Genomic DNA, 72089 nt, shown 5'->3' on the forward strand with positions numbered 1-72089 from the left:
GGGACACAAATAAATCTTTGCCGTCTTTCTGCGGAAGCTTACGAGCGTTCACACCTAAGCGTCTTACAAGGTCAGCTGTTTAGCTAAACATGAGCTCATGATCTAAATTTACACAATAATGAAAAAATCAGCTACGAGGGGAGACAATCAGTAAAGACTATCAATACCAGAATTAGATTCCCAAGGCCATCCATCAATTGTTGGGATAATCAGGTGCAAGGCAGAATATATACATAAAACTGGAACTGAAACAAGGAACAAGGATGTTTTCAAAGACTGGTAGGATCTCTAAAACATTTTTAAAGTACATGTCATTGATAAAGCTAAATACTCAAAGGTTGTGTAATACAACAGATTAAGCATCGAGAAGAGTGAAATTATGCTGTTTTGAAAACTATGGCAGGTGAGATTTTCTGCCTAATTATATAAGAAGATTTCTCTAAAAATACACATTATTTCAATGACTTATTGGCTGTGAAATAAGTTAAGGGTATTTCAAATGGCTTGTCTGCAAAGAAAGTTTAGATATAGGGAATCACAGAAAGTCGAGGGGAAAATAGGTCAATATATTCATTGCTATATGGTGAACTAAACCTTAGGCCAGCAACAATGGAGAGGACCTGACCGTTAGAAACTTACAAGTAAGCTGGAATCTTCAAAAGTTCAAATCTTTATAAGTAAAATATTTATTAAAATGAATAACCAAGTGTTTTAATTGACATCAGAAGATCAAAACAATAAACCCTGAGAACATAGAAAAAAGATAAATAAAGATATGAGCAGAACTTAATACAACAGAAAACGTATAAAATTCAGGTGATTTAGTAAGTCCAAAGAATCTTCTTTGAAAAGATTGAAAAGACACACTTTGATTAAGGAAAACAAAAACATAAGTATAGAATATACAGAAAGAATCAGGACAATGTTATAGCAGAGAATATAAGAAATGCCAGTAAATTTGAACATTTCTGTAAAGTGGACCATTTCCTAGCTCCTAAAGTATACCAAACCTGACACAAGAGGAAATCATTTAAGGTCATCATGTCTGCCCTTGGCATTGTCGGAACGCCCTGGCCTCAGGATGCAGCCTCTGTAGTCCATGGTAACCTGTGGAGAGGGGGCAGGGCTGAGGGTGGTTGGAACTCTGCCCTCACTGAAGGAGTGGGTGTGGCCATCTCTGCTGTGACTGAACAAAGGGCAGGGGAGCAGGGGGCCCAGGGCAGGGCCCTCAGAGCACGGCAGGTCCAGTGGGGTGTCACAAGCATTTAGGCCCAGGCCAAAGGGCGCCTTCTTTGTCTGCACAGCTGCCCAAACTCTCACCTTTCCACTCAGGCCGACCTCTTACTTGAAGTATGTGTGGAACCTGTCCTCACAGTACACCTCGCTGCACAGCTAACCATAGTTCTGGGCATCGTAGTTTCCTGCCAGGTGACCGAAGTTCGCAGGCAGATGTGTCCCAGGGACACATGCAAAGAGGCTCCAGACCGGGCCACAGGCTGCCCACTGCCCCTGCCCCAGATCGGGGGCCGCCAATCAGCCCTGTCGGAGTCCCCTTCCCCTAGAGGGAGTATTGGACCAACACTTGTAGAAAACGGTGTCCTCGTGGGCAACTCATTGGAGGGACACCAATAAATCTTTGCCGTCTTTCTGCGGAAGCTTACGAGCGTTCACACCTAAGCGTCTTACAAGGTCAGCTGTTTAGCTAAACATGAGCTCATGATCTAAATTTACACAATAATGAAAAAATCAGCTACGAGGGGAGACAATCAGTAAAGACTATCAATACCAGAATTAGATTCCCAAGGCCATCCATCAATTGTTGGGATAATCAGGTGCAAGGCAGAATATATACATAAAACTGGAACTGAAACAAGGAACAAGGATGTTTTCAAAGACTGGTAGGATCTCTAAAACATTTTTAAAGTACATGTCATTGATAAAGCTAAATACTCAAAGGTTGTGTAATACAACAGATTAAGCATCGAGAAGAGTGAAATTATGCTGTTTTGAAAACTATGGCAGGTGAGATTTTCTGCCTAATTATATAAGAAGATTTCTCTAAAAATACACATTATTTCAATGACTTATTGGCTGTGAAATAAGTTAAGGGTATTTCAAATGGCTTGTCTGCAAAGAAAGGTGAGATGTAGGGAATCACAGAAAGTCGAGGGGAAAATAGGTCAATATATACATTGCTATATGGTGAACTAGACCTTAGGCCAGCAACAATGGAGAGGACCTGACCCTTAGAAACTTACAAGTAAGCTGGAATCTTCAAAAGTTCAAATCTATATAAGTAAAATATTTATTAAAATGAATAACCAAGTGTTTTAATTGACATCAGAAGATCAAAACAATAAACCCTGAGAACATAGAAAAAAGATAAATAAAGATATGAGCAGAACTTAATACAACAGAAAACGTATAAAATTGAGGTGATTTAGTAAGTCCAAAGAATCTTCTTTGAAAAGATTGAAAAGACACACTTTGATTAAGGAAAACAAAAACATAAGTAAAGAATATACAGAAAGAATCAGGACAATGTTATAGCAGAGAATATATGAAATGCCAGTAAATTTGAACATTTCTGTAAAGTGGACCATTTCCTAGCTCCTAAAGTTTACCAAACCTGACACAAGAGGAAATCATTTAAGGTCATCATGTCTGCCCTTGGCATTCTCGGAACGCCCTGGTCTCAGGATGCAGCCTCTGTAGTCCATGGTAAACTGCGGAGCGTGGGCGGGGCTGAGGTTGGTTGGAACACTGCCCTCACTGACGGAGTGGGTGTGGCCATCTCTGCTGTGACTGAACAAAGGGAAGGGGAGCAGGGGGCCCAGGGCAGGGCCCTCAGAGCACGGCAGGTCCAGTGGGGTGTCACAAGCATTTAGGCCCAGGCCAAAGTGTGCCTTCTTTGTCTGCACAGCTGCCCAAACTCTCACCTTTCCACTCAGGCCGACCTCTTACTTGAAGTGTGTGTGGAACCTGTCCTCACAGTACACCTCGCTGCACAGCTAACCATAGGTCTGGGCATCGTAGCTTCCTGCCAGGTGACCGAAGTTCGCAGGCAGATGTGTCCCAGGGACACATGCAAAGAGGCTCCAGCCCGGGCCACAGGCTGCCCACTGCCCCTGCCCCAGATCGGGGGCCGCCAATCAGCCCTGTCGGAGTCCCCTGCCTCTAGAGGGAGTATTGGACCAACACTTGTAGAAAACGGTGTCCTCGTGGGCAACTCATTGGAGGGACACAAATAAATCTTTGCCGTCTTTCTGCAGAAGCTTACGAGCGTTCACACCTAAGCGTCTTACAAGGTCAGCTGTTTAGCAAAACATGAGCTCATGATCTAAATTTACACAATAATGAAAAAATCAGCTACGAGGGGAGACAATCAGTAAAGACTATCAATACCAGAATTAGATTCCCAAGGCCATCCATCAATTGTTGGAATAATCAGGTGCAAGGCAGAATATATACATAAAACTGGAACTGAAACAAGGAACAAGGATGTTTTCAAAGACTGGTAGGATCTCTAAAACATTTTTAAAGTACATGTCATTGATAAAGCTAAATACTCAAAGGTTGTGTAATACAACAGATTAAGCATTGAGAAGAGTGAAATTATGCTGTTTTGAAAACTATGGCAGGTGAGATTTTCTGCCTAATTATATAAGAAGATTTCCCTAAAAATACACATTATTTCAATGACTTATTGGCTGTGAAATAAGTTAAGGGTATTTCAAATGGCTTGTCTGCAAAGAAAGGTGAGATGTAGGGAATCACAGAAAGTCGAGGGGAAAATAGGTCAATATATACATTGCTATATGGTGAACTAAACCTTAGGCCAGCAACAATGGAGAGGACCTGACCCTTAGAAACTTACAAGTAAGCTGGAATCTTCAAAAGTTCAAATCTTTATAAGTAAAATATTTATTAAAATGAATAACCAAGTGTTTTAATTGACATCAGAAGATCAAAACAATAAACCCTGAGAACATAGAAAAAAGATAAATAAAGATATGAGCAGAACTTAATACAACAGAAAACGTATAAAATTCAGGTGATTTAGTAAGTCCAAAGAATCTTCTTTGAAAAGATTGAAAAGACACACTTTGATTAAGGAAAACAAAAACATAAGTATAGAATATACAGAAAGAATCAGGACAATGTTATAGCAGAGAATATAAGAAATGCCAGTAAATTTGAACATTTCTGTAAAGTGGACCATTTCCTAGCTCCTAAAGTTTACCAAACCTGACACAAGAGGAAATCATTTAAGGTCATCATGTCTGCCCTTGGCATTGTCGGAACGCCCTGGCCTCAGGATGCAGCCTCTGTAGTCCATGGTAACCTGTGGAGAGGGGGCGGGGCTGAGGGTGGTTGGAACTCTGCCCTCACTGAAGGAGTGGGTGTGGCCATCTCTGCTGTGACTGAACAAATGGCAGGGGAGCAGGGGGCCCAGGGCAGGGCCCTCAGAGCACGGCAGGTCCAGTGGGGTGTCACAAGCATTTAGGCCCAGGCCAAAGGGCGCCTTCTTTGTCTGCACAGCTGCCCAAACTCTCACCTTTCCACTCAGGCCGACCTCTTACTTGAAGTGTGTGTGGAACCTGTCCTCACAGTACACCTCGCTGCACAGCTAACCATAGGTCTGGGCATCGTAGCTTCCTGCCAGGTGACCGAAGTTCGCAGGCAGATGTGTCCCAGGGACACATGCAAAGAGGCTCCAGACCGGGCCACAGGCTGCCCACTGCCCCTGCCCCAGATCGGGGGCCGCCAATCAGCCCTGTCGGAATCCCCTTCCTTTAGAGGGAGTATTGGACCAACACTTGTAGAAAACGGTGTCCTCGTGGGCAACTCATTGGAGGGACACAAATAAATTTTGCCGACTTTCTCCTGAAGCTTACGAGCGTTCACACCTAAGCGTCTTACAAGGTCAGCTGTTTAGCTAAACATGAGCTCATGATCTAAATTTACACAATAATGAAGAAATCAGCTACGAGGGGAGACAATCAGTAAAGACTATCAATACCAGAATTAGATTCCCAAGGCCATCCATCAATTGTTGGAATAATCAGGTGCAAGGCAGAATATATACATAAAACTGGAACTGAAACAAGGAACAAGGATGTTTTCAAAGACTGGTAGGATCTCTAAAACATTTTTAAAGGACATGTCATTGATAAAGCTAAATACTCAAAGGTTGTGTAATACAACAGATTAAGCATTGAGAAGAGTGAAATTATGCTGTTTTGAAAACTATGGCAGGTGAGATTTTCTGCCTAATTATAGAAGAAGATTTCTCTAAAAATACACATTATTTCAATGACTTATTGGCTGTGAACTAAGTTAAGGGTATTTCAAATGGCTTGTCTGCAAAGAAAGGTGAGATGTAGGGAATCACAGAAAGTCGAGGGGAAAATAGGTCAATATATACATTGCTATATGGTGAACTAAACCTTAGGCCAGCAACAATGGAGAGGACCTGACCCTTAGAAACTTACAAGTAAGCTGGAATCTTCAAAAGTTCAAATCTTTATAAGTAAAATATTTATTAAAATGAATAACCAAGTGTTTTAATTGACATCAGAAGATCAAAACAATAAACCCTGAGAACATAGAAAAAAGATAAATAAAGATATGAGCAGAACTTAATACAACAGAAAACGTATAAAATTGAGGTGATTTAGTAAGTCCAAAGAATCTTCTTTGAAAAGATTGAAAAGACACACTTTGATTAAGGAAAACAAAAACATAAGTATAGAATATACAGAAAGAATCAGGACAATGTTATAGCAGAGAATATAAGAAATGCCAGTAAATTTGAACATTTCTGTAAAGTGGACCATTTCCTAGCTCCTAAAGTTTACCAAACCTGACACAAGAGGAAATCATTTAAGGTCATCATGTCTGCCCTTGGCATGGTCGGAACGCCCTGGACTCAGGATGCAGCCTCTGTAGTCCATGGTAACCTGTGGAGAGGGGGCGGGGCTGAGGGTGGTTGGAACTCTGCCCTCACTGAAGGAGTGGGTGTGGCCATCTCTGCTGTGACTGAACAAAGGGCAGGGGAGCAGGGGGCCCAGGGCAGGGCCCTCAGAGCACGGCAGGTCCAGCGGGGTGTCACAAGCATTTAGGCCCAGGACAAAGTGTGCCTTCTTTGTCTGCACAGCTGCCCAAACTCTCACCTTTCCACTCAGGCCGACCTCTTACTTGAAGTGTGTGTGGAACCTGTCCTCACAGTACACCTCGCTGCACAGCTAACCATAGGTCTGGGCATCGTAGCTTCCTGCCAGGTGACCGAAGGTCGCAGGCAGATGTGTCCCAGGGACACATGCAAAGAGGCTCCAGACCGGGCCACAGGCTGCCCACTGCCCCTGCCCCAGATCGGGGGCCGCCAATCAGCCCTGTCGGAATCCCCTTCCTTTAGAGGGAGTATTGGACCAACACTTGTAGAAAACGGTGTCCTCGTGGGCAACTCATTGGAGGGACACAAATAAATTTTGCCGACTTTCTCCTGAAGCTTACGAGCGTTCACACCTAAGCGTCTTACAAGGTCAGCTGTTTAGCTAAACATGAGCTCATGATCTAAATTTACACAATAATGAAGAAATCAGCTACGAGGGGAGACAATCAGTAAAGACTATCAATACCAGCATTAGATTCCCAAGGCCATCCATCAATTGTTGGAATAATCAGGTGCAAGGCAGAATATATACATAAAACTGGAACTGAAACAAGGAACAAGGATGTTTTCAAAGACTGGTAGGATCTCTAAAACATTTTTAAAGGACATGTCATTGATAAAGCTAAATACTCAAAGGTTGTGTAATACAACAGATTAAGCATTGAGAAGAGTGAAATTATGCTGTTTTGAAAACTATGGCAGGTGAGATTTTCTGCCTAATTATAGAAGAAGATTTCTCTAAAAATACACATTATTTCAATGACTTATTGGCTGTGAACTAAGTTAAGGGTATTTCAAATGGCTTGTCTGCAAAGAAAGGTGAGATGTAGGGAATCACAGAAAGTCGAGGGGAAAATAGGTCAATATATACATTGCTATATGGTGAACTAAACCTTAGGCCAGCAACAATGGAGAGGACCTGACCCTTAGAAACTTACAAGTAAGCTGGAATCTTCAAAAGTTCAAATCTTTATAAGTAAAATATTTATTAAAATGAATAACCAAGTGTTTTAATTGACATCAGAAGATCAAAACAATAAACCCTGAGAACATAGAAAAAAGATAAATAAAGATATGAGCAGAACTTAATACAACAGAAAACGTATAAAATTCAGGTGATTTAGTAAGTCCAAAGAATCTTCTTTGAAAAGATTGAAAAGACACACTTTGATTAAGGAAAACAAAAACATAAGTATAGAATATACAGAAAGAATCAGGACAATGTTACAGCAGAGAATATAAGAAATGCCAGTAAATTTGAACATTTCTGTAAAGTGGACCATTTCCTAGCTCCTAAAGTTTACCAAACCTGACACAAGAGGAAATCATTTAAGGTCATCATGTCTGCCGTTGGCATGGTCGGAACGCCCTGGACTCAGGATGCAGCCTCTGTAGTCCATGGTAACCTGTGGAGAGGGGGCGGGGCTGAGGGTGGTTGGAACTCTGCCCTCACTGAAGGAGTGGGTGTGGCCATCTCTGCTGTGACTGAACAAAGGGCAGGGGAACAGGGGGCCCAGGGCAGGGCCCTCAGAGCACGGCAGGTCCAGTGGGGTGTCACAAGCATTTAGGCCCAGGACAAAGTGTGCCTTCTTTGTCTGCACAGCTGCCCAAACTCTCACCTTTCCACTCAGGCCGACCTCTTACTTGAAGTGTGTGTGGAACCTGTCCTCACAGTACACCTCGCTGCACAGCTAACCATAGGTCTGGGCATCGTAGCTTCCTGCCAGGTGACCGAAGTTCGCAGGCAGATGTGTCCCAGGGACACATGAAAAGAGGCTCCAGACCGGGCCAAAGGCTGCCCACTGCCCCTGCCCCAGATCGGGGGCCGCCAATCAGCCCTGTCGGAATCCCCTTCCTTTAGAGGGAGTATTGGACCAACACTTGTAGAAAACGGTGTCCTCGTGGGCAACTCATTGGAGGGACACAAATAAATTTTGCCGACTTTCTCCTGAAGCTTACGAGCGTTCACACCTAAGCGTCTTACAAGGTCAGCTGTTTAGCTAAACATGAGCTCATGATCTAAATTTACACAATAATGAAGAAATCAGCTACGAGGGGAGACAATCAGTAAAGACTATCAATACCAGAATTAGATTCCCAAGGCCATCCAGCAATTGTTGGAATAATCAGGTGCAAGGCAGAATATATACATAAAACTGGAACTGAAACAAGGAACAAGGATGTTTTCAAAGACTGGTAGGATCTCTAAAACATTTTTAAAGGACATGTCATTGATAAAGCTAAATACTCAAAGGTTGTGTAATACAACAGATTAAGCATTGAGAAGAGTGAAATTATGCTGTTTTGAAAACTATGGCAGGTGAGATTTTCTGCCTAATTATAGAAGAAGATTTCTCTAAAAATACACATTATTTCAATGACTTATTGGCTGTGAACTAAGTTAAGGGTATTTCAAATGGCTTGTCTGCAAAGAAAGGTGAGATGTAGGGAATCACAGAAAGTCGAGGGGAAAATAGGTCAATATATACATTGCTATATGGTGAACTAAACCTTAGGCCAGCAACAATGGAGAGGACCTGACCCTTAGAAACTTACAAGTAAGCTGGAATCTTCAAAAGTTCAAATCTTTATAAGTAAAATATTTATTAAAATGAATAACCAAGTGTTTTAATTGACATCAGAAGATCAAAACAATAAACCCTGAGAACATAGAAAAAAGATAAATAAAGATATGAGCAGAACTTAATACAACAGAAAACGTATAAAATTCAGGTGATTTAGTAAGTCCAAAGAATCTTCTTTGAAAAGATTGAAAAGACACACTTTGATTAAGGAAAACAAAAACATAAGTATAGAATATACAGAAAGAATCAGGACAATGTTATAGCAGAGAATATAAGAAATGCCAGTAAATTTGAACATTTCTGTAAAGTGGACCATTTCCTAGCTCCTAAAGTTTACCAAACCTGACACAAGAGGAAATCATTTAAGGTCATCATGTCTGCCCTTGGCATGGTCGGAACGCCCTGGACTCAGGATGCAGCCTCTGTAGTCCATGGTAACCTGTGGAGAGGGGGCGGGGCTGAGGGTGGTTGGAACTCTGCCCTCACTGAAGGAGTGGGTGTGGCCATCTCTGCTGTGACTGAACAAAGGGCAGGGGAGCAGGGGGCCCAGGGCAGGGCCCTCAGAGCACGGCAGGTCCAGTGGGGTGTCACAAGGATTTAGGCCCAGGACAAAGTGTGCCTTCTTTGTCTGCACAGCTGCCCAAACTCTCACCTTTCCACTCAGGCCGACCTCTTACTTGAAGTGTGTGTGGAACCTGTCCTCACAGTACACCTCGCTGCACAGCTAACCATAGGTCTGGGCATCGTAGCTTCCTGCCAGGTGACCGAAGTTCGCAGGCAGATATGTCCCAGGGACACATGCAAAGAGGCTCCAGACCGGGCCACAGGCTGCCCACTGCCCCTGCCCCAGATCGGGGGCCGCCAATCAGCCCTGTCGGAATCCCCTTCCTTTAGAGGGAGTATTGGACCAACACTTGTAGAAAACGGTGTCCTCGTGGGCAACTCATTGGAGGGACACAAATAAATCTTTGCCGTCTTTCTGCGGAAGCTTACGAGCGTTCACACCTAAGCGTCTTACAAGGTCAGCTGTTTAGCTAAACATGAGCTCATGATCTAAATTTACACAATAATGAAAAAATCAGCTACGAGGGGAGACAATCAGTAAAGACTATCAATACCAGAATTAGATTCCCAAGGCCATCCATCAATTGTTGGGATAATCAGGTGCAAGGCAGAATATATACATAAAACTGGAACTGAAACAAGGAACAAGGATGTTTTCAAAGACTGGTAGGATCTCTAAAACATTTTTAAAGTACATGTCATTGATAAAGCTAAATACTCAAAGGTTGTGTAATACAACAGATTAAGCATCGAGAAGAGTGAAATTATGCTGTTTTGAAAACTATGGCAGGTGAGATTTTCTGCCTAATTATATAAGAAGATTTCTCTAAAAATACACATTATTTCAATGACTTATTGGCTGTGAAATAAGTTAAGGGTATTTCAAATGGCTTGTCTGCAAAGAAAGTTTAGATATAGGGAATCACAGAAAGTCGAGGGGAAAATAGGTCAATATATTCATTGCTATATGGTGAACTAAACCTTAGGCCAGCAACAATGGAGAGGACCTGACCGTTAGAAACTTACAAGTAAGCTGGAATCTTCAAAAGTTCAAATCTTTATAAGTAAAATATTTATTAAAATGAATAACCAAGTGTTTTAATTGACATCAGAAGATCAAAACAATAAACCCTGAGAACATAGAAAAAAGATAAATAAAGATATGAGCAGAACTTAATACAACAGAAAACGTATAAAATTCAGGTGATTTAGTAAGTCCAAAGAATCTTCTTTGAAAAGATTGAAAAGACACACTTTGATTAAGGAAAACAAAAACATAAGTATAGAATATACAGAAAGAATCAGGACAATGTTATAGCAGAGAATATAAGAAATGCCAGTAAATTTGAACATTTCTGTAAAGTGGACCATTTCCTAGCTCCTAAAGTATACCAAACCTGACACAAGAGGAAATCATTTAAGGTCATCATGTCTGCCCTTGGCATTGTCGGAACGCCCTGGCCTCAGGATGCAGCCTCTGTAGTCCATGGTAACCTGTGGAGAGGGGGCAGGGCTGAGGGTGGTTGGAACTCTGCCCTCACTGAAGGAGTGGGTGTGGCCATCTCTGCTGTGACTGAACAAAGGGCAGGGGAGCAGGGGGCCCAGGGCAGGGCCCTCAGAGCACGGCAGGTCCAGTGGGGTGTCACAAGCATTTAGGCCCAGGCCAAAGGGCGCCTTCTTTGTCTGCACAGCTGCCCAAACTCTCACCTTTCCACTCAGGCCGACCTCTTACTTGAAGTATGTGTGGAACCTGTCCTCACAGTACACCTCGCTGCACAGCTAACCATAGTTCTGGGCATCGTAGTTTCCTGCCAGGTGACCGAAGTTCGCAGGCAGATGTGTCCCAGGGACACATGCAAAGAGGCTCCAGACCGGGCCACAGGCTGCCCACTGCCCCTGCCCCAGATCGGGGGCCGCCAATCAGCCCTGTCGGAGTCCCCTTCCCCTAGAGGGAGTATTGGACCAACACTTGTAGAAAACGGTGTCCTCGTGGGCAACTCATTGGAGGGACACCAATAAATCTTTGCCGTCTTTCTGCGGAAGCTTACGAGCGTTCACACCTAAGCGTCTTACAAGGTCAGCTGTTTAGCTAAACATGAGCTCATGATCTAAATTTACACAATAATGAAAAAATCAGCTACGAGGGGAGACAATCAGTAAAGACTATCAATACCAGAATTAGATTCCCAAGGCCATCCATCAATTGTTGGGATAATCAGGTGCAAGGCAGAATATATACATAAAACTGGAACTGAAACAAGGAACAAGGATGTTTTCAAAGACTGGTAGGATCTCTAAAACATTTTTAAAGTACATGTCATTGATAAAGCTAAATACTCAAAGGTTGTGTAATACAACAGATTAAGCATCGAGAAGAGTGAAATTATGCTGTTTTGAAAACTATGGCAGGTGAGATTTTCTGCCTAATTATATAAGAAGATTTCTCTAAAAATACACATTATTTCAATGACTTATTGGCTGTGAAATAAGTTAAGGGTATTTCAAATGGCTTGTCTGCAAAGAAAGGTGAGATGTAGGGAATCACAGAAAGTCGAGGGGAAAATAGGTCAATATATACATTGCTATATGGTGAACTAGACCTTAGGCCAGCAACAATGGAGAGGACCTGACCCTTAGAAACTTACAAGTAAGCTGGAATCTTCAAAAGTTCAAATCTATATAAGTAAAATATTTATTAAAATGAATAACCAAGTGTTTTAATTGACATCAGAAGATCAAAACAATAAACCCTGAGAACATAGAAAAAAGATAAATAAAGATATGAGCAGAACTTAATACAACAGAAAACGTATAAAATTGAGGTGATTTAGTAAGTCCAAAGAATCTTCTTTGAAAAGATTGAAAAGACACACTTTGATTAAGGAAAACAAAAACATAAGTAAAGAATATACAGAAAGAATCAGGACAATGTTATAGCAGAGAATATATGAAATGCCAGTAAATTTGAACATTTCTGTAAAGTGGACCATTTCCTAGCTCCTAAAGTTTACCAAACCTGACACAAGAGGAAATCATTTAAGGTCATCATGTCTGCCCTTGGCATTCTCGGAACGCCCTGGTCTCAGGATGCAGCCTCTGTAGTCCATGGTAAACTGCGGAGCGTGGGCGGGGCTGAGGTTGGTTGGAACACTGCCCTCACTGACGGAGTGGGTGTGGCCATCTCTGCTGTGACTGAACAAAGGGAAGGGGAGCAGGGGGCCCAGGGCAGGGCCCTCAGAGCACGGCAGGTCCAGTGGGGTGTCACAAGCATTTAGGCCCAGGCCAAAGTGTGCCTTCTTTGTCTGCACAGCTGCCCAAACTCTCACCTTTCCACTCAGGCCGACCTCTTACTTGAAGTGTGTGTGGAACCTGTCCTCACAGTACACCTCGCTGCACAGCTAACCATAGGTCTGGGCATCGTAGCTTCCTGCCAGGTGACCGAAGTTCGCAGGCAGATGTGTCCCAGGGACACATGCAAAGAGGCTCCAGACCGGGCCACAGGCTGCCCACTGCCCCTGCCCCAGATCGGGGGCCGCCAATCAGCCCTGTCGGAATCCCCTTCCTTTAGAGGGAGTATTGGACCAACACTTGTAGAAAACGGTGTCCTCGTGGGCAACTCATTGGAGGGACACAAATAAATTTTGCCGAAATTCTCCTGAAGCTTAGGAGCGTTCACACCTAAGCGTCTTACAAGGTCAGCTGTTTAGCTAAACATGAGCTCATGATCTAAATTTACACAATAATGAAAAAATCAGCTACGAGGGGAGACAATCAGTAAAGACTATCAATACCAGAATTAGATTCCCAAGGCCATCCATCAATTGTTGGAATAATCAGGTGCAAGGCAGAATATATACATAAAACTGGAACTGAAACAAGGAACAAGGATGTTTTCAAAGACTGGTAGGTTCTCTAAAACATTTTTAAAGTACATGTCATTGATAAAGCTAAATACTCAAAGGTTGTGTAATACAACAGATTAAGCATTGAGAAGAGTGAAATTATGCTGTTTTGAAAACTATGGCAGGTGAGATTTTCTGCCTAATTATATAAGAAGATTTCTCTAAAAATACACATTATTTCAATGACTTATTGGCTGTGAAATAAGTTAAGGGTATTTCAAATGGCTTGTCTGCAAAGAAAGGTGAGATGTAGGGAATCACAGAAAGTCGAGGGGAAAATAGGTCAATATATACATTGCTATATGGTGAACTAAACCTTAGGCCAGCAACAATGGAGAGGACCTGACCCTTAGAAACTTACAAGTAAGCTGGAATCTTCAAAAGTTCAAATCTTTATAAGTAAAATATTTATTAAAATGAATAACCAAGTGTTTTAATTGACATCAGAAGATCAAAACAATAAACCCTGAGAACATAGAAAAAAGATAAATAAAGATATGAGCAGAACTTAATACAACAGAAAACGTATAAAATTGAGGTGATTTAGTAAGTCCAAAGAATCTTCTTTGAAAAGATTGAAAAGACACACTTTGATTAAGGAAAACAAAAACATAAGTATAGAATATACAGAAAGAATCAGGACAATGTTATAGCAGAGAATATAAGAAATGCCAGTAAATTTGAACATTTCTGTAAAGTGGACCATTTCCTAGCTCCTAAAGTTTACCAAACCTGACACAAGAGGAAATCATTTAAGGTCATCATGTCTGCCCTTGGCATTGTCGGAACGCCCTGGCCTCAGGATGCAGCCTCTGTAGTCCATGGTAACCTGTGGAGAGGGGGCGGGGCTGAGGGTGGTTGGAACTCTGCCCTCACTGAAGGAGTGGGTGTGGCCATCTCTGCTGTGACTGAACAAATGGCAGGGGAGCAGGGGGCCCAGGGCAGGGCCCTCAGAGCACGGCAGGTCCAGTGGGGTGTCACAAGCATTTAGGCCCAGGCCAAAGGGCGCCTTCTTTGTCTGCACAGCTGCCCAAACTCTCACCTTTCCACTCAGGCCGACCTCTTACTTGAAGTGTGTGTGGAACCTGTCCTCACAGTACACCTCGCTGCACAGCTAACCATAGGTCTGGGCATCGTAGCTTCCTGCCAGGTGACCGAAGTTCGCAGGCAGATGTGTCCCAGGGACACATGCAAAGAGGTTCCAGACCGGGCCACAGGCTGCCCACTGCCCCTGCCCCAGATCGGGGGCCGCCAATCAGCCCTGTCGGAATCCCCTTCCTTTAGAGGGAGTATTGGACCAACACTTGTAGAAAACGGTGTCCTCGTGGGCAACTCATTGGAGGGACACAAATAAATTTTGCCGAAATTCTCCTGAAGCTTACGAGCGTTCACACCTAAGCGTCTTACAAGGTCAGCTGTTTAGCTAAACATGAGCTCATGATCTAAATTTACACAATAATGAAAAAATCAGCTACGAGGGGAGACAATCAGTAAAGACTATCAATACCAGAATTAGATTCCCAAGGCCATCCATCAATTGTTGGAATAATCAGGTGCAAGGCAGAATATATACATAAAACTGGAACTGAAACAAGGAACAAGGATGTTTTCAAAGACTGGTAGGATCTCTAAAACATTTTTAAAGTACATGTCATTGATAAAGCTAAATACTCAAAGGTTGTGTAATACAACAGATTAAGCATTGAGAAGAGTGAAATTATGCTGTTTTGAAAACTATGGCAGGTGAGATTTTCTGCCTAATTATATAAGAAGATTTCTCTAAAAATACACATTATTTCAATGACTTATTGGCTGTGAAATAAGTTAAGGGTATTTCAAATGGCTTGTCTGCAAAGAAAGTTGAGATGTAGGGAATCACAGAAAGTCGAGGGGAAAATAGGTCAATATATACATTGCTATATGGTGAACTAAACCTTAGGCCAGCAACAATGGAGAGGACCTGACCCTTAGAAACTTACAAGTAAGCTGGAATCTTCAAAAGTTCAAATCTTTATAAGTAAAATATTTATTAAAATGAATAACCAAGTGTTTTAATTGACATCAGAAGATCAAAACAATAAACCCTGAGAACATAGAAAAAAGATAAATAAAGATATGAGCAGAACTTAATACAACAGAAAACGTATAAAATTCAGGTGATTTAGTAAGTCCAAAGAATCTTCTTTGAAAAGATTGAAAAGACACACTTTGATTAAGGAAAACAAAAACATAAGTATAGAATATACAGAAAGAATCAGGACAATGTTATAGCAGAGAATATAAGAAATGCCAGTAAATTTGAACATTTCTGTAAAGTGGACCATTTCCTAGCTCCTAAAGTTTACCAAACCTGACACAAGAGGAAATCATTTAAGGTCATCATGTCTGCCCTTGGCATTTTTGGAACGCCCTGGCCTCAGGATGCAGCCTCTGTAGTCCATGGTAACCTGTGGAGAGGGGGCGGGGCTGAGGGTGGTTGGAACTCTGCCCTCACTGAAGGAGTGGGTGTGGCCATCTCTGCTGTGACTGAACAAATGGCAGGGGAGCAGGGGGCCCAGGGCAGGGCCCTCAGAGCACGGCAGGTCCAGTGGGGTGTCACAAGCATTTAGGCCCAGGCCAAAGGGCGCCTTCTTTGTCTGCACAGCTGCCCAAACTCTCACCTTTCCACTCAGGCCGACCTCTTACTTGAAGTGTGTGTGGAACCTGTCCTCACAGTACACCTCGCTGCACAGCTAACCATAGGTCTGGGCATCGTAGCTCCCTGCCAGGTGACCGAATTTCGCAGGCAGATGTGTCCCAGGGACACATGCAAAGAGGCTCCTGCCCGGGCCACAGGCTGCCCACTGCCCCTGCCCCAGATCGTGGGCCGCCAATCAGCCCTGTCAGAGTCCCCTTCCACTAGAGGGAGTATTGGACCAACACTTGTAGAAAACGGTGTCCTCGTGGGCAACTCATTGGAGGGACAGTTATAAATCTTTGCCGTCTTTCTGCGGAAGCTTACGAGCGTTCACACCTAAGCGTCTTACAAGGTCAGCTGTTTAGCTAATCATGAGCTCATGATCTAAATTTACAAAATAATGAAGAAATCAGCTACGAGGGGAGACAATCAGTAAAGACTATCAATACCAGAATTAGATTCCCAAGGCCATCCATCAATTGTTGGAATAATCAGGTGCAAGGCAGAATATATACATAAAACTGGAACTGAAACAAGGAACAAGGATGTTTTCAAAGACTGGTAGGATCTCTAAAACATTTTTAAAGTACATGTCATTGATAAAGCTAAATACTCAAAGGTTGTGTAATACAACAGATTAAGCATTGAGAAGAGTGAAATTATGCTGTTTCGAAAACTATGGCAGGTGAGATTTTCTGCCTAATTATATAAGAAGATTTCTCTAAAAATACACATTATTTCAATGACTTATTGGCTGTGAAATAATTTAAGGGTATTTCAAAAGGCTTGTCTGCAAAGAAAGGTGAGATGTAGGGAATCACAGAAAGTCGAGGGGAAAATAGGTCAATATATACATTGCTATATGGTGAACTAAACATTAGGCCAGCAACAATGGAGAGGACCTGACCCTTAGAAACTTACAAGTAAGCTGGAATCTTCAAAAGTTCAAATCTTTATAAGTAAAATATTTATTAAAATGAATAACCAAGTGTTTTAATTGACATCAGAAGATCAAAACAATAAACTCTGAGAACATAGAAAAAAAGATAAATAAAGATATGAGCAGAACTTAATACAACAGAAAACGTATAAAATTCACGTGATTTAGTAAGTCCAAAGAATCTTCTTTGAAAAGATTGAAAAGACACACTTTGATTAAGGAAAACAAAAACATAAGTAAAGAATATACAGAAAGAATCAGGACAATGTTATAGCAGAGAATATATGAAATGCCAGTAAATTTGAACATTTCTGTAAAGTGGAGCATTTCCTAGCTCCTAAAGTTTACCAAACCTGACACAAGAGGAAATCATTTAAGGTCATCATGTCTGCCCTTAGCATTCTCAGAACGCCCTGGCCTCAGGATGCAGCCTCTGTAGTCCATGGTAACCTGCGGAGAGGGGGCGGGGCTGAGGGTGTCTGGAACTCTGCCCTCACTGAAGGAGTGGGTGTGGCCATCTCTGCTGTGACTGAACAAAGGGCAGTTGAGCAGGGGGCCCAGTGCAGGGCCCTCAGAGCACGGCAGGTCCAGTGGGGTGTCACAAGCATTTAGGCCCAGGCCAAAGGGCGCCTTCTTTGTCTGCACAGCTGCCCAAACTCTCACCTTTCCACTCAGGCCGACCTCTTACTTGAAGTGTGTGTGGAACCTGTCCTCACAGTACACCTCGCTGCACAGCTAACCATAGGTCTGGGCATCGTAGCTTCCTGCCAGGTGACCGAAGTTCGCAGGCAGATGTGTCCCAGGGACACATGCAAAGAGGCTCCTGCCCGGGCCACAGGCTGCCCACTGCCCCTGCCCCAGATCGGGGGCCGCCAATAAGCCCTGTCGGAGTCTCCTTCCTCTAGAGGGTGTATTGGACCAACACTTGTAGAAAACGGTGTCCTCGTGGGCAACTCATTGGAGGGACACAAATAAATCTTTGCCGTCTTTCTGCGGAAGCTTACGAGTGTTCACACCTAAGCGTCTTACAAGGTCAGCTGTTTAGCTAAACATGAGCTCATGATCCAAATTTACACAATAATGAAGAAATCAGCTACGAGGGGAGACAATCAGTAAAGACTATCAATACCAGAATTAGATTCCCTAGGCCATCCAGCAATTGTTGGAATAATCAGGTGCAAGGCAGAATATATACATAAAACTGGAACTGAAACAAGGAACAAGGATGTTTTCAAAGACTGGTAGGATCTCTAAAACATTTTTAAAGTACATGTCATTGATAAAGCTAAATACTCAAAGGTTGTGTAATACAACAGATTAAGCATTGAGAAGAGTGAAATTATGCTGTTTTGAAAACTATGGCAGGTGAGATTTTCTGCCTAATTATATAAGAAGATTTCTCTAAAAATACACATTATTTCAATGACTTATTGGCTGTGAAATAATTTAAGGGTATTTCAAATGGCTTGTCTGCAAAGAAAGGTGAGATGTAGGGAATCACAGAAAGTCGAGGGGAAAATAGGTCAATATATACATTGCTATATGGTGAACTAAACCTTAGGCCAGCAACAATGGAGAGGACCTGACTCTTAGAAACTTACAAGTAAGCTGGAATCTTCAAAAGTTCAAATCTTTATAAGTAAAATATTTATTAAAATGAATAACCAAGTGTTTTAATTGACATCAGAAGATCAAAACAATAAACCCTGAGAACATAGAAAAAAGATAAATAAAGATATGAGCAGAACTTAATACAACAGAAAACGTATAAAATTGAGGTGATTTAGTAAGTCCAAAGAATCTTCTTTGAAAAGATTGAAAAGACACACTTTGATTAAGGAAAACAAAAACATAAGTATAGAATATACAGAAAGAATCAGGACAATGTTGTAGCAGAGAATATATGAAATGCCAGTAAATTTGAACATTTCTGTAAAGTGGAACATTTCCTAGCTCCTAAAGTTTACCAAACCTGACACAAGAGGAAATCATTTAAGGTCATCATGTCTGCCCTTGGCATTCTAGGAACGCCCTGGCCTCAGGATGCAGCCTCTGTAGTCCATGGTAACCTGCGGAGAGGGGGCTGGGCTGAGGGTGGTTGGAACTCTGGCCTCACTGAAGGAGTGGGTGTGACCATCTCTGCTGTGACTGAAGAAAGGGCAGGGGAGCAGGGGGCCCAGTGCAGGGCCGTCAGAGCATGGCAGGTCCAGTGGGGTGTCACAAGCATTTAGGCCCAGGCCAAAGGGCGCCTTCTTTGTCTGCACAGCTGCCCAAACTCTCACCTTTCCACTCAGGCCGACCTCTTACTTGAAGTGTGTGTGGAACCTGTCCTCACAGTACACCTCACTGCACAGCTAACCATAGGTCTGGGCATCGTAGCTTCCTGCCAGGTGACCGAAGTTCGCAGGCAGATGTGTCCCAGGGACACATGCAAAGAGGCTCCTGCCCGGGCCACAGGCTGCCCACTGCCCCTGCCCCAGATCGGGGGCCACCAATCAGCCCTGTCGGAGTCCCCTTCCTCTAGAGGGTGTATTGGACCAACACTTGTAGAAAACGGTGTCCTCGTGGGCAACTCATTGGAGGGACACAAATAAATCTTTGCCGTCTTTCTGCGGAAGCTTATGAGCGTTCACACCTAAGCGTCTTACAAGGTCAGCTGTTTAGCTAAACATGAGCTCATGATCTAAATTTACACAATAATGAAGAAATCAGCTACGAGGGGAGAAAATCAGTAAAGACTATCAATACCAGAATTAGATTCCCTAGGCCATCCAGCAATTGTTGGAATAATCAGGTGCAAGGCAGAATATATACATAAAACTGGAACTGAAACAAGGAACAAGGATGTTTTCAAAGACTGGTAGGATCTCTAAAACATTTTTAAAGTACATGTCATTGATAAAGCTAAATACTCAAAGGTTGTGTAATACAACAGATTAAGCATTGAGAAGAGTGAAATTATGCTATTTTGAAAACTATGGCAGGTGAGATTTTCTGCCTAATTATATAAGAAGATTTCTCTAAAAATACACATTATTTCAATGACTTATTGGCTGTGAAATAATTTAAGGGTATTTCAAATGGCTTGTCTGCAAAGAAAGGTGAGATGTAGGGATTCACAGAAAGTCGAGGGGAAAATAGGTCAATATATACATTGCTATATGGTGAACTAAACCTTAGGCCAGCAACAATGGAGAGGACCTGACTCTTAGAAACTTACAAGTAAGCTGGAATCTTCAAAAGTTCAAATCTTTATAAGTAAAATATTTATTAAAATGAATAACCAAGTGTTTTAATTGACATCAGAAGATCAAAACAATAAACCCTGAGAACATAGAAAAAAGATAAATAAAGATATGAGCAGAACTTAATACAACAGAAAACGTATAAAATTCAGGTGATTTAGTAAGTCCAAAGAATCTTCTTTGAAAAGATTGAAAAGACACACTTTGATTAAGGAAAACAAAAACATAAGTATAGAATATACAGAAAGAATCAGGACAATGTTATAGCAGAGAATATATGAAATGCCAGTAAATTTGAACATTTCTGTAAAGTGGACCATTTCCTAGCTCCTAAAGTTTACCAAACCTGACACAAGAGGAAATCATTTAAGGTCATCATGTCTGCCCTTGGCATTCTCGGAACGCCCTGGCCTCAGGATGCAGCCTCTGTAGTCCATGGTAACCTGCGGAGAGGGGGCTGGGCTGAGGGTGGTTGGAACTCTGGCCTCACTGAAGGAGTGGGTGTGGCCATCTCTGCTGTGACTGAACAAAGGGCAGGGGAGCAGGGGGCCCAGGGAAGGGCCCTCAGAGCATGGCAGGTCCAGTGGGGTGTCACAAACATTTAGGCCCAGGCCAAAGGGCGCCTTCTTTGTCTGCACAGCTGCCCAAACTCTCACCTTTCCACTCAGGCCGACCTCTTACTTGAAGTGTGTGTGGAACCTGTCCTCACAGTACACCTCGCTGCACAGCTAACCATAGGTCTGGGCATCGTAGCTTCCTGCCAGGTGACCGAAGTTCGCAGGCAGATGTGTCCCAGGGACACATGCAAAGAGGCTCCTGCCCGGGCCACAGGCTGCCCACTGCCCCTGCCCCAGATCGGGGGCCGCCAATCAGCCCTGTCGGAGTCCCCTTCCTCTAGAGGGAGTATTGGACCAACACTTGTAGAAAACGGTGTCCTCGTGGGCAACTCATTGGAGGGACACAAATAAATCTTTGCCGTCTTTCTGCGGAAGCTTACGAGCGTTCACACCTAAGCGTCTTACAAGGTCAGCTGTTTAGCTAAACATGAGCTCATGATCTAAATTTACACAATAATGAAGAAATCAGCTACGAGGGGAGACAATCAGTAAAGACTATCAATACCAGAATTAGATTCCCAAGGCCATCCATCAATTGTTGGAATAATCAGGTGCAAGGCAGAATATATACATAAAACTGGAACTGAAACAAGGAACAAGGATGTTTTCAAAGACTGGTAGGATCTCTAAAACATTTTTAAAGGACATGTCATTGATAAAGCTAAATACTCAAAGGTTGTGTAATACAACAGATTAAGCATTGAGAAGAGTGAAATTATGCGTTTTGAAAACTATGGCAGGTGAGATTTTCTGCCTAATTATATAAGAAGATTTCTCTAAAAATACACATTATTTCAATGACTTATTGGCTGTGAAATAAGTTAAGGGTATTTCAAATGGCTTGTCTGCAAAGAAAGGTGAGATGTAGGGAATCACAGAAAGTCGAGGGGAAAATAGGTCAATATATACATTGCTATATGGTGAACTAAACCTTAGGCCAGCAACAATGGAGAGGACCTGACCCTTAGAAACTTACAAGTAAGCTGGAATCTTCAAAAGTTCAAATCTTTATAAGTAAAATATTTATTAAAATGAATAACCAAGTGTTTTAATTGACATCAGAAGATCAAAACAATAAACCCTGAGAACATAGAAAAAAGATAAATAAAGATATGAGCAGAACTTAATACAACAGAAAACGTGTAAAATTCAGGTGATTTAGTAAGTCCAAAGAATCTTCTTTGAAAAGATTGAAAAGACACACTTTGATTAAGGAAAACAAAAACATAAGTAAAGAATATACAGAAAGATTCAGGACAATGTTATAGCAGAGAATATATGAAATGCCAGTAAATTTGAACATTTCTGTAAGTGGACCATTTCCTAGCTCCTAAAGTTTACCAAACCTGACACAAGAGGAAATCATTTAAGGTCATCATGTCTGCCCTTGGCATTCTCGGAACGCCCTGGCCTCAGGATGCAGCCTCTGTAGTCCATGGTAACCTGCGGAGAGGGGGCGGGGGTGAGGGTGGTTGGAACTCTGCCCTCACTGAAGGAGTGGGTGTGGCCATCTCTGCTGTGACTGAACAAAGGGCAGGGGAGCAGGGGGCCCAGGGCAGGGCCCTCAGAGCACGGCAGGTCCAGTGGGGTGTCACAAGCATTTAGGCCCAGACCAAAGGGCGCCTTCTTTGTCTGAACAGCTGCCCAAACTCTCACCTTTCCCCTCAGGCCGACCTCTTACTTGAAGTGTGTGTGGAACCTGTCCTCACAGTACACCTCGCTGCACAGCTAACCATAGGTCTGGGCATCGTAGCTTCCTGCCAGGTGACCGAAGTTCGCAGGCAGATGTGTCCCAGGGACACATGCAAAGAGGCTCCAGCCCGGGCCACAGGCTGCCCACTGACCCTGCCCCAGATCGGGGGCCGCCAATCAGCCCTGTCGGAGTCCCCTGCCTCTAGAGGGAGTATTGGACCAACACTTGTAGAAAACGGTGTCCTCGTGGGCAACTCATTGGAGGGACACAAATAAATCTTTGCCGTCTTTCTGCGGAAGCTTACGAGCGTTCACACCTAAGCGTCTTACAAGGTCAGCTGTTTAGCTAAACATGAGCTCATGATCTAAATTTACACAATAATGAAGAAATCAGCTACGAGGGGAGACAATCAGTAAAGACTATCAATACCAGAATTAGATTCCCAAGGCCATCCATCAATTGTTGGAATAATCAGGTGCAAGGCAGAATATATACATAAAACTGGAACTGAAACAAGGAACAAGGATGTTTTCAAAGACTGGTAGGATGTCTAAAACATTTTTAAAGTACATGTCATTGATAAAGCTAAATAATCAAAGGTTGTGTAATACAACAGATTAAGCATTGAGAAGAGTGAAATTATGCTGTTTTGAAAACTATGGCAGGTGAGATTTTCTGCCTAATTATATAAGAAGATTTCTCTAAAAATACACATTATTTCAATGACTTATTGGCTGTGAAATAAGTTAAGGGTATTTCAAATGGCTTGTCTGCAAAGAAAGGTGAGATGTAGGGAATCACAGAAAGTCGAGGGGAACATAGGTCAATATATACATTGCTATATGGTGAACTAAACCTTAGGCCAGCAACAATGGAGAGGACTTGACCCTTAGAAACTTACAAGAAAGCTGGAATCTTCAAAAGTTCAAATATGTATAAGTAAAATATTTATTAAAATGAATAACCAAGTGTTTTAATTGACATCAGAAGATCAAAACAATAAACCCTGAGAACATAGAAAAAAGATAAATAAAGATATGAGCAGAACTTAATACAACAGAAAACGTATAAAATTCAGGTGATTTAGTAAGTCCAAAGAATCTTCTTTGAACAGATTGAAAAGACACACTTTGATTAAGGAAAACAAAAACATAAGTAAAGAATATACAGAAAGAATCAGGACAATGTTATAGCAGAGAATATATGAATTGCCAGTAAATTTGAACATTTCTGTAAAGTGGACCATTTCCTAGCTCCTAAAGATTACCAAACCTGACACAAGAGGAAATCATTTAAGGTCATCATGTCTGCCCTTGGCATTCTCGGAACGCCCTGGCCTCAGGATGCAGCCTCTGAAGTCCATGGTAACCTGCGGAGAGGGGGCGGAGCTGAGGTTGGTTGGAACTCTGCCCTCACTGAAGGAGTGTGTGTGGCCATCTCTGCTGTGACTGAACAAAGGGCAGGGGAGCAGGGGGCCCAGGGCAGGGCACTCAGAGAAGGGCAGGTCCAGTGGGCTGTCACAAGCATTTAGGCCCAGGCCAAAGGGCGTCTTCTTTGTCTGCAGAGCTGCCCAAACTCTCACCTTTCCACTCAGGCCGACCTCTTACTTGAAGTGTGTGTGGAACCTGTCCTCACAGTACACCTCGCTGCACAGCTAACCATAGGTCTGGGTATCGTAGCTTCCTGCCAGGTGACCAAAGTTCACAGGCAGATGTGTCCCAGGGACACATTCAAAGAGGCTCCTGCCCGGGCCACAGGCTGCCCACAGCCCCTACCCCAGATCGGGGGCCGCCAATCAGCCCTGTCGGAGTCCCCTTCCTCTAGAGGGAGTATTGGACCAACACTTGTAGAAAACGGTGTCCTCGTGGGCAACTCATTTGAGGGACACAAATAAATCTTTGCCGTCTTTCTGCGGAAGCTTACGAGCGTTCACACCTAAGCGTCTTACCAGGTCAGCTGTTTAGCTAAACATGAGCTCATGATCTAAATTTACACAATAATGAAGAAATCAGCTACGAGGGGAGACAATCAGTAAAGACTATCAATACCAGATTTAGATTCCCAAGGCCATCCATCAATTGTTGGAATAATCAGGTGCAAGGCAGAATATATACATAAAACTGGAACTGAAACAAGGAACAAGGATGTTTTCAAAGACTGGTAGGATCTCTTAAACATTTTTAAAGTACATGTCATTGATAAAGCTAAATACTCAAAGGTTGTGTAATACAACAGATTAAGCATTGAGAAGAGTGAAATTATGCTGTTTTGAAAACTATGGCAGGTGAGATTTTCTGCCTAATTATATAAGAAGATTTATCTAAAAATACACATTATTTCAATGACTTATTGGCTGTGAACTAAGTTAAGGGTATTTCAAATGGCTTGTCTGCAAAGAAAGGTGAGATGTAAGGAACCACAGAAAGTCGAGGGGAAAATAGGTCAATATATACATTGCTATATGGTGAACTAAACCTTAGGCCAGCAACAATGGAGAGGACCTGACCCTTAGAAACTTACAAGTAAGCTGGAATCTTCAAAAGTTCAAATCTTTATAAGTAAAATATTTATTAAAATGAATAACCAAGTGTTTTAATTGACATCAGAAGATCAAAACAATAAACCCTGAGAACATAGAAAAAAGATAAATAAAGATATGAGCGGAACTTAATACAACAGAAAACGTATAAAATTGAGGTGATTTAGTAAGTCCAAAGAATCTTCTTTGAAAAGATTGAAAAGACACACTTTGATTAAGGAAAACAAAAACATAAGTAAAGAATATACAGAAAGAATCAGGACAATGTTATAACAGAGAATATATTAAATGCCAGTAAATATGAACATTTCTGTAAAGTGGACCATTTCCTAGCTCCTAAAGTTTACCAAACCTGACACAAGAGGAAATCATTTAAGGTCATCATGTCTGCCCTTGGCATTCTCGGAACGCCCTGGCCTCAGGATGCAGCCTCTTTAGTCCATGGTAACCTGCGGAGAGGGGGCGGGGCTGAGGGTGGTTGGAACTCTGGCCTCACTGAAGGAGTGGGTGTGGCCATCTCTGCTGTGACTGAACAAAGGGCAGGGGAGCAGGGGGCCCAGGGCAGAGCCCTCAGAGCACGGCAGGTCCAGAGGGGTGTCACAAGAATTTAGGCCCATGCCAAAGGGCACCTTCTTTGTCTGCACAGCTGCCCAAACACTCACCTTTCCACTCAGGCCGACCTCTTACTTGAAGTGTGTGTGGAACCTGTCCTCACAGTACACCTCGCTGCACAGCTAACCATAGGTCTGGGCATCGTAGCTTCCTGCCAGGTGACCGAAGTTCGCAGGCAGATGTGTCCCAGGGACACATGCAAAGAGGCTCCTGCCCGGGCCACAGGCTGCCCACTGCCCCTGCCCCAGATCGGGGGCCGCCAATCAGCCCTTTCAGAGTCCCCTTCCTCTAGAGGGAGTATTGGACCAACACTTGTAGAAAACGGTGTCCTCGTGGGCAACTCATTGGAGGGACACAAATAAATCTTTGCCGTCTTTCTGCGGAAGCTTACGAGCGTTCACACCTAAGCGTCTTACAAGGTCAGCTGTTTAGCTAAACATGATCTCATGATCTAAATTTACACAATAATGAAGAAATCAGCTACGAGGGGAGACAATCAGTAAAGACTATCAATACCAGAATTAGATTCCCAAGGCCATCCATCAATTGTTGGAATAATCAGGTGCAAGGCAGAATATATACATAAAACTGGAACTGAAACAAGGAACAAGGATGTTTTCAAAGACTGGTAGGATCTCTAAAACATTTTTAAAGTACATGTCATTGATAAAGCTAAATACTCAAAGGTTGTGTTATACAACAGATTAAGCATTGAGAAGAGTGAAATTATGCTGTTTTGAAAACTATGGCAGGTGAGATTTTCTGCCTAATTATATAAGATGATTTCTCTAAAAATACACATTATTTCAATGACTTATTGGCTGTGAAATAATTTAAGGGTATTTCAAATGGCTTGTCTGCAAAGAAAGGTGAGATGTAGGGAATCACAGAAAGTCGAGGGGAAAATAGGTCAATATATACATTGCTATATGGTGAACTAAACCTTAGGCCAGCAACAATGGAGAGGACCTGACCCTTAGAAACTTACAAGAAAGCTGGAATCTTCAAAAGTTCAAATCTTTATAAGTAAAATATTTATTAAAATGAATAACCAAGTGTTTTAATTGACATCAGAAGATCAAAACAATAAACCCTGAGAACATAGAAAAAAGATAAATAAAGATATGAGCAGAACTTAATACAACAGAAAACGTATAAAATTGAGGTGATTTAGTAAATCCAAAGAATCTTCTTTGAAAAGATTGAAAAGACACACTTTGATTAAGGAAAACAAAAACATAAGTAAAGAATATACAGAAAGAATCAGAACAATGTTACAGCAGCGAATATATGAAATGCCAGTAAATTTGAACATTTCTGTAAAGTGGACCATTTCCTACCTCCTAAAGTTTACCAAACCTGACACAAGAGGAAATCATTTAAGGTCATCATGTCTGCCCTTGGCATTCTCGGAACGCCCTGGCCTCAGGATGCAGCCTCTGTAGCACATGGTAACCTGCGGAGAGGGGGCGGGGCTGAGGGTGGTTGGAACTCTGGCCTCACTGAAGGAGTGGGTGTGGCCATCTCTGCTGTGACTGAACAAAGGGCAGGGGAGCAGGGGGCCCAGGGCAGGGCCCTCAGAGCACGGCAGGTCCAGTGTGGTGTCACAAGAATTTAGGCCCAGGCCAAAGGGCGCCTTCTTTGTCTGCAGAGCTGCCCAAACTCTCACCTTTCCACTCAGGCCGACCTCTTACTTGAAGTGTGTGTGGAACCTGTCCTCACAGTACACCTCGCTGCACAGCTAACCATAGGTCTGGGCATCGTAGCTTCCTGCCAGGTGACCGAAGTTCGCAGGCAGATGTGTCCCAGGGACACATGCAAAGAGGCTCCTGCCTGGGCCACAGGCTGCCCACTGCCCCTGCCCCAGATCGGGGGCCGCCAAACAGCCGTGTCGGAGTCCCCTGCCTCTAGAGGGAGTATTGGACCAACACTTGTAGAAAACGGTGTCCTCGTGGGCAACTCATTGGAGGGACACAAATAAAATTTGCCGACTTTCTCCTGAAGCTTGCGATCATACACACCTAAGCGTCTTACAAGGTCAGCTGTTTAGCTAAACATGAGCTCATGATCTAAATTTACACAATAATGAAAAAATCAGCTACGAGGGGAGACAATCAGTAAAGACTATCAATACCAGAATTAGATTCCCAAGGCCATCCATCAATTGTTGGAATAATCAGGTGCAAGGCAGAATATATACATAAAACTGGACCTGAAACAAGGAACAAGGATGTTTTCAAAGACTGGTAGGATCTCTAAAACATTTTTAAAGTACATGTCATTGATAAAGCTAAATACTCAAAGGTTGTGTAATACAACAGATTAAGCATTGAGAAGAGTGAAATGCTGTTTTGAAAACTATGGCAGGTGAGATTTTCTGCCTAATTATATAAGAAGATTTCTCTAAAAATACACATTATTTCAATGACTTATTGGCTGTGAACTAAGTTAAGGGTATTTCAAATGGCTTGTCTGCAAAGAAAGGTGAGATGTAGGGAACCACAGAAAGTCGAGGGGAAAATAGGTCAATATATACATTGCTATATGGTGAACTAAACCTTAGGCCAGCAACAATGGAGAGGACCTGACCCTTAGAAACTTACAAGTAAGCTGGAATCTTCAAAAGTTCAAATCTTTATAAGTAAAATATTTATTAAAATAATAACCAAGTGTTTTAATTGACATCAGAAGATCAAAACAATAAACCCTGAGAACATAGAAAAAAGATAAATAAAGATATGAGCAGAACTTAATACAACAGAAAACGTATAAAATTGAGGTGATTTAGTAAGTCCAAAGAATCTTCTTTGAAAAGATTGAAAAGACACACTTTGATTAAGGAAAACAAAAACATAAGTAAAGAATATACAGAAAGAATCAGGACAATGTTATAACAGAGAATATATGAAATGCCAGTAAATATGAACATTTCTGTAAAGTGGACCATTTCCTAGCTCCTAAAGTTTACCAAACCTGACACAAGAGGAAATCATTTAAGGTCATCATGTCTGCCCTTGGCATTCTCGGAACGCCCTGGCCTCAGGATGCAGCCTCTGTAGTCCATGGTAACCTGCGGAGAGGGGGCGGGGCTGAGGGTGGTTGGAACTCTGGCCTCACTGAAGGAGTGGGTGTGGCCATCTCTGCTGTGACTGAACAAAGGGCAGGGGAGCAGGGGGCCCAGGGCAGGGCCCTCAGAGCACGGCAGGTCCAGAGGGGTGTCACAAGCATTTAGGCCCAGGCCAAAGGGCGCCTTCTTTGTCTGCACAGCTGCCCAAACTCTCATCTTTCCACTCAGGCCGACCTCTTACTTGAAGTGTGTGTGGAACCTGTCCTCACAGTACACCTCGCTGCACAGCTAACCATAGGTCTGGGCATCGTAGCTTCCTGCCAGGTGACCGAAGTTCGCAGGCAGATGTGTCCCAGGGACACATGCAAAGAGGCTCCTGCCCGGGCCACAGGCTGCCCACTGCCCCTGCCCCAGATCGGGGGCCGCCAATCAGCCCTGTCGGAGTCCCCTTCCTCTAGAGGGAGTATTGGACCAACACTTGTAGAAAACGGTGTCCTCGTGGGCAACTCATTGGAGGGACACAAATAAATCTTTGCCCTCTTTCTGCGGATGCTTACGAGCGTTCACACCTAAGCGTCTTACAAGGTCAGCTGTTTAGCTAAACATGAGCTCATGATCTAAATTTACACAATAATGAAGAAATCAGCTACGAGGGGAGACAATCAGTAAAGACTATCAATACCAGAATTAGATTCCCAAGGCCATCCATCAATTGTTGGAATAATCAGGTGCAAGGCAGAATATATACATAAAACTGGAACTGAAACAAGGAACAAGGATGTTTTCAAAGACTGGTAGGATCTCTTAAACATTTTTAAAGTACATGTCATTGATAAAGCTAAATACTCAAAGGTTGTGTAATACAACAGATTAAGCATTGAGAAGAGTGAAATTATGCTGTTTTGAAAACTATGGCAGGTGAGATTTTCTGCCTAATTATATAAGAAGATTTATCTAAAAATACACATTATTTCAATGACTTATTGGCTGTGAACTAAGTTAAGGGTATTTCAAATGGCTTGTCTGCAAAGAAAGGTGAGATGTAAGGAACCACAGAAAGTCGAGGGGAAAATAGGTCAATATATACATTGCTATATGGTGAACTAAACCTTAGGCCAGCAACAATGGAGAGGACCTGACCCTTAGAAACTTACAAGTAAGCTGGAATCTTCAAAAGTTCAAATCTTTATAAGTAAAATATTTATTAAAATGAATAACCAAGTGTTTTAATTGACATCAGAAGATCAAAACAATAAACCCTGAGAACATAGAAAAAAGATAAATAAAGATATGAGCGGAACTTAATACAACAGAAAACGTATAAAATTGAGGTGATTTAGTAAGTCCAAAGAATCTTCTTTGAAAAGATTGAAAAGACACACTTTGATTAAGGAAAACAAAAACATAAGTAAAGAATATACAGAAAGAATCAGGACAATGTTATAACAGAGAATATATTAAATGCCAGTAAATATGAACATTTCTGTAAAGTGGACCATTTCCTAGCTCCTAAAGTTTACCAAACCTGACACAAGAGGAAATCATTTAAGGTCATCATGTCTGCCCTTGGCATTCTCGGAACGCCCTGGCCTCAGGATGCAGCCTCTTTAGTCCATGGTAACCTGCGGAGAGGGGGCGGGGCTGAGGGTGGTTGGAACTCTGGCCTCACTGAAGGAGTGGGTGTGGCCATCTCTGCTGTGACTGAACAAAGGGCAGGGGAGCAGGGGGCCCAGGGCAGAGCCCTCAGAGCACGGCAGGTCCAGAGGGGTGTCACAAGAATTTAGGCCCATGCCAAAGGGCACCTTCTTTGTCTGCACAGCTGCCCAAACACTCACCTTTCCACTCAGGCCGACCTCTTACTTGAAGTGTGTGTGGAACCTGTCCTCACAGTACACCTCGCTGCACAGCTAACCATAGGTCTGGGCATCGTAGCTTCCTGCCAGGTGACCGAAGTTCGCAGGCAGATGTGTCCCAGGGACACATGCAAAGAGGCTCCTGCCCGGGCCACAGGCTGCCCACTGCCCCTGCCCCAGATCGGGGGCCGCCAATCAGCCCTTTCAGAGTCCCCTTCCTCTAGAGGGAGTATTGGACCAACACTTGTAGAAAACGGTGTCCTCGTGGGCAACTCATTGGAGGGACACAAATAAATCTTTGCCGTCTTTCTGCGGAAGCTTACGAGCGTTCACACCTAAGCGTCTTACAAGGTCAGCTGTTTAGCTAAACATGATCTCATGATCTAAATTTACACAATAATGAAGAAATCAGCTACGAGGGGAGACAATCAGTAAAGACTATCAATACCAGAATTAGATTCCCAAGGCCATCCATCAATTGTTGGAATAATCAGGTGCAAGGCAGAATATATACATAAAACTGGAACTGAAACAAGGAACAAGGATGTTTTCAAAGACTGGTAGGATCTCTAAAACATTTTTAAAGTACATGTCATTGATAAAGCTAAATACTCAAAGGTTGTGTTATACAACAGATTAAGCATTGAGAAGAGTGAAATTATGCTGTTTTGAAAACTATGGCAGGTGAGATTTTCTGCCTAATTATATAAGATGATTTCTCTAAAAATACACATTATTTCAATGACTTATTGGCTGTGAAATAATTTAAGGGTATTTCAAATGGCTTGTCTGCAAAGAAAGGTGAGATGTAGGGAATCACAGAAAGTCGAGGGGAAAATAGGTCAATATATACATTGCTATATGGTGAACTAAACCTTAGGCCAGCAACAATGGAGAGGACCTGACCCTTAGAAACTTACAAGAAAGCTGGAATCTTCAAAAGTTCAAATCTTTATAAGTAAAATATTTATTAAAATGAATAACCAAGTGTTTTAATTGACATCAGAAGATCAAAACAATAAACCCTGAGAACATAGAAAAAAGATAAATAAAGATATGAGCAGAACTTAATACAACAGAATACGTATAAAATTGAGGTGATTTAGTAAATCCAAAGAATCTTCTTTGAAAAGATTGAAAAGACACACTTTGATTAAGGAAAACAAAAACATAAGTAAAGAATATACAGAAAGAATCAGAACAATGTTACAGCAGAGAATATATGAAATGCCAGTAAATTTGAACATTTCTGTAAAGTGGACCATTTCCTACCTCCTAAAGTTTACCAAACCTGACACAAGAGGAAATCATTTAAGGTCATCATGTCTGCCCTTGGCATTCTCGGAACGCCCTGGCCTCAGGATGCAGCCTCTGTAGCACATGGTAACCTGCGGAGAGGGGGCGGGGCTGAGGGTGGTTGGAACTCTGGCCTCACTGAAGGAGTGGGTGTGGCCATCTCTGCTGTGACTGAACAAAGGGCAGGGGAGCAGGGGGCCCAGGGCAGGGCCCTCAGAGCACGGCAGGTCCAGTGTGGTGTCACAAGAATTTAGGCCCAGGCCAAAGGGCGCCTTCTTTGTCTGCAGAGCTGCCCAAACTCTCACCTTTCCACTCAGGCCGACCTCTTACTTGAAGTGTGTGTGGAACCTGTCCTCACAGTACACCTCGCTGCACAGCTAACCATAGGTCTGGGCATCGTAGCTTCCTGCCAGGTGACCGAAGTTCGCAGGCAGATGTGTCCCAGGGACACATGCAAAGAGGCTCCTGCCTGGGCCACAGGCTGCCCACTGCCCCTGCCCCAGATCGGGGGCCGCCAAACAGCCGTGTCGGAGTCCCCTGCCTCTAGAGGGAGTATTGGACCAACACTTGTAGAAAACGGTGTCCTCGTGGGCAACTCATTGGAGGGACACAAATAAAATTTGCCGACTTTCTCCTGAAGCTTGCGGTCATACACACCTAAGCGTCTTACAAGGTCAGCTGTTTAGCTAAACATGAGCTCATGATCTAAATTTACACAATAATGAAAAAATCAGCTACGAGGGGAGACAATCAGTAAAGACTATCAATACCAGAATTAGATTCCCAAGGCCATCCATCAATTGTTGGAATAATCAGGTGCAAGGCAGAATATATACATAAAACTGGACCTGAAACAAGGAACAAGGATGTTTTCAAAGACTGGTAGGATCTCTAAAACATTTTTAAAGTACATGTCATTGATAAAGCTAAATACTCAAAGGTTGTGTAATACAACAGATTAAGCATTGAGAAGAGTGAAATGCTGTTTTGAAAACTATGGCAGGTGAGATTTTCTGCCTAATTATATAAGAAGATTTCTCTAAAAATACACATTATTTCAATGACTTATTGGCTGTGAACTAAGTTAAGGGTATTTCAAATGGCTTGTCTGCAAAGAAAGGTGAGATGTAGGGAACCACAGAAAGTCGAGGGGAAAATAGGTCAATATATACATTGCTATATGGTGAACTAAACCTTAGGCCAGCAACAATGGAGAGGACCTGACCCTTAGAAACTTACAAGTAAGCTGGAATCTTCAAAAGTTCAAATCTTTATAAGTAAAATATTTATTAAAATAATAACCAAGTGTTTTAATTGACATCAGAAGATCAAAACAATAAACCCTGAGAACATAGAAAAAAGATAAATAAAGATATGAGCAGAACTTAATACAACAGAAAACGTATAAAATTGAGGTGATTTAGTAAGTCCAAAGAATCTTCTTTGAAAAGATTGAAAAGACACACTTTGATTAAGGAAAACAAAAACATAAGTAAAGAATATACAGAAAGAATCAGGACAATGTTATAACAGAGAATATATGAAATGCCAGTAAATATGAACATTTCTGTAAAGTGGACCATTTCCTAGCTCCTAAAGTTTACCAAACCTGACACAAGAGGAAATCATTTAAGGTCATCATGTCTGCCCTTGGCATTCTCGGAACGCCCTGGCCTCAGGATGCAGCCTCTGTAGTCCATGGTAACCTGCGGAGAGGGGGCGGGGCTGAGGGTGGTTGGAACTCTGGCCTCACTGAAGGAGTGGGTGTGGCCATCTCTGCTGTGACTGAACAAAGGGCAGGGGAGCAGGGGGCCCAGGGCAGGGCCCTCAGAGCACGGCAGGTCCAGAGGGGTGTCACAAGCATTTAGGCCCAGGCCAAAGGGCGCCTTCTTTGTCTGCACAGCTGCCCAAACTCTCATCTTTCCACTCAGGCCGACCTCTTACTTGAAGTGTGTGTGGAACCTGTCCTCACAGTACACCTCGCTGCACAGCTAACCATAGGTCTGGGCATCGTAGCTTCCTGCCAGGTGACCGAAGTTCGCAGGCAGATGTGTCCCAGGGACACATGCAAAGAGGATCCTGCCCGGGCCACAGGCTGCCCACTGCCCCTGCCCCAGATCGGGGGCCGCCAATCAGCCCTGTCGGAGTCCCCTTCCTCTAGAGGGAGTATTGGACCAACACTTGTAGAAAACGGTGTCCTCGTGGGCAACTCATTGGAGGGACACAAATAAATCTTTGCCCTCTTTCTGCGGATGCTTACGAGCGTTCACACCTAAGCGTCTTACAAGGTCAGCTGTTTAGCTAAACATGAGCTCATGATCTAAATTTACACAATAATGAAGAAATCAGCTACGAGGGGAGACAATCAGTAAAGACTATCAATACCAGAATTAGATTCCCAAGGCCATCCATCAATTGTTGGAATAATCAGGTGCAAGGCAGAATATATACATAAAACTGGAACTGAAACAAGGAACAAGGATGTTTTCAAAGACTGGTAGGATCTCTTAAACATTTTTAAAGTACATGTCATTGATAAAGCTAAATACTCAAAGGTTGTGTAATACAACAGATTAAGCATTGAGAAGAGTGAAATTATGCTGTTTTGAAAACTATGGCAGGTGAGATTTTCTGCCTAATTATATAAGAAGATTTATCTAAAAATACACATTATTTCAATGACTTATTGGCTGTGAACTAAGTTAAGGGTATTTCAAATGGCTTGTCTGCAAAGAAAGGTGAGATGTAAGGAACCACAGAAAGTCGAGGGGAAAATAGGTCAATATATACATTGCTATATGGTGAACTAAACCTTAGGCCAGCAACAATGGAGAGGACCTGACCCTTAGAAACTTACAAGTAAGCTGGAATCTTCAAAAGTTCAAATCTTTATAAGTAAAATATTTATTAAAATGAATAACCAAGTGTTTTAATTGACATCAGAAGATCAAAACAATAAACCCTGAGAACATAGAAAAAAGATAAATAAAGATATGAGCGGAACTTAATACAACAGAAAACGTATAAAATTGAGGTGATTTAGTAAGTCCAAAGAATCTTCTTTGAAAAGATTGAAAAGACACACTTTGATTAAGGAAAACAAAAACATAAGTAAAGAATATACAGAAAGAATCAGGACAATGTTATAACAGAGAATATATTAAATGCCAGTAAATATGAACATTTCTGTAAAGTGGACCATTTCCTAGCTCCTAAAGTTTACCAAACCTGACACAAGAGGAAATCATTTAAGGTCATCATGTCTGCCCTTGGCATTCTCGGAACGCCCTGGCCTCAGGATGCAGCCTCTTTAGTCCATGGTAACCTGCGGAGAGGGGGCGGGGCTGAGGGTGGTTGGAACTCTGGCCTCACTGAAGGAGTGGGTGTGGCCATCTCTGCTGTGACTGAACAAAGGGCAGGGGAGCAGGGGGCCCAGGGCAGAGCCCTCAGAGCACGGCAGGTCCAGAGGGGTGTCACAAGAATTTAGGCCCATGCCAAAGGGCACCTTCTTTGTCTGCACAGCTGCCCAAACACTCACCTTTCCACTCAGGCCGACCTCTTACTTGAAGTGTGTGTGGAACCTGTCCTCACAGTACACCTCGCTGCACAGCTAACCATAGGTCTGGGCATCGTAGCTTCCTGCCAGGTGACCGAAGTTCGCAGGCAGATGTGTCCCAGGGACACATGCAAAGAGGCTCCTGCCCGGGCCACAGGCTGCCCACTGCCCCTGCCCCAGATCGGGGGCCGCCAATCAGCCCTTTCAGAGTCCCCTTCCTCTAGAGGGAGTATTGGACCAACACTTGTAGAAAACGGTGTCCTCGTGGGCAACTCATTGGAGGGACACAAATAAATCTTTGCCGTCTTTCTGCGGAAGCTTACGAGCGTTCACACCTAAGCGTCTTACAAGGTCAGCTGTTTAGCTAAACATGATCTCATGATCTAAATTTACACAATAATGAAGAAATCAGCTACGAGGGGAGACAATCAGTAAAGACTATCAATACCAGAATTAGATTCCCAAGGCCATCCATCAATTGTTGGAATAATCAGGTGCAAGGCAGAATATATACATAAAACTGGAACTGAAACAAGGAACAAGGATGTTTTCAAAGACTGGTAGGATCTCTAAAACATTTTTAAAGTACATGTCATTGATAAAGCTAAATACTCAAAGGTTGTGTTATACAACAGATTAAGCATTGAGAAGAGTGAAATTATGCTGTTTTGAAAACTATGGCAGGTGAGATTTTCTGCCTAATTATATAAGATGATTTCTCTAAAAATACACATTATTTCAATGACTTATTGGCTGTGAAATAATTTAAGGGTATTTCAAATGGCTTGTCTGCAAAGAAAGGTGAGATGTAGGGAATCACAGAAAGTCGAGGGGAAAATAGGTCAATATATACATTGCTATATGGTGAACTAAACCTTAGGCCAGCAACAATGGAGAGGACCTGACCCTTAGAAACTTACAAGAAAGCTGGAATCTTCAAAAGTTCAAATCTTTATAAGTAAAATATTTATTAAAATGAATAACCAAGTGTTTTAATTGACATCAGAAGATCAAAACAATAAACCCTGAGAACATAGAAAAAAGATAAATAAAGATATGAGCAGAACTTAATACAACAGAAAACGTATAAATTTGAGGTGATTTAGTAAATCCAAAGAATCTTCTTTGAAAAGATTGAAAAGACACACTTTGATTAAGGAAAACAAAAACATAAGTAAAGAATATACAGAAAGAATCAGAACAATGTTACAGCAGAGAATATATGAAATGCCAGTAAATTTGAACATTTCTGTAAAGTGGACCATTTCCTACCTCCTAAAGTTTACCAAACCTGACACAAGAGGAAATCATTTAAGGTCATCATGTCTGCCCTTGGCATTCTCGGAACGCCCTGGCCTCAGGATGCAGCCTCTGTAGCACATGGTAACCTGCGGAGAGGGGGCGGGGCTGAGGGTGGTTGGAACTCTGGCCTCACTGAAGGAGTGGGTGTGGCCATCTCTGCTGTGACTGAACAAAGGGCAGGGGAGCAGGGGGCCCAGGGCAGGGCCCTCAGAGCACGGCAGGTCCAGTGTGGTGTCACAAGAATTTAGGCCCAGGCCAAAGGGCGCCTTCTTTGTCTGCAGAGCTGCCCAAACTCTCACCTTTCCACTCAGGCCGACCTCTTACTTGAAGTGTGTGTGGAACCTGTCCTCACAGTACACCTCGCTGCACAGCTAACCATAGGTCTGGGCATCGTAGCTTCCTGCCAGGTGACCGAAGTTCGCAGGCAGATGTGTCCCAGGGACACATGCAAAGAGGCTCCTGCCTGGGCCACAGGCTGCCCACTGCCCCTGCCCCAGATCGGGGGCCGCCAAACAGCCGTGTCGGAGTCCCCTGCCTCTAGAGGGAGTATTGGACCAACACTTGTAGAAAACGGTGTCCTCGTGGGCAACTCATTGGAGGGACACAAATAAAATTTGCCGACTTTCTCCTGAAGCTTGCGATCATACACACCTAAGCGTCTTACAAGGTCAGCTGTTTAGCTAAACATGAGCTCATGATCTAAATTTACACAATAATGAAAAAATCAGCTACGAGGGGAGACAATCAGTAAAGACTATCAATACCAGAATTAGATTCCCAAGGCCATCCATCAATTGTTGGAATAATCAGGTGCAAGGCAGAATATATACATAAAACTGGACCTGAAACAAGGAACAAGGATGTTTTCAAAGACTGGTAGGATCTCTAAAACATTTTTAAAGTACATGTCATTGATAAAGCTAAATACTCAAAGGTTGTGTAATACAACAGATTAAGCATTGAGAAGAGTGAAATGCTGTTTTGAAAACTATGGCAGGTGAGATTTTCTGCCTAATTATATAAGAAGATTTCTCTAAAAATACACATTATTTCAATGACTTATTGGCTGTGAACTAAGTTAAGGGTATTTCAAATGGCTTGTCTGCAAAGAAAGGTGAGATGTAGGGAACCACAGAAAGTCGAGGGGAAAATAGGTCAATATATACATTGCTATATGGTGAACTAAACCTTAGGCCAGCAACAATGGAGAGGACCTGACCCTTAGAAACTTACAAGTAAGCTGGAATCTTCAAAAGTTCAAATCTTTATAAGTAAAATATTTATTAAAATAATAACCAAGTGTTTTAATTGACATCAGAAGATCAAAACAATAAACCCTGAGAACATAGAAAAAAGATAAATAAAGATATGAGCAGAACTTAATACAACAGAAAACGTATAAAATTGAGGTGATTTAGTAAGTCCAAAGAATCTTCTTTGAAAAGATTGAAAAGACACACTTTGATTAAGGAAAACAAAAACATAAGTAAAGAATATACAGAAAGAATCAGGACAATGTTATAACAGAGAATATATGAAATGCCAGTAAATATGAACATTTCTGTAAAGTGGACCATTTCCTAGCTCCTAAAGTTTACCAAACCTGACACAAGAGGAAATCATTTAAGGTCATCATGTCTGCCCTTGGCATTCTCGGAACGCCCTGGCCTCAGGATGCAGCCTCTGTAGTCCATGGTAACCTGCGGAGAGGGGGCGGGGCTGAGGGTGGTTGGAACTCTGGCCTCACTGAAGGAGTGGGTGTGGCCATCTCTGCTGTGACTGAACAAAGGGCAGGGGAGCAGGGGGCCCAGGGCAGGGCCCTCAGAGCACGGCAGGTCCAGAGGGGTGTCACAAGCATTTAGGCCCAGGCCAAAGGGCGCCTTCTTTGTCTGCACAGCTGCCCAAACTCTCATCTTTCCACTCAGGCCGACCTCTTACTTGAAGTGTGTGTGGAACCTGTCCTCACAGTACACCTCGCTGCACAGCTAACCATAGGTCTGGGCATCGTAGCTTCCTGCCAGGTGACCGAAGTTCGCAGGCAGATGTGTCCCAGGGACACATGCAAAGAGGCTCCTGCCCGGGCCACAGGCTGCCCACTGCCCCTGCCCCAGATCGGGGGCCGCCAATCAGCCCTGTCGGAGTCCCCTGCCTCTAGAGGGAGTATTGGAACAACACTTGTAGAAAACGGTGTCCTCGTGGGCAACTCATTGGAGGGACACAAATAAATCTTTGCCCTCTTTCTGCGGATGCTTACGAGCGTTCACACCTAAGCGTCTTACAAGGTCAGCTGTTTAGCTAAACATGAGCTCATGATCTAAATTTACACAATAATGAAGAAATCAGCTACGAGGGGAGACAATCAGTAAAGACTATCAATACCAGAATTAGATTCCCAAGGCCATCCATCAATTGTTGGAATAATCAGGTGCAAGGCAGAATATATACATAAAACTGGAACTGAAACAAGGAACAAGGATGTTTTCAAAGACTGGTAGGATCTCTTAAACATTTTTAAAGTACATGTCATTGATAAAGCTAAATACTCAAAGGTTGTGTAATACAACAGATTAAGCATTGAGAAGAGTGAAATTATGCTGTTTTGAAAACTATGGCAGGTGAGATTTTCTGCCTAATTATATAAGAAGATTTATCTAAAAATACACATTATTTCAATGACTTATTGGCTGTGAACTAAGTTAAGGGTATTTCAAATGGCTTGTCTGCAAAGAAAGGTGAGATGTAAGGAACCACAGAAAGTCGAGGGGAAAATAGGTCAATATATACATTGCTATATGGTGAACTAAACCTTAGGCCAGCAACAATGGAGAGGACCTGACCCTTAGAAACTTACAAGTAAGCTGGAATCTTCAAAAGTTCAAATCTTTATAAGTAAAATATTTATTAAAATGAATAACCAAGTGTTTTAATTGACATCAGAAGATCAAAACAATAAACCCTGAGAACATAGAAAAAAGATAAATAAAGATATGAGCGGAACTTAATACAACAGAAAACGTATAAAATTGAGGTGATTTAGTAAGTCCAAAGAATCTTCTTTGAAAAGATTGAAAAGACACACTTTGATTAAGGAAAACAAAAACATAAGTAAAGAATATACAGAAAGAATCAGGACAATGTTATAACAGAGAATATATTAAATGCCAGTAAATATGAACATTTCTGTAAAGTGGACCATTTCCTAGCTCCTAAAGTTTACCAAACCTGACACAAGAGGAAATCATTTAAGGTCATCATGTCTGCCCTTGGCATTCTCGGAACGCCCTGGCCTCAGGATGCAGCCTCTTTAGTCCATGGTAACCTGCGGAGAGGGGGCGGGGCTGAGGGTGGTTGGAACTCTGGCCTCACTGAAGGAGTGGGTGTGGCCATCTCTGCTGTGACTGAACAAAGGGCAGGGGAGCAGGGGGCCCAGGGCAGGGCCCTCAGAGCACGGCAGGTCCAGAGGGGTGTCACAAGCATTTAGGCCCATGCCAAAGGGCGCCTTCTTTGTCTGCACAGCTGCCCAAACACTCACCTTTCCACTCAGGCCGACCTCTTACTTGAAGTGTGTGTGGAACCTGTCCTCACAGTACACCTCGCTGCACAGCTAACCATAGGTCTGGGCATCGTAGCTTCCTGCCAGGTGACCGAAGTTCGCAGGCAGAGGTGTCCCAGGGACACATGCAAAGAGGCTCCTGCCCGGGCCACAGGCTGCCCACTGCCCCTGCCCCAGATCGGGGGCCGCCAATCAGCCCTTTCAGAGTCCCCTTCCTCTAGAGGGAGTATTGGACCAACACTTGTAGAAAACGGTGTCCTCGTGGGCAACTCATTGGAGGGACACAAATAAATCTTTGCCGTCTTTCTGCGGAAGCTTACGAGCGTTCACACCTAAGCGTCTTACAAGGTCAGCTGTTTAGCTAAACATGATCTCATGATCTAAATTGACACAATAATGAAGAAATCAGCTACGAGGGGAGACAATCAGTAAAGACTATCAATACCAGAATTAGATTCCCAAGGCCATCCATCAATTGTTGGAATAATCAGGTGCAAGGCAGAATATATACATAAAACTGGAACTGAAACAAGGAACAAGGATGTTTTCAAAGACTGGTAGGATCTCTAAAACATTTTTAAAGTACATGTCATTGATAAAGCTAAATACTCAAAGGTTGTGTTATACAACAGATTAAGCATTGAGAAGAGTGAAATTATGCTGTTTTGAAAACTATGGCAGGTGAGATTTTCTGCCTAATTATATAAGATGATTTCTCTAAAAATACACATTATTTCAATGACTTATTGGCTGTGAAATAAGTTAAGGGTATTTCAAATGGCTTGTCTGCAAAGAAAGGTGAGATGTAGGGAATCACAGAAAGTCGGGGGGAAAATAGGTCAATATATACATTGCTATATGGTGAACTAAACCTTAGGCCAGCAACAATGGAGAGGACCTGACCCTTAGAAACTTACAAGTAAGCTGGAATCTTCAAAAGTTCAAATCTTTATAAGTAAAATATTTATTAAAATGAATAACCAAGTGTTTTAATTGACATCAGAAGATCCAAACAATAAACCCTGAGAACATAGAAAAAAGATAAATAAAGATATGAGCAGAACTTAATACAACAGAAAACGTATAAAATTGAGGTGATTTAGTAAGTCCAAAGAATCTTCTTTGAAAAGATTGAAAAGACACACTTTGATTAAGGAAAACAAAAACATAAGTAAAGAATATACAGAAAGAATCAGGACAATGTTATAACAGAGAATATATGAAATGCCATTAAATTTGAACATTTCTGTAAAGTGGACCATTTCCTAGCTCCTAAAGTTTACCAAACCTGACACAAGAGGAAATCATTTAAGGTCATCATGTCTGCCCTTGGTATTCTCGGTACGCCCTAGCCTCAGGATGCAGCCTCTGTAGTCCATGGTAAACTGCGGAGAGAGGGCGGGGCTGAGGGTGGTTAGAACTCTGCCCTAACTGAAGGAGTGGGTGTGGCCATCTCTGCTGTGACTGAACAAAAGGCAGGGGAGCAGGGGGCCCAGGGCAGGGCCCTCAGAGCACGGCAGGTCCAGTGGGCTGTCACAAGCATTTAGGCCCAGGCCAAAGGGCGCCTTCTTTGTCTGCACAGCTGCCCAAACTCTCACCTTTCCACTCAGGCCTACCTCTTACTTGAAGTGTGTGTGGAACCTGTCCTCACAGTACACCTCGCTGCACAGCTAACCATAGGTCTGGGCATCGTAGCTTCCTGCCAGGTGACCGAAGTTCGCAGGCAGATGTGTCCCTGGGACACATGAAAAGAGGCTCCAGCCCGTACCACAGGCTGCCCACTGCCCCTGCCCCAGATCGGGGGCGGCCAATCAGCCCTGTCGGAGTCCCCTTCCTCTAGAGGGAGTATTGGACCAACACTTGTAGAAAACGGTGTCCTCGTGGGCAACTCATTGGAGGGACACAAATAAATTTTGCCGACTTTCTCCTGAAGCTTACGAGCGTTCACACCTAAGCGTCTTACAAGGTCAGCTGTTTAGCTAAACATGAGCTCATGATCTAAATTTACACAATAATGAAGAAATCAGCTACGAGGGGAGACAATCAGTAAAGAGTATCAATACCAGAATTAGATTCCCAAGGCCATCCATCAATTGTTGGAATAATCAGGTGCAAGGCAGAATATATACATAAAACTGGAACTGAAACAAGGAACAAGGATGTTTTCAAAGACTGGTAGGATCTCTAAAACATTTTTAAAGGACATGTCATTGATAAAGCTAAATACTCTAAGGTTGTGTAATACAACAGATTAAGCATTGAGAAGAGTGAAATTATGCTGTTTTGAAAACTATGGCAGGTGAGATTTTCTGCCTAATTATATAAGAAGATTTCTCTAAAAATACACATTATTTCAATGACTTATTGGCTGTGAAATAAGTTAAGGGTATTTCATATGGTTTGTCTGCAATGAAAGGTGAGATGTAGGGAATCACAGAAAGTCGAGGGGAAAATAGGTCAATATATACATTGCTATATGGTGAACTAAACCTTAGGCCAGCAACAATGGAGAGGACCTGACCCTTAGAAACTTACAAGTAAGCTGGAATCTTCAAAAGTTCAAATCTTTATAAGTAAAATATTTATTAAAATGAATAACCAAGTGTTTTAATTGACATCAGAAGATCAAAACAATAAACCCTGAGAACATAGAAAAAAGATAAATAAAGATATGAGCAGAACATAATACAACAGAAAACGTATAAAATTGAGGTGATTTAGTAAGTCCAAAGAATCTTCTTTGAAAAGATTGAAAAGACACACTTTGATTAAGGAAAACAAAAACATAAGTAAAGAATATACAGAAAGAATCAGGACAATGTTATAGCAGAGAATATATGAAATGCCAGTAAATTTGAATATTTCTGTAAAGTGGACCATTTCCTAGCTCCTAAAGTTTACCAAACCTGACACAAGAGGAAATCATTTAAGGTCATCATGTCTGCCCTTGGCATTCTCGGAACGCCCTGGCCTCAGGATGCAGCCTCTGTAGTCCATGGTAACCTGCGGTGAGGGGGCGGGGCTGAGGGTGGTTGGAACTCTGCCCTTACTGAAGGAGTGGGTGTGGCCATCTGTGCTGTGACTGAACAAAGGGCAGGGGAGCAGGGGGCCCAGGGCAGGGCCCTCAGAGCACGGCAGGTCCAGTGGGGTGTCACAAGCATTTAGGCCCAGGCCAAAGGGCGCCTTCTTTGTCTGCGCAGCTGCCCAAACTCTCACATTTCCACTCAGGCCGACCTCTTACTTGAAGTGTGTGTGGAACCTGCCCTCACAGTACACCTTGCTGCACAGCTAACCATAGGTCTGGGCATCGTAGCTTCCTGCCAGGTGACCGAATTTCGCAGGCAGATGTGTCCCAGGGACACATGCAAAGAGGCTCCAGACCGGGCCACAGGCTGCCCACTGCCCCTGCCCCAGATCGGGGGCCGCCAATCAGCCCTTTCGGAGTCCCCATCCTCTAGAGGGAGTATTGGACCAACACTTGTAGAAAACGGTGTCCTCGTGGGCAACTCATTGGAGGGACACAAATAAATCTTTGCCGACTTTCTGCTGAAGCTTACGAGCGTTCACACCTAAGCATCTTACAAGGTCAGCTGTTTAGCTAAACATGAGCTCATGATCTAAATTTACACAATAATGAAGAAATCCGCTACGAGGGAAGACAATCAGTAAAGACTATCAATACCAGAATTAGATTCCAAAGGCCATCCATCAATTGTTGTAATAATCAGGTGCAGGGCAGAAAATATACATAAAACTGGAACTGAAACAAGGAACAAGGATGTTTTCAAAGACTGGTAGGATCTCTAAAACATTTTTAAAGTACATGTCATTGATAAAGCTAAATACTCAAAGTTGTGTAATACAACAGATTAAGCATTGAGAAGAGTGAAATTATGCTGTTTTGAAAACTATGGCAGATGAGATTTTCTGCCTAATTATATAAGAAGATTTCTCTAAAAAATACACATTATTTCAATGACTTATTGGCTGTGAAATAAGTTAGGGGTATTTCAAATGGCTTGTCTTCAAAGAAAGGTGAGATGTAGGGAATCACAGAAAGTCGAGGGGAAAATAGGTCAATATATACATTGCTATATGTTGAACTAAACCTTAGGCCAGCAACAATGGAGAGCACCTGACACTTAGAAACTTACAAGTTAGCTGGAATCTTCAAAAGTTCAAATCTTTATAAGTAAAATATTTATTAAAATGAATAACCAAGTGTTTTAATTGACATCAGAAGATCAAAACAATAAACCCTGAGAACATAGAAAAAAGATAAATAAAGATATGAGCAGAACTTAATACAACAGAAAACGTATAAAATTCAGGTGATTTAGTAAGACCAAAGAATCTTCTTTGAAAAGATTGAAAAGACACACTTTGATTAAGGAAAACAAAAACATAAGTAAAGAACATACAGAAAGAATCAGGACAATGTTATAGCAGAGAATATATGAAATGCCAGTAAATTTGAACATTTGTGTAAAGTGGACCATTTCCTAGCTCCTAAAGTTTACCAAACCTGACACAAGAGGAAATCATTTAAGGTCATCATGTCTGCCCTTGGCATTCTCGGAACGCCCTGGCCTCAGGATGCAGCCTCTGTAGTCCATGGTAACCTGCGGAGAGGGGTCGGGGCTGAGGGTGGTTGGAACTCTGCCCTCACTGAAGGAGTGGGTGTGGCCATCTCTGCTGTGACTGAACAATGGGCAGGGGAGCAGAGGGCCCAGGGCAGGGCCCTCTGAGCATGGCAGGTCCAGTGGTGTGTCACAAGCATTTAGGCCCAGGCCAAAGTGCGCCTTCTTTGTCTGCACAGCTGCCCAAACTCTCACCTTTCCACTCAGGCCGACCTCTTACTTGAAGTGTGTGTGGAACCTGTCCTCACAGTACACCTCGCTGCACAGCTAACCATAGGTCTGGGCATCGTAGCTTCCTGCCAGGTGACCGAAGTTCGCAGGCAGATGTATCCAAGGGACACATGCAAAGAGGCTCCTGCCCGGGCCACAGGCTGCCCACTGCCCCTGCCCCAGATCGGGGGCTGCCAATCAGCCCTGTCGGAGTCCCCTGCCTCTAGAGGGAGTATTGGACCAACACTTGTAGAAAACGGTGTCTTAGTGGGCAACTCATTGGAGGGACACTAATAAATCTTTGCCGTCTTTCTGCTGAATCTTACGAGCGTTCACACCTAAGCGTCTTACAAGGTCAGCTGTTTAGCTAAACATGAGCTCATGATCTAAATTGACACAATAATGAAGAAATCAGCTACGAGGGGAGACAATCAGTAAAGACTATCAATACCAGAATTAGATTCCCAAGGCCATCCATCAATTGTTGGAATAATCAGGTGCAAGGCAGAATATATACATAAAACTGGAACTGAAACAAGGAACAAGGATGTTTTCAAAGACTGGTAGGATCTCGAAAACATTTTTAAAGGACATGTCATTGATAAAGCTAAATACTCAAAGGTTGTGTAATACAACAGATTAAGCATTGAGAAGAGTGAAATTATGCTGTTTTGAAAACTATGGCAGGTGAGATTTTCTGCCTAATTATATAAGAAGATTTCTCTAAAAAATACACATTATTTCAATGACTTATTGGCTGTGAAATAAGTTAAGGGTATTTCAAATGGCTTGTCTGCAAAGAAAGGTGAGATGTAGGGAATCACAGAAAGTCGAGGGGAAAATAGGTCAATATATACATTGCTATATGGTGAACTAAACCTTAGGCCAGCAACAATGGAGAGGACCCGAGCCTTAGAAACTTACAAGTAAGCTGGAATCTTCAAAAGTTCAAATCTTTATAAGTAAAATATTTATTAAAATGAATAACCAAGTGTTTTAATTGACATCAGAAGATCAAAACAATAAACCCTGAGAACATAGAAAAAAGATAAATAAAGTTATGAGCAGAACTTAATACAACAGAAAACGTATAAAATTGAGGTGATTTAGTAAGTCCAAAGAATCTTCTTTGAAAAGATTGAAAAGACACACTTTGATTAAGGAAAACAAAAACATAAATAGAGAATATACAGAAAGAATCAGGACAATGTAATATCAGAGAATATATGAAATGCCAGTAAATTTGAACATTTCTGTAAAGTGGACCATTTCCTAGCTCCTAAAGTTTACCAAACCTGACACAAGAGGAAATCATTTAAGGTCATCATGTCTGCCCTTGGCATTCTTGGAACGCCCTGGCCTCAGAATGCAGCATCTGTAGTCCATGGTAACCTGCGGAGAGGGGGCGGGACTGAGGGAGGTTGGAACACTGCCCTCACTGAGGGAGTGGGTGTGGCCATCTCTGCTGTGACTGAACAAAGGGCAGGGGAGCAGGGGCCCCAGGGCAGGGCCCACAGAGCCCGGCAGGTCCAGTGGGGAGTCACAAGCATTTAGGCCCAGGCCAAAGTGCGCCTTCTTTGTCTGCACAGCTACCCAAACTCTCAACATTCCACTCAGGCCGACCTCTTACTTGAAGTGTGTGTGGAACCTGTCTGCGCAGTGCACGTCGCTGCACAGCTAACCATAGGTCTGGGCATCGTAGCTTCCTGTCAGGTGACCGAAGATCGCAGGCAGATGGGTCCCAGGGATACATGCAGAGAGGCTCCTGCCTGGGCCACAGGCTGCCCACTGCCCCTGCCGCAGATCGGGGGCTGCCAATCAGCCCTGTCGGAGTCCCGTGCCTCTAGAGGGAGTATTGGACCAACACTTGTAGAAAACGGTGTCCTCGTGGGCAACTCATTGGAGGGACACAAATAAATCTTTGCCGACTTTCTGCTGAAGATTACGAGCGTTCACACCTAAGCGTCTTACAAGGTCAGCTGTTTAGCTAAACATGAGCTCATGATCTAAATTTACACAATAATGAGGAAATCAGCTACGAGGGGAGACAATCAGCAAAAACTATCAATACCAGAATTAGATTCCCAAGGCCATCCATCAATTGTTGGAATAATCAGGTGCAAGGCAGAAAATATACATAAAACTGGAACTGAAACAAGGAACAAGGATGTTTTCAAAGACTGGTAGGATCTCTAAAACATTTTTAAAGTACATGTCATTGATAAAGCTAAATACTCCAAGGTTGTGTAATACAGCAGATTAAGCATTGAGAAGAGTGAAATTATGCTGTTTTGAAAACTATGGCAGGTGAGATTTTCTGCCTAATTATATAAGAAGATTTCTCTAAAAAATACACATTATTTCAATGACTTATTGGCTGTGAAATAAGTTAAGGGTATTTCAAATGGCTTGTCTGCAAAGAAAGGTGAGATGTAGGGAATCACAGAAAGTCGAGGGGAAAATAGGTCAATATATACATTGCTATATGGTGAACTAAACCTTAGGCCAGCAACAATGGAGAGGACCTGACCCTTAGAAACTTACAAGTAAGCTGGAATCTTCAAAAGTTCAAATCTTTATAAGTAAAATATTTATTAAAATGAATAACCAAGTGTTTTAATTGACATCAGAAGAACAAAACAATAAACCCTGAGAACATAGAAAAAAGATAAATAAAGATATGAGCAGAACTTAATACAACAGAAAACGAATAAAATTGAGGTGATTTAGTAAGTCCAAAGAATCTTCTTTGAAAAGATTGAAAAGACACACTTTGATTAAGGAAAACAAAAACATAAGTAAAGAATATACAGAAAGAATCAGGACAATGTTATAGCAGAGAATATAAGAAATGCCAGTAAATTTGAACATTTCTGTAAAGTGGACCATTTCCTAGCTCCTAAAGTTTACCAAACCTGACACAAGAGGAAATCATTTAAGGTCATCATGTCAGCCCTTGGCATTCTCAGAACGCCCTGGCCTCAGGATGCAGCCTCTGTAGTCCATGGTAACCTGCGGAGAGGGGGCGGGGCTGAGGGTGGTTGGAACTCTGCCCTCACTGAAGGAGTGGGTGTGGCCATCTCTGATGTGACTGAACAAAGGGCAGGGGAGCAGGGGGCCCAGGGCAGGGCCCTCTGAGCACGGCAGGTCCAGTGGGTTGTCACAAGCATTTAGGCCCAGGCCAAAGGGCACCCTCTTTGTCTGCACAGCTGCCCAAACTCTCACCTTTCCACTCAGGCCGACCTCTTACTTGAAGTGTGTGTGGAACCTGCCCTCACAGTACACCTCGCAGAACAGCTAACCATAGGTCTGGGCATCGTAGCTTCCTGCCAGGTGACCGAAGTTCGCAGGCAGATGTGTCCCAGGGACACATGCAAAGAGGCTCCAGCCCGGGCCACAGGCTGCCCACTGCCCCTGCCCCAGATTGGGGGACGCCAATCAGCACTTTCGGAGTCCCCTTCCTCTTGAGGGAGTATTGGACCAACACTTGTAGAAAACGGTGTCCTCGTGGGCAACTCATTGGAGGGACACAAATAAATCTTTGCCGTCTTTCTGCTGAAGCTTACGAGCGTTCACACCTAAGCGTCTTACAAGGTCAGCTGTTTAGCTAAACATGAGCTCATGATCTAAATTTACACAATAATGAAGAAATCAGCTACGAGGGGAGACAATCAGTAAAGACTATCAATACCAGTATTAGATTCCCAAGGCCATCCATCAATTGTTGGAATAATCAGGTGCAAGGCAGAAAATATACATAAAACTGGAACTGAAACAAGGAACAAGGATGTTATCAAAGACTGGTAGGATCTCTAAAACATTTTTAAAGTACATGTCATTGATAAAGCTAAATACTCAAAGGTTGTGTAATACAACAGATTAATCATTGAGAAGAGTGAAATTATGCTGTTTTGAAAACTATGGCAGATGAGATTTTCTGCCTAATTATATAAGAAGATTTCTCTAAAAAATACACATTATTTCAATGACTTATTGGCTGTGAAATAAGTTAGGGGTATTTCAAATGGCTTGTCTTCAAAGAAAGGTGAGATGTAGGGAATCACAGAAAGTCGAGGGGAAAATAGGTCAATATATACATTGCTATATGTTGAACTAAATGTTCGGCCAGCAACAATGGAAAGCACCTGACACTTAGAAACTTACAAGTAAGCTGGAATCTTCAAAAGTTCAAATCTTTATAGTAAAATATTTATTAAAATGAATAACCAAGTGTTTTAATTGACATCAGAAGATCAAAACAATAAACCCTGAGAACATAGAAAAAAGATAAATAAAGATATGAGCAGAACTTAATACAACAGAAAACGTATAATATTGAGGTGAATTAGTAAGTCCAAAGAATCTTCTTTGAAAAGATTGAAAAGACACACTTTGATTAAGGAAAACAAAAACATAAGTAGAGAATATACAGAAAGAATCAGGACAATGTAATATCAGAGAATATATGAAATGCCAGTAAATTTGAACATTTCTGTAAAGTGGACCATTTCCTAGCTCCTAAAGTTTACCAAAACTGACACAAGAGGAAATCATTTAAGGTCATCATGTCTGCCCTTGGCATTCTTGGAACGCCCTGGCCTCAGAATGCAGTCTCTGTAGTCCATGGTAACCTGCGGAGAGGGGGCGGGGCTGAGGGAGGTTGGAACACTGCCCTCACTGAGGGAGTGGGTGTGGCCATCTCTGCTGTGACTGAACAAAGGGCAGGGGAGCAGGGGGCCCAGGGCAGGGTCCACAGAGCCCGGCAGGTCCAGTGGGGAGTCACAAGCATTTAGGCCAAGGCAAAAGGGCGCCTTCTTTGTCTGCACAGCTGCCCAAACTCTCAACTTTCCACTCAGGCCGACCTCTTACTTGAAGTGTGTGTGGAACCTGTCCTCACAGTACACCTCGCTGCAGAGCTAACCCTAGGTCTGGGCATCGTAGCTTCCTGTCAGGTGACCGAAGATCGCAGGCAGATGGGTCCCAGGGACACATGCAGAGAGGCTCCTGCCTGGGCCACAGGCTGCCCACTGCCTCTGCCCCAGATCGGTGGCTGCCAATCAGCCCTGTCGGAGTCCCCTGCCTCTAGAGGGAGTATTGGACCAACACTTGTAGAAAACGGTGTCCTCGTGGGCAACTCATTGGAGGGACACAAATAAATCTTTGCCGACTTTCTGCGGAAGCTTACGAGCGTTCACACCTAAGCGTCTTACAAGGTCAGCTGTTTAGCTAAACATGAGCTCATGATCTAAATTTACACAATAATGAAGAAATCAGCTACAAGGTGAGACAATCAGCAAAAACTATCAATACCAGAATTAGATTCCCAAGGCCATCCATCAATTGTTGGAATAATCAGGTGCAAGGCAGAAAATATACATAAAACTGGAACTGAAACAAGGAACAAGGATGTTTTCAAAGACTGGTAGGATCTCGAAAACATTTTTAAAGTACATGTCATTGATAAAGCTAAATACTCAAAGGTTGTGTAATACAACAGATTAAGCATTGAGAATAGTGAAATTATGCTGTTTTGAAAACTATGGCAGGTGAGATTTTCTGCCTAATTATATAAGAAGATTTCTCTAAAAAATACACATTATTTCAATGACTTATTGGCTGTGAAATAAGTTAAGGGTATTTCAAATGGCTTGTCTGCCAAGAAAGGTGAGAGGTAGGGAATCACAGAAAATCGAGGGGAAAAGAGGTCAATATATACATTGCTATATGGTGAACTAAACCTTAGGCCAGCAACAATGGAGAGGACCTGACCCTTAGAAACTTACAAGTAAGCTGGAATCTTCAAAAGTTCCAATCTTTATAAGTAAAATATTTATTAAAATGAATAACCAAGTGTTTTAATTGACATCAGAAGATCAAAACAATAAACCCTGAGAACATAGAAAAAAGATAAATAAAGTTATGAGCAGAACTTAATACAACAGAAAACGTATAAAATTGAGGTGATTTAGTAAGTCCAAAGAATCTTCTTTGAAAAGATTGAAAAGACACACTTTGATTAAGGAAAACAAAAACATAAGTAAAGAATATACAGAAAGAATCAGGACAATGTTATAGCAGAGAATATATGAAATGCCAGTAAATTTGAACATATCTGTAAAGTGGACCATTTCCTAGCTCCTAAAGTTTACCAAACCTGACACAAGAGGAAATCATTTAAGGTCATCATGTCTGCCCTTGGCATTCTCGGAAAGCCCTGGCCTCAGGATGCAGCCTCTGTAGTCCATGGTAACCTGCGGAGAGGGGGCGGGGCTGAGGGTGGTTGGAACTCTGCCGCCACTGAAGGAGTGGGTGTGGCCATCTCTGCTGTGACGGAACAAAGGGCAGGGGAGCAGGGTGACCAGGGCAGGGCCCTCAGAGCCCGGCAGGGCCAGTGGTCTCTCACAAGTATTTAGGCCCAGGTCAAATGTCGCCTTCTTTTTCTGCACAGCTGCCCAAACTCTCACCTTTCCACTCAGGCCGACCTCTTACTTGAAGTGTGTGTGAAACCTGTCCGCGCAGTACACCTCGCTGCACAGCTAACCATAGGTCTGGGCATCGTAGCTTCCTGCCAGGTGACCAAAGTTTGCAGGCAGATGTGTCCAAGGGACACATGCAAAGAGGCTCCAGCCCGGGCCACAGGCTACACACTGCCCCTGCCCCAGATCGGGGGCCGCCAATCAGCCCTGTCAGAGTCCCCTTCCTCTAGAGGGAGTATTGGACCAACACTTGTAGAAAACGTTGTCCTCGTGGGCAACTCATTGGAGGGACACAAATAAATTTTGCCGACTTTCTCCTGAAGCTTACGAGCGTTCACACCTAAGCGTCTTACAAGGTCAGCTGTTTAGCTAAACATGAGATCATGATCTAAATTTACACAATAATGAAAAAATTAGCTATGAGGGGAGACAATCAGTAAAGAGTATCAATACCAGAATTAGATTCCCAAGGCCATCCATCAATTGTTGGAATAATCAGGTGCAAGGCAGAATATATACATAAAACTGGAACTGAAACAAGGAACAAGGATGTTTTCAAAGACTGGTAGGATCTCTAAAACATTTTTAAAGTACATGTCATTGATAAAGCTAAATACTCAAAGGTTGTGTAATACAACACATTAAGCATTGAGAAGAGTGAAATTATGCTGTTTTGAAAACTATGGCAGGTGAGATTTTCTGCCTAATTATATAAGAATATTTCTCTAAAAAATACACATTATTTCAATGACTTATTGGCTGTGAAATAAGTTAAGGGTATTTCAAATGGCTTGTCTGCAAAGAAAGGTGAGATGTAGGGAATCACAGAAAGTCGAGGTGAAAATAGTTCAATATATACATTGCTATATGGAGAACTAAACCTTAGGCCAGAAACAATGGAGAGGACCTGACCCTTAGAAACTTACAAGTAAGCTGGAATCTTCAAAAGTTCAAATCTTTATAAGTAAAATATTTATTCAAATGAATAACCAAGTGTTTTAATTGACATCAGAAGATCAAAACAATAAACCCTGAGAACATAGAAAAAAGATAAATAAAGATATGAGCAGAACTTAATACAACAGAAAACGTATAAAATTCAGGTGATTAGTAAGTCCAAAGAATCTTCTTTGAAAAGATTGAAAAGACACACTTTGATTAAGGAAAACAAAAACATAAGTAAAGAATATACAGAAAGAATCAGGACAATGTTATAGCAGAGAATATATGAAATGCCAGTAAATTTGAACATTTCTGTAAAGTGGACCATTTCCTAGCTCCTAAAGTTTACCAAACCTGACACAAGAGGAAATCATTTAAGGTCATCATGTCTGCCCTTGGCATTCTCGGAACGCCCTGGCCTCAGGATGCAGCCTCTGTAGTCCATGGTAACCTGCGGAGAGGGGTCGGGGCTGAGGGTGGTTGGAACTCTGCCCTCACTGAAGGAGTGGGTGTGGCCATCTCTGCTGTGACTGAACAAAGGGCAGGGGAGCAGGGGGCCCAGGGCAGGGCCCTCAGAGCACGGCAGGTCCAGTTGGGTGTCACAAGCATTTAGGCCCAGGCCAAAGGGTGCCTTCTTTGTCTGCACAGCTGCCCAAACTCTCACCTTTCCACTCAGGCCGACCTCTTACTTGAAGTGTGTGTGGAACCTGTCCTCAGAGTACACCTCGCTGCACAGCTAACCATAGGTCTGGGCATCGTAGCTTCCTGCCAGGTGACCGAAGTTCGCAGGCAGATGTGTCCCAGGGACACATGAAAAGAGGCTCCTGCCCGGGCCACAGGCTGCCCACTGCCCCTGCCCCAGATCGGGGGCCGCCAATCAGCCCTGTCGGAGTCCCCTGCCTCTAGAGGGAGTATTGGAACAACACTTGTAGAAAACGGTGTCCTCGTGGGCAACTCATTGGAGGGACACAAATAAATCTTTGCCGTCTTTCTGCGGAAGCTTACGAGCGTTCACACCTAAGCGTCTTACAAGGTCAGCTGTTTAGCTAAACATGAGCTCATGATCTAAATTTACACAATAATGAAGAAATCAGCTACGAGGGGAGACAATCAGTAAAGACTATCAAAACCAGAATTAGATTCCCAAGGCCATCCAGCAATTGTTGGAATAATCAGGTGCAAGGCAGAATATATACATAAAACTGGAACTGAAACAAGGAACAAGGATGTTTTCAAAGACTGGTAGGATCTCTAAAACATTTTTAAAGTACATGTCATTGATAAAGCTAAATACTCAAAGGTTGTGTAATACAACAGATTAAGCATTGAGAAGAGTGAAATTATGCTGTTTTGAAAACTATGGCAGGTGAGATTTTCTGCCTAATTATATAAGAATATTTCTCTAAAAATACACATTATTTCAATGACTTATTGGCTGTGAAATAAGTTAAGGGTATTTCAAATGGCTTGTCTGCAAAGAAAGGTGAGATGTAGGGAATCACAGAAAGTCGAGGGGAAAATAGGTCAATATATACATTGCTATATGGTGAACTAAACCTTAGGCCAGCAACAATGGAGAGGACCTGACCCTTAGAAACTTACAAGTAAGCTGGAAGCTTCAAAATTTCAAATATTTATAAGTAAAATATTTATTAAAATGAATAACCAAGTGTTTTAATTGACATCAGAAGATCAAAACTATAAACCCTGAGAACATAGAAAAAAGATAAATAAAGATATGAGCAGAACTTAATACAACAGAAAACGTATAAAATTGAGGTGATTTAGTAAGTCCAAAGAATCTTCTTTGAAAAGATTGAAAAGACACACTTTGATTAAGGAAAACAAAAATATAAGTATAGAATATACAGAAAGAATCAGGACAATGTTATAGCAGAAAACATATGAAATGCCAGTAAATTTGAACATTTCTGTAAAGTGGACCATTTCCTAGCTCCTAAAGTTTACCAAACCTGACACAAGAGGAAATCATTTAAGGTCATCATGTCTGCCCTTGGCATTCTCGGAACGCCCTGGCCTCAGGATGCAGCCTCTGTAGTCCATGGTAACCTGCGGAGAGGGTGCGGGGCTGAGGGTGGTTGGAACTCTGCCCTCACTGAAGGAGTGGGTGTGGCCATCTCTGCTGTGACTGAACAAAGGGCAGGGGAGCAGGGGGCCCAGGGCAGGGCCCTCAGAGCACGGCAGGTCCAGTGGGGTGTCACAAGCATTTAGGCCCAGGCCAAAGGGTGCCTTCTTTGTCTGCACAGCTGCCCAAACTCTCACCTTTCCCCTCAGCCCGACCTCTTACTTGAAGTGTGTGTGGAACCTGTCCTCACAATACACCTCGCTGCACAGCTAACCATAGGTCTGGGCATCGTAGCTTCCTGCCAGGTGACCGAAGTTCGCAGGCAGATGTGTCCCAGGGACACATGCAAAGAGGCTCCTGCCCGGGACACAGGCTGCCCACTGCCCCTGCCCCAGATCGGGGGCCACCAATCAGCCCTGTCGGAGTCCCCTGCCTCTAGAGGGAGTATTGGACCAACACTTGTAGAAAACGGTGTCCTCGTGGGCAACTCATTGGAGGGACACAAATAAATCTTTGCCGTCTTTCTGCGGAAGCTTAGGAGCGTTCACACCTAAGCGTCTTACAAGGTCAGCTGTTTAGCTAAACATGAGCTCATGATCTAAATTTACACAATAATGAAGAAATCAGCTACGAGGGGAGACAATCAGTAAAGACTATCAATACCAGAATTAGATTCCCAAGGCCATCCATCAATTGTTGGAATAATCAGGTGCAAGGCAGAATATATACATAAAACTGGAACTGAAACAAGGAACAAGGATGTTTTCAAAGACTGGTAGGATCTCTAAGACATTTTTAAAGTACATGTCATTGATAAAGCTAAATACTCAAAGGTTGTGTAATACAACAGATTAAGCATTGAGAAGAGTGAAATTATGCTGTTTTGAAAACTATGGCAGGTGAGATTTTCTGCCTAATTATATAAGAAGATTTCTCTAAAAATACACATTATTTCAATGACTTATTGGCTGTGAAATAAGTTAAGGGTATTTCAAATGGCTTGTCTGCAAAGAAAGGTGAGATGTAGGGAATCACAGAAAGTCGAGGGGAAAATAGGTCAATATATACATTGCTATATGGTGAACTAAACCTTAGGCCAGGAACAATGGAGAGGACCTGACCCTTAGAAACTTACAAGTAAGCTGGAATCTTCAAAAGTTCAAATCTTTATAAGTAAAATATTTATTAAAATGAATAACCAAGTGTTTTAATTGACATCAGAAGATCAAAACAATAAACCCTGAGAACATAGAAAAAAGATAAATAAAGATATGAGCAGAACTTGATACAACAGAAAACGTATAAAATTGAGGTGATTTAGTAAGTCCAAAGAATCTTCTTTGAAAAGATTGAAAAGACACACTTTGATTAAGGAAAACAAAAATATAAGTATAGAATATACAGAAAGAATCAGGACAATGTTATAGCCTAAAACATATGAAATGCCAGTATATTTGAACATTTCTGTAAAGTGGACCATTTCCTAGCTCCTAAAGTTTACCAAACCTGACACAAGAGGAAATCATTTAAGGTCATCATGTCTGCCCTTGGCATTCTCGGAACGCCCTGGCCTCAGGATGCAGCCTCTGTAGTCCATGGTAACCTGCGGAGAGGGGGCGGGGCTGAGGGTGGTTGGAACTCTGCCCTCACTGAAGGAGTGGGTGTGGCCATCTCTGCTGTGACTGAACAAAGGGCAGGGGAGCAGGGGGCCAAGTGCAGGGCCCTCAGAGCATGGCAGGTCCAGTGGGGTGTCACAAGCATTTAGGCCCAGGCCAAAGGGCGCCTTCTTTGTCTGCACAGCTGCCCAAACTCTCACCTTTCCACTCAGGCCGACCTCTTACTTGAAGTGTGTGTGGAACCTGTCCTCACAGTACACCTCGCTGCACAGCTAACCATAGGTCTGGGCATCGTAGCTTCCTGCCAGGTGACCGAAGTTCGCAGGCAGATGTGTCCCAGGGACACATGCAAAGAGGCTCCTGCCCGGGCCACAGGCTGCCCACTGCCCCTGCCCCAGATCGGGGGCCGCCAATCAGCCCTGTCGGAGTCCCCTGCCTCTAGAGGGAGTATTGGACCAACACTTGTAGAAAACGGTGTCCTCGTGGGCAACTCATTGGAGGGACACAAATAAATCTTTGCCGTCTTTCTGTGGAAGCTTACGAGCGTTCACACCTAAGCGTCTTACAAGGTCAGCTGTTTAGCTAAACATGAGCTCATGATCTAAATTTACACAATAATGAAAAAATCAGCTACGAGGGGAGACAATCAGTAAAGACTATCAATACCAGAATTAGATTCCCAAGGCCATCCATCAATTGTTGGAATAATCAGGTGCAAGGCAGAATATATACATAAAACTGGAACTGAAACAAGGAACAAGGATGTTTTTAAAGACTGGTAGGTTCTCTAAAACATTTTTAAAGTACATGTCATTGATAAAGCTAAATACTCAAAGGTTGTGTAATACAACAGATTAAGCATTGAGAAGAGTGAAATTATGCTATTTTGAAAACTATGGCAGGTGAGATTTTCTGCCTAATTATATAAGAAGATTTCTCTAAAAATACACATTATTTCAATGACTTATTGGCTGTGAAATAAGTTAAGGGTATTTCAAATGGCTTGTCTGCAAAGAAAGGTGAGATGTAGGGATTCACCGAAAGTCGAGGGGAAAATAGGTCAATATATACATTGCTATATGGTGAACTAAACCTTAGGCCAGAAACAATGGAGAGGACCTGACCCTTAGAAACTTACAAGAAAGCTGGAATCTTCAAAAGTTCAAATCTTTATAAGTAAAATATTTATTCAAATGAATAACCAAGTGTTTTAATTGACATCAGAAGATCAAAACAATAAACCCTGAGAACATAGAAAAAAGATAAATAAAGATATGAGCAGAACTTAATACAACAGAAAACGTATAAAATTCAGGTGATTTAGTAAGTCCAAAGAATCTTCTTTGAAAATATTGAAAAGACACACTTTGATTAAGGAAAACAAAAAACATAAGTATAGAATATACAGAAAGAATCAGGACAATGTTATAGCAGAGAATATATGAAATGCCAGTAAATTTGAACATTTCTGTAAAGTGGACCATTTCCTAGATCCTAAAGTTTACCAAACCTGACACAAGAGGAAATCATTTAAGGTCATCATGTCTGCCCTTGGCATTCTCGGAACGCCCTGGCCTCAGGATGCAGCCTCTGTAGTCCATGGTAACCTGCGGAGAGGGGTCGGGGCTGAGGGTGGTTGGAACTCTGGCCTCACTGAAGGAGTGGGTGTGGCCATCTCTGCTGTGACTGAACAAAGGGCAGGGGAGCAGGGGGCCCAGGGCAGTGCCCTTAGAGCACGGCAGGTCCAGTGGGGTGTCACAAGAATTTAGGCCCAGGCCAAAGGGCGCCTTCTTTGTCTGCACAGCTGCCCAAACTCTCACCTTTCCACTCAGGCCGACCTCTTTCTTGAAGTGTGTGTGGAACCTGTCCTCACAGTACACCTCGCTGCACAGCTAACCATAGGACTGGGCATCGTAGCTTCCTGCCAGGTGACCGAAGTTCGCAGGCAGATGTGTCCCAGGGACACATGCAAAGAGGCTCCTACCCGGGCCATAGGCTGCCCACTGCCCCTGCCCCAGATCGGGGGCCGCCAATCAGCCGTGTCGGAATCCCCTGCCTCTAGAGGGAGTATTGGACCAACACTTGTAGAAAACGGTGTCCTCGTGGGCAACTCATTGGAGGGACACAAATAAATTTTGCCGACTTTCTCCTGAAGCTTGCGACCGTACACACCTAAGCGTCTTACAATGTCAGCTGTTTAGCTAAACATGAGATCATGATCTAAATTTACACAATAATGAAAAAATCAGCTACGAGGGGAGACAATCAGTAAAGAGTATCAATACCAGAATTAGATTCCCAAGGCCATCCATCAATTGTTGGAATAATCAGGTGCAAGGCAGAATATATACATAAAACTGGAACTGAAACAAGGAACAAGGATGTTTTCAAAGACTGGTAGGATCTCTAAAACATTTTTAAAGTACATGTCATTGATAAAGCTAAATACTCAAAGGTTGTGTAATACAACAGATTAAGCATTGAGAAGAGTGAAATTATGCTGTTTTGAAAACTATGGCAGGTGAGATTTTCTGCCTAATTATATAAGAAGATTTCTCTAAAAATACACATTATTTCAATGACTTATTGGCTGTGAAATAAGTTAAGGGTATTTCAAATGGCTTGTCTGCAAAGAAAGGTGAGATGTAGGGAATCACCGAAAGTCGAGGGGAAAATAGGTCAATATATACATTGCTATATGGTGAACTAAACATTAGGCCAGCAACAATGGAGAGGACCGGACCCTTAGAAACTTACAAGTAAGCTGGAATCTTCAAAAGTTCAAATCTTTATAAGTAAAATATTAATTATAATGAATAACCAAGTGTTTTAATTGACATCAGAAGATCAAAACAATAAACCCTGAGAACATAGAAAAAAGATAAATAAAGATATGAGCAGAACTTAATACAACCGAAAACGTATAAAATTCAGGTGATTTAGTAAGTCCAAAGAATCTTCTTTGAAAAGATTGAAAAGACACACTTTGATTAAGGAAAACAAAAACATAAGTATAGAATATACAGAAAGAATCAGGACAATGTTATAATAGAGAATATATGAAATGCCAGTAAATTTGAACATTTCTGTAAAGTGGACCATTTCCTAGATCCTAAAGTTTACCAAACCTGACACAAGAGGAAATCATTTAAGGTCATCATGTCTGCCCTTGGCATTCTCGGAACGCCCTGGCCTCAGGATGCAGCCTATGTAGTCCATGGTAACCTGCGGAGAGGGGGCGTGGCTGAGGGTGGTTGGAACTCTGGCCTCACTGAAGGAGTGGGTGTGGCCATCTCTGCTGTGACTGAACAAAGGGCAGGGGAGCAGGGGGCCCAGGGCAGGGCCCTCAGAGCACGGCAGGTCCAGTGGGGTGTCACAAGCATTTAGGCCCAGGCCAAAGGGCGCCTTCTTTGTCTGCACAGCTGCCCAAACTCTCACCTTTCCGCTCAGGCCGACCTCTTACTTGAAGTGTGTGTGGAACCTGTCCTCACAGTACACCGCGCTGCACAGCTAACCATAGGTCTGGGCATCGTAGCTTCCTGCCAGGTGACCGAAGTTCGCAGGCAGATGTGTCCCAGGGACACATGAAAAGAGGCTCCAGTCCGGGCCACAGGCTGCCCACTGCCCCTGCCCCAGATCGGGGGCCGCCAATCAGCCCTGTCGGAGTCCCCTTCCACTAGAGGGAGTATTGGACCAACACTTGTAGAAAACGGTGTCCTCATGGGCAACACATTGGAGGGACACAAATAAATTTTGCTGACTTTCTCCTGAAGCTTACGAGTGTTCACACCTACGCGTATTACAAGGTCAGCTGTTTAGCTAAACATGAGCTCATGATCTAAATTTACACAATAATGAATAAATCAGCTACGAGGGGAGACAATCAGTAAAGAGTATCAATACCAGAATTAGATTCCCAAGGCCATCTATCAATTGTTGGAATAATCAGGTTCAAGGCAGAATATATACATAAAACTGGAACTGAAACAAGGAACAAGGATGTTTTTAAAGACTGGTAGGATCTCTAAAACATTTTTAAACTACATGTCATTGATAAAGCTAAATACTCAAAGGTTGTGTAATACAACAGATTAAGCATTGAGAAGAGTGAAATTATGCTGTTTTGAAAACTATGGCAGGTGAGATTTTCTGCCTAATTATATAAGAAGATTTCTCTAAAAATACACATTATTTCAATGACTTATTGGCTGTGAAATAAGTTAAGGGTATTTCAAATGGCTTGTCTGCAAAGAAAGGTGAGATGTAGGGAATCACCGAAAGTCGAGGGGAAAATAGGTCAATATATACATTGCTATATGGTGAACTAAACCTTAGGCCAGCAACAATGGAGAGGACCTGACCCTTAGAAACTTACAAGAAAGCTGGAATCTTCAAAAGTTCAAATCTTTATAAGTAAAATATTTATTAAAATGAATAACCAAGTGTTTTAATTGACATCAGAAGATCAAAACAATAAACCCTGAGAACATAGAAAAAAGATAAATAAAGATATGAGCAGAACTTATTACAACCGAAAACGTATAAAATTGAGGTCATTTAGTAAGTCCAAAGAATCTTCTTTGAAAAGATTGAAAAGACACACTTTGAGTAAGGAAAACAAAAACATAAGTAAAGAATATACAGAAAGAATCAGGACAATGTTATAGCAGAGAATATATGAAATGCAAGTAAATTTGAACATTTCTGTAAAGTGGACCATTTCCTAGCTCCTAAAGTTTACCAAACCTGACACAAGAGGAAATCATTTAAGGTCATCATGTCTGCCCTTGGCATTCTCGGAACGCCCTGGCCTCAGGATGCAGCCTCTGTAGTCCATGGTAACCTGCTGAGAGGGGGCGGAGCTGAGGTTTGTTGGAACTCTGCACTCACTGAAGGAGTGGCTGTGTCCATTTCTGCTGTGACTGAACAAAGGGCAGGGGAGCAGGTGGCCCAGGGCAGGGCCCTCAGAGCACGGCAGGTCCAGTGGGGTGTCACAAGCATTTAGGCCCAGGCCAAAGGGCGCCTTCTTTGTCTGCACAGCTGCCCAAACTCTCACCTTTCCACTCAGGCCGACCTCTTACTTGAAGTGTGTGTGGAACCTGTCCTCACAGTACACCTCGCTGCACAGCTAACCATAGGTCTGGGCATCGTAGCTTCCTGCCAGGTGACCGAAGTTCGCAGGCAGATGTGTCCCAGGGACACATGAAAAGAGGCTCCAGTCCGGGCCACAGGCTGCCCACTGCCCCTGCCCCAGATCGGGGGCCGCCAATCAGCCCTTTCGGAGTCCCCTTCCTCTAGAGGGAGTATTGGACCAACACTTGTAGAAAACGGTGTCCTCATGGGCAACACATTGGAGGGACACAAATAAATTTTGCTGACTTTCTCCTGAAGCTTACGAGCGTTCACACCTAAGCGTCTTACATGGTCAGCTGTTTAGCTAAACATGAGCTCATGATCTAAATTTACACAATAATGAAGAAATCAGCTACGAGGGGAGACAATCAGTAAAGAGTATCAATACCAGAATTAGATTCCCAAGGCCATCTATCAATTGTTGGAATAATCAGGTTCAAGGCAGAATATATACATAAAACTGGAACTGAAACAAGGAACAAGGATGTTTTTAAAGACTGGTAGGATCTCTAAAACATTTTTAAAGTTCATGTCATTGATAAAGCTAAATACTCAAAGGTTGTGTAATACAACAGATTAAGCATTGAGAAGAGTGAAATTATGCTATTTTGAAAACTAGAGCAGGTGAGATTTTCTGCCTAATTATATAAGAAGATTTCTCTAAAAATACACATTATTTCAATGACTTATTGGCTGTGAAATAAGTTAAGGGTACTTCAAATGGCTTGTCTGCAAAGAAAGGTGAGATGTAGGGAATCACAGAAAGTCGAGGGGAAAATAGGTCAATATATACATTGCTATATGGTGAACTAAACCTTAGGCCAGCAACAATGGAGAGGACCTGACCCTTAGAAACTTACAAGTAAGCTGGAATCTTCAAAAGTTCAAATCTTTATAAGTAAAATATTTATTAAAATGAATAACCAAGTGTTTTAATTGACATCAGAAGATCAAAACAATAAACCCTGAGAACATAGAAAAAAGATAAATAAAGATATGAGCAGAACTTAATACAACAGAAAACGTATAAAATTCAGGTGATTTAGTAAGTCCAAAGAATCTTCTTTGAAAAGATTGAAAAGACACACTTTGATTAAGGAAAACAAAAAACATAAGTATAGAATATACAGAAAGAATCAGGACAATGTTATAGCAGAGAATATATGAAATGCCAGTAAATTTGAACATTTCTGTAAAGTGGACCATTTCCTAGATCCTAAAGTTTACCAAACCTGACACAAGAGGAAATCATTTAAGGTCATCATGTCTGCCCTTGGCATTCTCGGAACGCCCTGGCCTCAGGATGCAGCCTCTGTAGTCCATGGTAACCTGCGGAGAGGGGTCGGGGTTGAGGGTGGTTGGAACTCTGGCCTCACTGAAGGAGTGGGTGTGGCCATCTCTGCTGTGACTGAACAAAGGGCAGGGGAGCAGGGGGCCCAGGGCAGGGCCCTCAGAGCACGGCAGGTCCAGTGGGGTGTCACAAGCATTTAGGCCCAGGCCAAAGGGCGCCTTCTTTGTCTGCACAGCTGCCCAAACTCTCACCTTTCCACTCAGGCCGACCTCTTACTTGAAGTGTGTGTGGAACCTGTCCTCACAGTACACCTCGCTGCACAGCTAACCATAGGTCTGGGCATCGTAGCTTCCTGCCAGGTGACCGAAGTTCGCAGGCAGATGTGTCCCAGGGACACATGCAAAGAGGATCCTGCCCGGGCCACAGGCTGCCCACTGCCCCTGCCCCAGATCGGGGGCCGCCAATCAGCCGTGTCGTAGTCCCCTGCCTCTAGAGGTAGTATTGGACCAACACTTGTAGAAAACGGTGTCCTCGTGGGCAACTCATTGGAGGGACAAAAATAAATTTTGCCGACTTTCTCCTGAAGCTTGCGAGCGTACACAACTAAGCGTCTTACAAGGTCAGCTGTTTAGCTAAACATGAGCTCATGATCTAAATTTACACAACAATGAAAAAATCAGCTACGAGGGGAGACAATCAGTAAAGAGTATCAATACCAGAATTAGATTCCCAAGGCCATCCATCAATTGTTGGAATAATCAGGTGCAAGGCAGAATATATACATAAAACTGGAACTGAAAAAAGGAACAAGGATGTTTTCAAAGACTGGTAGGATCTCTAAAACATTTTTAAAGTACATGTCATTGATAAAGCTAAATACTCAAAGGTTGTGTAATACAACAGATTAAGCATTGAGAAGAGTGAAATTATGCTATTTTGAAAACTATGGCAGGTGAGATTTTCTGCCTAATTATATAAGAAGATTTCTCTAAAAATACACATTATTTCAATGACTTATTGGCTGTGAAATAAGTTAAGGGTATTTCAAATGGCTTGTCTGCAAAGAAAAGTGAGATGTAGGGATTCACCGAAAGTCGAGGGGAAAATAGGTCAATATATACATTGCTATATGGTGAACTAAACCTTAGGCCAGAAACAATGGAGAGGACCTGACCCTTAGAAACTTACAAGAAAGCTGGAATCTTCAAAAGTTCAAATCTTTATAAGTAAAATATTTATTCAAATGAATAACCAAGTGTTTTAATTGACATCAGAAGATCAAAACAATAAACCCTGAGAACATAGAAAAAAGATAAATAAAGATATGAGCAGAACTTAATACAACAGAAAACGTTTAAAATTCAGGTGATTTAGTAAGTCCAAAGAATCTTCTTTGAAAAGATTGAAAAGACACACTTTGATTAAGGAAAACAAAAACATAAGTAAAGAATATACAGAAAGAATCAGGACAATGTTATAGCAGAGAATATATGAAATGCCAGTAAATTTGAACATTTCTGTAAAGTGGACCATTTCCTAGCTCCTAAAGTTTACCAAACCTGACACAAGAGGAAATCATTTAAGGTCATCATGTCTGCTCTTGGCATACTCGGAACGCCCTGGCCTAAAGATGCAGCCTCTGTAGTCCATGGTAACCTGTGGAGAGGGGCCGGGGCAGAGGGTGGTTGGAACTCTGGCCTCACTGAAGGAGTGGGTGTGGCCATCTCTGCTGTGACTGAACAAAGGGCAGGGGAGCAGGGGGCCCAGGGCAGTGCCCTCAGAGCACGGCAGGTCCAGTTGTGTGTCACAAGCATTTAGGCCCAGGCCAAAGGGCGCCTTCTTTGTCTGCACAGCTGCCCAAACTCTCACCTTTCCACTCAGGCCGACCTCTTTCTTGAAGCGTGTGTGGAACCTGTCCTCACAGTACACCTCGCTGCAAAGCTAACCATAGGACTGGGCATCGTAGCTTCCTGCCAGGTGACCGAAGTTCGCAGGCAGATGTGTCCCAGGGACACATGCAAAGAGGCTCCTGCCCGGGCCATAGGTTGCCCACTGCCCCTGCCCCAGATCGGGGGCCGCCAATCAGCCGTGTCGGAATCCCCTGCCTCTAGAGGGAGTATTGGACCAACACTTGTAGAAAACGGTGTCCTCGTGGGCAACTCATTGGAGGGACACAAATAAATTTTGCCGACTTTCTCCTGAAGCTTGCGACCGTACACACCTAAGTGTCTTACAATGTCAGCTGTTTAGCTAAACATGAGATCATGATCTAAATTTACACAATAATGAAAAAATCAGCTACGAGGGGAGACAATCAGTAAAGAGTATCAATACCAGAATTAGATTCCCAAGGCCATCCATCAATTGTTAGAATAATCAGGTGCAAAGCAGAATATATACATAAAACTGGAACTGAAACAAGGAACAAGGATGTTTTCAAAGACTGGTAGGATCTCTAAAACATTTTTAAAGTACATGTCATTGATAAAGCTAAATACTCAAAGGTTGTGTAATACAACAGATTAAGCATTGAGAAGAGTGAAATTATGCTGTTTTGAAAACTATGGCAGGTGAGATTTTCTGCCTAATTATAGAAGAAGATTTCTCTAAAAATACACATTATTTCAATGACTTATTGGCTGTGAAATAAGTTAAGGGTATTTCAAATGGCTTGTCTGCAAAGAAAGGTGAGATGTAGGGAATCACAGAAAGTCGAGGGGAAAATAGGTCAATATATACATTGCTATATGGTGAACTAAACCTTAGGCCAGCAACAATGGAGAGGACCGGACCCTTAGAAACTTACAAGTAAGCTGGAATCTTCAAAAGTTCAAATCTTTATAAGTAAAATATTAATTATAATGAATAACCAAGTGTTTTAATTGACATCAGAAGATCAAAACAATAAACCCTGAGAACATAGAAAAAAGATAAATAAAGATATGAGCAGAACTTAATACAACAGAAAACGTATAAAATTCAGGTGATTTAGTAAGTCCAAAGAATCTTCTTTGAAAAGATTGAAAAGACACACTTTGATTAAGGAAAACAAAAACATAAGTAAAGAATATACAGAAAGAATCAGGACAATGTTATAGCAGAGAATATATGAAATGCCAGTAAATTTGAACATTTCTGTAAAGTGGACCATTTCCTAGATCCTAAAGTTTACCAAACCTGACACAAGAGGAAATCATTTAAGGTCATCATGTCTGCCCTTGGCATTCTCGGAACGCCCTGGCCTCAGGATGCAGCCTCTGTAGTCCATGGTAACCTGCGGAGAGGGGGCGTGGCTGAGGGTGGTTGGAACTCTGGCCTCACTGAAGGAGTGGGTGTGGCCATCTCTGCTGTGACTGAACAAAGGGCAGGGGAGCAGGGGGCCCAGGGCAGGGCCCTCAGAGCACGGCAGGTCCAGTGGGGTGTCACAAGCATTTAGGCCCAGGCCAAAGGGCGCCTTCTTTGTCTGCACAGCTGCCCAAACTCTCACCTTTCCACTCAGGCCGACCTCTTACTTGAAGTGTGTGTGGAACCTGTCCTCACAGTACACCGCGCTGCACAGCTAACCATAGGTCTGGGCATCGTAGCTTCCTGCCAGGTGACCGAAGTTCGCAGGCAGATGTGTCCCAGGGACACATGAAAAGAGGCTCCAGTCCGGGCCACAGGCTGCCCACTGCCCCTGCCCCAGATCGGGGGCCGCCAATCAGCCCTGTCGGAGTCCCCTTCCACTAGAGGGAGTATTGGACCAACATTTGTAGAAAACGGTGTCCTCATGGGCAACTCATTGGAGGGACACAAATAAATTTTGCTGACTTTCTCCTGAAGCTTACGAGCGTTCACACCTAAGCGTCTTACAAGGTCAGCTGTTTAGCTAAACATGAGCTCATGATCTAAATTTACACAATAATGAAAAAATCAGCTACGAGGGGAGACAATCAGTAAAGACTATCAATACCAGAATTAGATTCCCAAGGCCATCCATCAATTGTTGGAATAATCAGGTGCAAGGCAGAATATATACATAAAACTGGAACTGAAACAAGGAACAAGGATGTTTTTAAAGACTGGTAGGATCTCTAAAACATTTTTAAAGTACATGTCATTGATAAAGCTAAATACTCAAAGGTTGTGTAATACAACAGATTAAGCATTGAGAAGAGTGAAATTATGCTGTTTTGAAAACTATGGCAGGTGAGATTTTCTGCCTAATTATATAAGAAGATTTCTCTAAAAATACACATTATTTCACTGACTTATTGGCTGTGAAATAAGTTAAGGGTATTTCAAATGGCTTGTCTGCAAAGAAAGGTGAGATGTAGGGAATCACCGAAAGTCGAGGGGAAAATAGGTCAATATATACATTGCTATATGGTGAACTAAACCTTAGGCCAGCAACAATGGAGAGGACCTGACCCTTAGAAACTTACAAGAAAGCTGGAATCTTCAAAAGTTCAAATCTTTATAAGTAAAATATTTATTAAAATGAATAACCAAGTGTTTTAATTGACATCAGAAGATCAAAACAATAAACCCTGAGAACATAGAAAAAAGATAAATAAAGATATGAGCAGAACTTAATACAACAGAAAACGTATAAAATTGAGGTCATTTAGTAAGTCCAAAGAATCTTCTTTGAAAAGATTGAAAAGACACACTTTGAGTAAGGAAAACAAAAACATAAGTAAAGAATATACAGAAAGAATCAGGACAATGTTATAGCAGAGAATATATGAAATGCAAGTAAATTTGAACATTTCTGTAAAGTGGACCATTTCCTAGATCCTAAAGTTTACCAAACCTGACACAAGAGGAAATCATTTAAGGTCATCATGTCTGCCCTTGGCATTCTCGGAACGCCCTGGCCTCAGGATGCAGCCTCTGTAGTCCATGGTAACCTGCTGAGAGGGGGCGGAGCTGAGGTTGGTTGGAACTCTGCACTCACTGAAGGAGTGGGTGTGGCCATTTCTGCTGTGACTGAACAAAGGGCAGGGGAGCAGGTGGCCCAGGGCAGGGCCCTCAGAGCACGGCAGGTCCAGTGGGGTGTCACAAGCATTTAGGCCCAGGCCAAAGGGCGCCTTCTTTGTCTGCACAGCTGCCCAAACTCTCACCTTTCCACTCAGGCCGACCTCTTACTTGAAGTGTGTGTGGAACCTGTCCTCACAGTACACCTCGCTGCACAGCTAACCATAGGTCTGGGCATCGTAGCTTCCTGCCAGGTGACCGAAGTTCGCAGGCAGATGTGTCCCAGGGACACATGAAAAGAGGCTCCAGTCCGGGCCACAGGCTGCCCACTGCCCCTGCCCCAGATCGGGGGCCGCCAATCAGCCCTTTCGGAGTCCCCTTCCTCTAGAGGGAGTATTGGACCAACACTTGTAGAAAACGGTGTCCTCATGGGCAACACATTGGAGGGACACAAATAAATTTTGCTGACTTTCTCCTGAAGCTTACGAGCGTTCACACCTAAGCGTCTTACAAGGTCAGCTGTTTAGCTAAACATGAGCTCATGATCTAAATTTACACAATAATGAAGAAATCAGCTACGAGGGGAGACAATCAGTAAAGAGTATCAATACCAGAATTAGATTCCCAAGGCCATCCATCAATTGTTGGAATAATCAGGTGCAAGGCAGAATATATACATAAAACTGGAACTGAAACAAGGAACAAGGATGTTTTTAAAGACTGGTAGGATCTCTAAAACATTTTTAAAGTTCATGTCATTGATAAAGCTAAATACTCAAAGGTTGTGTAATACAACAGATTAAGCATTGAGAAGAGTGAAATTATGCTATTTTGAAAACTAGAGCAGGTGAGATTTTCTGCCTAATTATAGAAGAAGATTTCTCTAAAAATACACATTATTTCAATGACTTATTGGCTGTGAAATAAGTTAAGGGTACTTCAAATGGCTTGTCTGCAAAGAAAGGTGAGATGTAGGGAATCACAGAAAGTCGAGGGGAAAATAGGTCAATATATACATTGCTATATGGTGAACTAAACCTTAGGCCAGCAACAATGGAGAGGACCTGACCCTTAGAAACTTACAAGTAAGCTGGAATCTTCAAAAGTTCAAATCTTTATAAGTAAAATATTTATTAAAATGAATAACCAAGTGTTTTAATTGACATCAGAAGATCAAAACAATAAACCCTGAGAACATAGAAAAAAGATAAATAAAGATATGAGCAGAACTTAATACAACAGAAAACGTATAAAATTCAGGTGATTTAGTAAGTCCAAAGAATCTTCTTTGAAAAGATTGAAAAGACACACTTTGATTAAGGAAAACAAAAAACATAAGTATAGAATATACAGAAAGAATCAGGACAATGTTATAGCAGAGAATATATGAAATGCCAGTAAATTTGAACATTTCTGTAAAGTGGACCATTTCCTAGATCCTAAAGTTTACCAAACCTGACACAAGAGGAAATCATTTAAGGTCATCATGTCTGCCCTTGGCATTCTCGGAACGCCCTGGCCTCAGGATGCAGCCTCTGTAGTCCATGGTAACCTGCGGAGAGGGGGCGTGGCTGAGGGTGGTTGGAACTCTGGCCTCACTGAAGGAGTGGGTGTGGCCATCTCTGCTGTGACTGAACAAAGGGCAGGGGAGCAGGGGGCCCAGGGCAGGGCCCTCAGAGCACGGCAGGTCCAGTGGGGTGTCACAAGCATTTAGGCCCAGGCCAAAGGGCGCCTTCTTTGTCTGCACAGCTGCCCAAACTCTCACCTTTCCACTCAGGCCGACCTCTTACTTGAAGTGTGTGTGGAACCTGTCCTCACAGTACACCTCGCTGCACAGCTAACCATAGGTCTGGGCATCGTAGCTTCCTGCCAGGTGACCGAAGTTCGCAGGCAGATGTGTCCCAGGGACACATGCAAAGAGGATCCTGCCCGGGCCACAGGCTGCCCACTGCCCCTGCCCCAGATCGGGGGCCGCCAATCAGCCGTGTCGTAGTCCCCTGCCTCTAGAGGTAGTATTGGACCAACACTTGTAGAAAACGGTGTCCTCGTGGGCAACTCATTGGAGGGACAAAAATAAATTTTGCCGACTTTCTCCTGAAGCTTGCGAGCGTACACACCTAAGCGTCTTACAAGGTCAGCTGTTTAGCTAAACATGAGCTCATGATCTAAATTTACACAACAATGAAAAAATCAGCTACGAGGGGAGACAATCAGTAAAGAGTATCAATACCAGAATTAGATTCCCAAGGCCATCCATCAATTGTTGGAATAATCAGGTGCAAGGCAGAATATATACATAAAACTGGAACTGAAATAAGGAACAAGGATGTTTTCAAAGACTGGTAGGATCTCTAAAACATTTTTAAAGTACATGTCATTGATAAAGCTAAATACTCAAAGGTTGTGTAATACAACAGATTAAGCATTGAGAAGAGTGAAATTATGCTATTTTGAAAACTATGGCAGGTGAGATTTTCTGCCTAATTATATAAGAAGATTTCTCTAAAAATACACATTATTTCAATGACTTATTGGCTGTGAAATAAGTTAAGGGTATTTCAAATGGCTTGTCTGCAAAGAAAAGTGAGATGTAGGGATTCACCGAAAGTCGAGGGGAAAATAGGTCAATATATACATTGCTATATGGTGAACTAAACCTTAGGCCAGAAACAATGGAGAGGACCTGACCCTTAGAAACTTACAAGAAAGCTGGAATCTTCAAAAGTTCAAATCTTTATGAGTAAAATATTTATTCAAATGAATAACCAAGTGTTTTAATTGACATCAGAAGATCAAAACAATAAACCCTGAGAACATAGAAAAAAGATAAATAAAGATATGAGCAGAACTTAATACAACAGAAAACGTTTAAAATTCAGGTGATTTAGTAAGTCCAAAGAATCTTCTTTGAAAAGATTGAAAAGACACACTTTGATTAAGGAAAACAAAAACATAAGTAAAGAATATACAGAAAGAATCAGGACAATGTTATAGCAGAGAATATATGAAATGCCAGTAAATTTGAACATTTCTGTAAAGTGGACCATTTCCTAGCTCCTAAAGTTTACCAAACCTGACACAAGAGGAAATCATTTAAGGTCATCATGTCTGCTCTTGGCATACTCGGAACGCCCTGGCCTAAAGATGCAGCCTCTGTAGTCCATGGTAACCTGTGGAGAGGGGCCTGGGCAGAGGGTGGTTGGAACTCTGGCCTCACTGAAGGAGTGGGTGTGGCCATCTCTGCTGTGACTGAACAAAGGGCAGGGGAGCAGGGGGCCCAGGGCAGTGCCCTCAGAGCACGGCAGGTCCAGTTGTGTGTCACAAGCATTTAGGCCCAGGCCAAAGGGCGCCTTCTTTGTCTGCACAGCTGCCCAAACTCTCACCTTTCCACTCAGGCCGACCTCTTTCTTGAAGCGTGTGTGGAACCTGTCCTCACAGTACACCTCGCTGCAAAGCTAACCATAGGACTGGGCATCGTAGCTTCCTGCCAGGTGACCGAAGTTCGCAGGCAGATGTGTCCCAGGGACACATGCAAAGAGGCTCCTGCCCGGGCCATAGGTTGCCCACTGCCCCTGCCCCAGATCGGGGGCCGCCAATCAGCCGTGTCGGAATCCCCTGCCTCTAGAGGGAGTATTGGACCAACACTTGTAGAAAACGGTGTCCTCGTGGGCAACTCATTGGAGGGACACAAATAAATTTTGCCGACTTTCTCCTGAAGCTTGCGACCGTACACACCTAAGTGTCTTACAATGTCAGCTGTTTAGCTAAACATGAGATCATGACCTAAATTTACACAATAATGAAAAAATCAGCTACGAGGGGAGACAATCAGTAAAGAGTATCAATACCAGAATTAGATTCCCAAGGCCATCCATCAATTGTTAGAATAATCAGGTGCAAGGCAGAATATATACATAAAACTGGAACTGAAACAAGGAACAAGGATGTTTTCAAAGACTGGTAGGATCTCTAAAACATTTTTAAAGTACATGTCATTGATAAAGCTAAATACTCAAAGGTTGTGTAATACAACAGATTAAGCATTGAGAAGAGTGAAATTATGCTGTTTTGAAAACTATGGCAGGTGAGATTTTCTGCCTAATTATAGAAGAAGATTTCTCTAAAAATACACATTATTTCAATGACTTATTGGCTGTGAAATAAGTTAAGGGTATTTCAAATGGCTTGTCTGCAAAGAAAGGTGAGATGTAGGGAATCACAGAAAGTCGAGGGGAAAATAGGTCAATATATACATTGCTATATGGTGAACTAAACCTTAGGCCAGCAACAATGGAGAGGACCGGACCCTTAGAAACTTACAAGTAAGCTGGAATCTTCAAAAGTTCAAATCTTTATAAGTAAAATATTAATTATAATGAATAACCAAGTGTTTTAATTGACATCAGAAGATCAAAACAATAAACCCTGAGAACATAGAAAAAAGATAAATAAAGATATGAGCAGAACTTAATACAACAGAAAACGTATAAAATTCAGGTGATTTAGTAAGTCCAAAGAATCTTCTTTGAAAAGATTGAAAAGACACACTTTGATTAAGGA

The sequence above is a fragment of the Mesoplodon mirus genome (genome assembly GCF_964341445.2).
Source record: "Mesoplodon mirus genome assembly, chromosome: 1".
NCBI lineage: Eukaryota > Metazoa > Chordata > Mammalia > Artiodactyla > Ziphiidae > Mesoplodon > Mesoplodon mirus.